The sequence below is a fragment of the Peromyscus leucopus genome, chromosome 10, assembly GCF_004664715.2.
Source record: "Peromyscus leucopus breed LL Stock chromosome 10, UCI_PerLeu_2.1, whole genome shotgun sequence".
In the NCBI taxonomy this organism is placed as follows: Eukaryota; Metazoa; Chordata; class Mammalia; order Rodentia; family Cricetidae; genus Peromyscus; species Peromyscus leucopus.
Window position 1 is genome coordinate 1 of NC_051071.1, and position 69792 is coordinate 69792.

Genomic DNA, 69792 nt, shown 5'->3' on the forward strand with positions numbered 1-69792 from the left:
TGACGTCTCACATAGTCTGTAGCTACTTGCTGAGCAGCTGAGGCTGGACGCCAGCTCCTGGCCCTCCTGCCTTCACCTCCTTGGTTTGGTAAGGTTGTACACACCTGTGCTTATTGGTGAGCATGCTGCCTGGCTGCTCGCCCACTACAGACAGGACCCTGTTGGGTAGTAGGGGAAGAGACTGTGGCTCTTGTGGAAAGCTAGCTGCTACCAGATTCCATGCATGGTCCTGGCTCTCAGATTCTGGGTAGGGAAGGAAGGCAAACCACAGAGGCTCTGGGAGTCATGATTGGGACTCGGGTTGTTGTATAGGTTTGCCGAGGCTGTTTGCAGGAATGTCTGACTTGCAGAGGTCAGAGGCATTGCTCTGTGGTCCTTGTGGGGCGTTCTCCACCCTCTCCTCGGTGTAGTCCAATGTACCCATTCATTGAGTGCCATGCACTATTTGGGGTTGCCTCTCATGAAAGTGTTTTGGTGTTTGCATTAGGCCCATGAGCCTATACCCTCCTCACAGGTAGGCATCCTGGGGTCCTGGTGCTGCTGGTGTGGAGGCCTGGTGACTGGAGGACCTTCTGACTAAGGCTGATGGTGGTGGCTATTGAGGGCAGGGAGATATAAGCATGCCTTGCACCAGACTACCCAGCTTCTCCAGGAGGATTTGCCTGATGCCACATGGGGAGTGACCCTCCTGGGGTGCAGTGCAGTGGCAGTGTTGACAGCTCCAAGGCAGACAGGAAACACACTTGGGGTGCAGTTCCAAGATGCCTTTGCTCTGGAGGTCCTGGGAGTGGAGACTCAGTCCTCTCCACTGCAGCCATACTACACAGGCTGGGCATAAAGAGGCCAGAAGCGTGGGGTTTGGAGTCGGCCCTATGGTCTGTTGGCATGAATACCTGGTAGGCTTCAGATACCCAGAGCAGGGGTAGTTTGGGCTTGCTCTTGTGCTGTGGCCTCTCCCTGATGGCCTCTCGCCTGTCTGAACAGACTGCCTGCTGATGCTGGTCTACAAGGACAGGTGTGAACGCTCCAAGGGTCTGCGGGAGCGCAGCAGCCTCACCCTGGAGGACATCTGTGGCCTGGAGCCTGCTCTGCCCTATGAAGGCCTGGCCCACACTCTGGCCATCATCTGCCTGTCCCAGGCCGTCATGCTGGGCTTCGATAGCCATGAGGCCATGTGTGCCTGGGACACCCGTATCCGCTATGCCTTGGGCGAAGGTAAGTGACATGAGTTCAGCGTTTGAGGTGAGGCCCTAAGGCCCTTCACCAGTGTGGGCTGCAGAGGTGGGTGAGACCCCAGGGAATCTTGTAGAAAAGATGAAAATGGGTGGATGTCTCAGAGTGAAAGAGGAGGGTGGGCCCTTGGGGTGCTCTAGCTAGAGGCCGGTGCCATAGCTCTTTGAGGTCCCTAAAGTGGCTCTGTTAAAGCTGGGACCCTTAGCTAACCAAGGTAGTTCCAACCTCACTCTGTGTCCCATCTGTTCTGTACCATCCCAGAGCCCATGCAGAGGGGTCAGCGGGAGCCACTGGGATCGAACTTCAGAGGCCCAGGGTGGAAGGAGGGAACCAATTCCCCCAAATTGTCTTCTGATCTCCACAGGCACACTGTGGCATGTGTGCACCTGCACCCACATCACACACACACACACACACACACACACACACACACACACACACACACGATGGTGATGATGATGGTGATAAGTGAATAAATAAAACACATTGCCTACACATGCTGAGGTTTAGGCAGCTGAGGTAGAAGCTTTGCTTTCGTCCATAAGAACAATGGAGCCTGGTGGACAGTCCCAGAGCTGTGGTGTGGACAGTGCAGTGAAGGTACAGGGCAGGCAGTGTTAGTGTAGAAGCTCCCATCTTTCCAGAGAATTCTCTGGTGGTGGTTCATAGCTTGGTTGCAGTCCCCTACCCCCTAATTCAGGTAAGACGGGGGGGGGGGTCATCCCACAAGATGGTGGGCTTCCCAGGTCTCTCTATAGATGTCAAAAGAGAACTGGTGTGGCTTGACAGAGTCCTGTCGACCCAAGAGTGGATTTGTCAATGACAGACCCAAGGCCACAGCTTGGGAGAGGGCCAGGTGGCATCATCACTAGGGTCCCTCTGGCTCTGGGGTCTGGAGATGACGTGGGCAGGAGGCTGGCACACAGGCACTGCAGGCCGGCAGGCTGTTGCTGGCTCACAGGCCTGGGCTGCCTTCTGAAGTGGGGTGATGTAGGAGAGTGGGGAGGGAGGGACTGCTTCTGGCCGTGCTCCCTAAGGGCTTTCAGGGCAAAGGGCCGAGCTGAAGTAGTGGACAGGACCATGGCAGCATCCAGCTGCCGCTGAGCCATGCTTAGTCTCAGGCAGACCTGCCTTCTGCTTTGGACACAGGATGAAACCTACTCCACCCCATGCTCTGATGTGGGACCTCCTGGACTTTGCTTTTCCATCTCTGAAACTGGACCACATTGGCTGTCTTGATGGGAGGGTCCCCAAGGAGAGGCCTTAGTGCATGGGACCTACCCTAAATACGTTGGGGAGGGATGGGCAGGGGTCACTCCCGTCAGAGGACTTGCTTGCCTCTGTTAAGGAAGACCCTGGAATCTGGGCAGGATGTACGTGGGGCTCACTGATGGCCTTAGCACTTCCTGACATTTGTCATTTACTCTTGGCTGGGTGGCTGTGAGGGAACTTCCCCAGCCTGACCCTAGACTACTATTCCTTTTTCCACTTCAGCCACCCCCTGGTAATGCCCTTTTGCCCGCTGTCTGGCCCTCAGTGCATAGGTTCCATGTGACGGTAGCTCCTGGCACCAAGCTGGAGAGTGGTCCAGCCACTCTCCACCTCTGCAATGACATCCTTGTCCTGGCCAAAGACATCCCTCCGGCCGTCATGGGGCAGTGGAAGCTGTCTGATCTCCGTCGCTACGGGGCTGTGCCGAATGGATTCATCTTCGAAGGCGGGACCAGGTGTGGGTACTGTAAGTATGCGGTGCGTGTGGGGGGGTGCTGGGGACGCTTGAGCTGACTGGCCTACGCATGTTGGCTTGGGGACCTGACAGGAGGCTCTGGGCTGTGTCCCCAAGCAACAGGGCTGCGGCCGCTCCAGCTGGGCATGGTACTCAGCACTGAGCCTGGACCCTGGCTGTTTCTGGGGCTGGGAGGGAGCTTGAGTGATCCTGGGAAACTCCAGAGAACAGCCCAGTGTCACTGTGTGAGGTCACAGTGTCGGGGTTCCTTCTGTTCAAATTGAATGACAAAAATACAGAAAGTGAAGCCATGAGTGAGGTCCCATGGATGCCACAGTTGAAGTGCCTTCACTGACCCAGAATTCCTCTAGACACACCAGCTGCCTCGACTGCTGCTGAGCTGCCCAGAGCTGCCTGAATGTCAGCAATGAGATGGCCACATGTGGGAAGAGTGGGTCTGGCCTCTGGGAGGTGTAAAGTTCCTCACAGCCATTCCGTACGGTCCTCAGCTCAGGTGTGACGGGGGGGGGGGGGGGTGTGTGTGTGAATGCAGAGGCTGACATGGGACAGGCATGATGGCCTGGTATCTGGTAGCCAGGATGAGAACTCAGTGGGTGGGTGGTATTTGGAGGACAGTGAGGCCTTTCTTAGCAGGAATGAAGTCTTCCAGTGACCTCCCCCTACGCTGCTCTCTAAGGGGACTGTGTACACGGTAGTGGAGTATAGACTTATAGTCCCTGAGGGAACAGAGACCTTCTTCCCTCTTAGAGGCCAATTGCACTATGCCTTTGAGCTGACTGCTCACGGTGCTCATCCTCCTGGCAACCTGGCCTCATGGGGCTGATGTGACTATGGTTGGTTGCTGTATTAAGGCTAGGGAGCCCCTGCTGTCTAGAGGCCCGGACCTTGAGTAGTAGAATTCCTAGGACAGGCGGTGGAGACTCCTGTAAGCTGTCCACTCACCTCCCTTTGCCAAAGGGGTAACCCTGACCTACGCTGGGGTGTGAGGAAGGTGTGAGACATGAGTTTGGGCTCAGCTCCTGTATGGCATAGTCAGGCTCAGCATGGCCTGACTGGATGTGTATCCACAGGGACCTGGGAGTGATGCCTCCCTCTCTTTGGATGGCATAGATATGTGTTGTGCTGGTCACTGTCTGCCTGGACCCCATGCCCTGCAAAGGGCTGAGGTGGACACCGTGCCCCACAGTTTCTGTTGGATACTAGGGGCAGACAGTGAGCCTCTGAGTGGGAGGCAGTCCCGTGGGGACCTTTGGGGGGGGGTGAGGTGTGATCTGAAGAGATGCTTAGCAAAGGGGTACGTACACGAGGCGATGAGGCAAGGCAACATGCTTCCGGGACAAAGAGGCAGCATGACATCACAGCGCTGTGGCAAGCACGGCCACTTCCCATGCCAGCTGCGGGGCTCAGTCTTCTCCCTTGGCAGGTCTCAAGAGCAGAGGATTCCAGGATGGCCTGTGGTTGGGGTGGTGGGATGGCCAGTTGGTCTCCTCTGTTTAACTGGGAACTATAGGTCAGTCAGTCACGCTGTGGCCTCTCCCTCCTGGGAGCCTCTCGATTTGGGAGTTCCTGGAGTCACTCCGATTGAGCATGATGGAATCCTTGCTTCTGTCTGTGGGATTCCCAGGTCCAGGGTACGTGTGGTGCTGGCCAGCATGCCCTCCAGGCCAGGCAGTCCTCTCAGGTGGCCTGGGCCAGAGGACCCATTTCCACGGAGGCCTGTTCACTTTGTCTGGGCTCCTGTGTCTCAGAGCCTGCCACGCCTTTCTCCTCTGGGCCCTCTGAGTGTACAGCTCGGTCTCTTGGTGCCAGCGGGGCTCCATGCTGCTTGTCACCATCCTGGGCACTGAATGGTAGCGTCGCTGAGAAGGCAAGCATCTGACCTGGGCTGTTGTGTTTTCTCTGTGGCTGTGGTAAACTATTCAGGGCTGACCCGAGGCTTCTGAGCAAGGTCCTGAATTAGCTTGTCAACTGCAGGAATCTGCCTGGAACCACTGTGCCTGGAGCCGGCTAGTCTGGGTCCTGCTTCATAACCCTGGCACTGGCACTGCTGGGGATTCTCTCCCTCCAGACGAAATCCTACTTGGCCCATGGGTCACTGGCTGCTGGAAAAAGCCGTGTGGTGACTATGGTTAGGTGCTGCGTCAGGGCCAGGGAGGCCTCTGCTGTCTAGAGGCCCGGACCTTGAGTAGTAGAATTCCCAGTACAGGCGGTGGAGGCAACTCTGTAATCTGTCCACCCACTCTCCCCTTGTTAGGAGTGTAGCCCTGACCTACGCTGGGGTGTGAGAAGGGTGTGAGATGTAAGAGTTTGGGTTCAGCCCCTGTGTAGCACAGTCAGGCTCAGCACGGCCTGACTGGATGTGTATCCACAGGGACCTGGGAGTGATGCCCCCACCACTTCCCTGGGAAGGTCAGTATGGAGGGACCAACGAGGAAAGCCCACCCCTCTGTCCCTGCCAGGTGCCCTGGAGCTCTGTTCTCCAATAGGGACAAGCTTGACTCTACTCCAGCTGGTCACAGAAACTGATGCAGCCATGCTGTGACTCCTTGACACAACATGGGACACACAGGGCCGGTGGGCAGAGAAGTGGCTGGAGGCCACGCACCTGCCCTGCATGTGGGCAGACCCAGGAAAGGAACTGCGGCCCAGTGTGGCTCATGGAGCCCCAGGCATCTACAGTGGACCACAGACCAGGATGAGGTTGTTAAGGCAACAGAAATTGGCTCCTCTGTAGTTTGGGGTCAACAGTCCCCAACGTGAGGCTCTTCCTCTAGAGCTTCTGGGTTATTCCTGATTTCCTCAGTAACTGTGTTCCTGGTGTCCCAGCTGGTGTCTCCTCTCTCTCTCTCTCTCTCTCTCTCTCTCTCTCTCTCTCTCTCTCTCTCTCATGAGGACTGTCACTGGCTGTATGTAGGGCCACCTGGATCAGCCAGGATAGTGTTGTGCCCACATTCCAACCCAGCTCACCGGCAAAGACCCTTTCCATATACACATGGGCAGGTCTTTTGGAAGCCACCATTTAGACATGATGATTATAAAAATTGAGTCATGGTACATATGACTTTGCCTTATCTAACTTGGAGGACAGATGGCTAGAGGGCATTATCAGAAGGCCTTGGAAGATCTTGAGTATATAAAATCAACATTCTCTTTCACCTCTGAGGACAGACCCCAGCCTGGCCCTGGCCCTTCTAGACCATGCCCTGTGGTTCTGCCCTAGCCTGCTCCCCAGAGAGCACAGAGGGGACTTTGTCCCCAAAGTTGCTTTTCATCTGCTCAGACTTGTTGGTTTGTCTGGGTGTCAGGGACCTGGTGGGGAAGAGATTTGCTGGGGTCACTTGCTCTGGGACAGGCACCCCAGGAGAGAGAGGGAAGGCTAGGAAGAGAAGGCCTGTGGGGGAAGGTGGAGGAGGCTGACATTAAGGACGAGCAGAAGTTTCTAGAGGGAACTAACCCGGAAGTCCCTGCTCCTGCCAGCTGCAGGGCTTTTCAGGACCATCCCCGTGCCCTGTCCCCAGAACAGCAGGATCCTCTACTGCTAAGAATTCAGTCGGTGACAGACAGCAGGAGGACGCCAGACTGTCCCCCAGTCTGAGTCAGATCATCTTGGTGGCTTTCTCCGGTACTGTGCCTATCCTGGCCTTCCCCAGGAAGTGCATCTCAGGACTGGTCCCTCTTCTTGGCATCATTTCTGGCCCCAGCATCCCTCCACTCATAATCATGGCCACTGGAGACAGGTTGCAGCTCCCTTTGGTGGTATCTGGCAAACATAGATTTGAAGCAAATAGCCATGTATGATTCTGACACAGGGAAGTAAAATATAACCTCATGGGTTCTCACAGAGACATGGAGTCCTGGAGAAAGACAAGAGAAAGGGAGGGACACAGAGGGACTGGAGAGCTGACCCAGGCTGGACACTTGGGAATGACACCAACAGGCCCCACAGTACAGTCTGGAAGGACCAGAGGGGCCTAGAAGATTCTGGTTTCTCTCCAGACAAGAACAGGAAGCTTTAGCCGCGCAGTAGCTGTAGCAGGCTGTTTGGTGGTTTTCAGGAGCGCCATCTGCAAGGTGACTGTGGGAGAGGCAGGACCTCTTGCTGAGGTGGGGGCAGCAGGATCAGGGCTGGGCCGAGGACCCTTGGCTCTGTGGAGCCCAGTGCCTTCCTAGTGCTTTGTTCATGGGCAGCAGGGGTAGCGATGCAGGCATCCCAGACAGGAGTCATCCGGTACAAAGCTCTCGGACTCTGTAGTAGTAGCGTGACAGTGACATTCAAGAGATGTGGCCGTGTGTAGAGACGTCTCTGTGGCCTCCAGAGAAGATCCTGCATTGCGTGGCTGGTACTGAGTCAGGCCCCTGTGGCTGCCTGTCACGGTTCTCCAGGCCCGTGGCCGTGTCTCCAGTGGCTTTGCAGGTTCTGCTGGCCTGGATTTGAGTGGACTCTCTCTCTCTTTGTAGTCGTATAGTGACATCAGCATAAGGAGTGAGTCCAGGCCCCATCAGTGTGGTATCTGCTGTCACACAAGGTCCAGGCTGGCCATCATGGGCTTCCTGAGAGCTGCCCTACAGGACGCCGAGAGGGACACATCTAAGGGAGCACACGGTCCCTAGCTCACGGGCCCCACCCCCACCCCAGCTCAGTTTCGAAGAAGAGGAGACTGAGGCATGGGCTGCCATGGGTACTCGTGGCCGTGTGGGGGCAGTGACGGAAGTGGCCCAGCCCATGCCTTGCTGCTTGTCTGTGCAGCTGTTCCTGAGGCAGGGTGGGGCTGGCTGCTTACCCCAGGCCTCCATCCGCCACGTGCCAGCCCTTCTTCCTCTTGAGGAACAAAAGGCCTTCTTGGGCAGAGTGGGTACCAAGCTGGAGCCAGGGAGCAGGACCAGCTGCTAGGTAATTCAGACGCGGCCAGCTGTCAGCCGCTACCATCGGTGTCCTCTGGGGGCTGACTTGCCGCGAGCTGTTAGAGAGGAGAGGCAGTGTCCTCTGACCTCTGAGACAGGCCATGTGACCTCCTGGGGTGCATGGAGGCTCCGTGCCTCAGCTCAGGCTGCTACATAGGAGAAACTGGCTTCCTAGACAGGAACCTCACCCTTTGGGGATGCCAGTGATGGTGTGTGGCCGACTGTAATTGTGATGGAACTCAATGCCTTGACTTCCTCATCTGGACAGGAGAGCAAGTCTCAACCCCCACCGAGGAACTCCCTCCTGAGGTGGCCCTGTGTACCGACAGTGTGCCTGAGCTTGGACTTGGCGGGTCCCCCCTTCCTGAGGTTTGGAAGGGAGCCCCCCATGCCCAACCAGGACCTTGGCTTGGTCTTCAAGAAACAGAAGAGTCAGGGCCTATCAGGTCCTGTGCTGGTGTAGACTGTGTAGGTTAGCAGGAACCCCCAAGGCCCAAAGTGGATGCAGGAGAGCAGAAGCAGGCAGAGGATTGGGAGTCATGAAGGAGTGGCCTCACCTGGGCCCGCAGAGCATTCCATGGGTCGATGAAGGTGATGTCAAGGGTACCCAGGGACAAGCTGACAGGGTCTGTAGCTGATGTCCCTCACTCTGCTCTGGAAGATGCTGGTCCTTGCCGGGCCAAGCCTGAGACACTTTGAATTATGTGTATATCTAGAGGTCATTGTCATAGTCATGTCAAGGGTCTTCTCCACTAGAGCTAAAGCGGGTACATTTCAAGAGCTCCTGGCTCCTCCTTTTCAGGTCCTTGTATTCCCCATTGCCATGTAGTAAATGCCCTGAGTGTAGTGTCTGTTCTACTGCGTATCGTTCTGGGTCAGGGTTCTGGGCAGGGATCCACAAGGTGGCTCATCCCTGTCCCACCAGACACAGATTGGGTCACTCAAACAGTGAAAGCCAGGATGATGGCGGCAGGGTCTGTGCTTGGTAGGGAGGCCACAGTTCCTCTTGGAATCTCCTTTTCTAGCAGAATAGCTGGGCTTTTCTGCATGGTGGGTGGTTCCAAGAGGGCACAAGTGGGTGGCGCCAGGCTCCCTCAGTGGCTTCCTCCCGGAACTGGAAGAGTAGAGTGTTACCTTTGTTACTTTATACCACTCGGAGGAGGCTCAGGCTGGCCCTGGGGCGGTGAAGGACGGTGACCTCGCCTCCCGGGTGGGTGGGCGCATGGACAGGGAACTCGGGCTCTACCCTTTCTTAGGACATACAAGCCAATAAGCAACACAGAGAAGTCCCCGGAGGTGTCTTTCCACTCTCACTTAAGGGTGGCCCCTCTGGCTGCAGGTCCTGAGAGGTCATGGGGCCACTGTCACACAGTGCTTGGTCTGGGGTCGAGTGCAGCAGACAGGTAAAGGGATGTGAGGCAGAGCATGGACCACAAGGTTCTGTCTCAGAAGTGAAAGCATCTCAGGATGAACATCTGGCTTCCTCAGATGGGGGTAAAGGTCAGGGTTCAGAACGACTTAATAGAAGGTGCTGTCTTAAAGGACATTGTGACAGGCTAAGGAGTATGGATGGGCATCTCTCATGTGGAGGCACGCTAGGTAGGGCAGGCATGTTTAGGAGCCCAGGGTGATTCTGAGAGCCCCAGGCAGGTAGGGAGGACAGGGGGCACAGGGTAGGAAATAGAAATGTATCCCAGAGAAGCCTCATCCCTGGACTCTGAGGGCCCAGGTTAATGGGCCCTTGAAGATGGGTGTCCTCCAGAGCTGTAGATAGGGTGGCTAGTGGGGATGCCATATGGGCACTTGGGGCCCGGATTGGTAGCTGCTGGGCTCCTGGACCTTATCTGGCTCCTGGACCTTGTCTGGCTGACTGCATCTCCTGGGGGAGCATGATACTCCGCAGACGCCGCCGTGGTGGAATGCAGGGCCGGCTCCACTCCCTTCGGTAATGTGGTTTTTTATAGTCGGGGGACCGATTGTCCTGTGTCTTCTGCCAGCTGCCTGTAAGCTCAGGATTAGAGGCCTGGCCTTCCATGGGAGCTGGGGCCAGACCGGCTGAGCCCTCCAGTGGGTGGGGTGGGAGATGGGGACAGGGAGCAAGCCCGGGATGCTTTGTGTGAACCGTCAAGCAGATGATGGCCAGCCTGATGAGCATGCTTCACTTAACTAAGGCCCAGCAGGGTTCTTGGCTTGCAGAGGCCATCTGCCAGATCCCTTTCTGAGCCAGGGAGCCTCTGGAGGTGGCTTCCTGGGTGGGCTTCAGGGGAGCTGCCCACTTCTGCTCCATGTCCCCCCCCCCCCTTTTCTTTTGGTCTGCAGCTTTCCAGTGTAGAAACAGGGCTGTGGTGCTGGGCAATGTCCCAGTGGCCTCTGCCCCTAGGCTTGAGTCCATCTCTTGCCTGGGATCATGGACATTCTGGCCTGCTGTGGGTTCTGTCTGCCTGTCTCTAAAACAAGAATGACGTTGCTAGACCACGTTGTTTAAGACAACACGAAGCTTCAGCCATCGCAGGTGATGCCATTCCCTGTGTGTACTGGGGTGGCCATGCCTGCATATCTTGGTACTGGCCGAGTCCCTGGAATCCACAGCTTCATGTTCTTCAGCAACGATGGAGCATGACCTGGAGGCAGAATTTTTAAGTGAGGGGGCTTCTCAAATCTTACCCCTTTCCCCAGCCCTAGAGAGCTAGCTATCCCGGCCTTCTGCCCCTGAGAATCCCTCATGGACCCTGCCTGCCTTTCTTTGGGCAATGGCAGAGGCCCGGAGCAGAGGGAGATTCTTGTGTGGTGACATACCGTGTCCAGCCTCATGGCCTTGGCTCAGCAGGTGGGAGCAGGCAGCCTGGCTGCTCCCCCATTCACTCAGCCAGGGAGGGATTTCATTCACCCTTGGTGGACGCTCAGCCCCAGCAGGAGGGCCGGCCTGGTGCCTGATGGCAGATGGCCTCGGGGTGCCCTCCCTGCTGACTCATTGCTCTGGGCTTCTCTGGGCACCAAGGCTCTGAGCACCTCTGTGGTCCCTCTGCCCAAGTGACCCTAGACTGATTGCACACCATTCCTTCCTTCAGCTGAGTGGGCAGGAGGGGCAGAGGCAGCCCTGGGACGCATGTGCTACCTCAGGGGCTCATCTTTAACCTTTGACCTCCAAAAAAAGAAGAGGTCACTCTTAGTGTGTGTGTGGGGGACACACGGCACTGGTTAGAGTGACAGCTGATCATTTGTGGTGTGGGCACACCACACTGTGCCACCATGGGACGAACATCCATAGGTGACTTGGCACAGTGCTGGATGAGGGTCTGAGTCAGTGACGGCCATACTGAGGTGACAGCCTGGCTCTTAGACACCCAAGGAAACCTCCCAGAAGTGCCTCTCTTGCCATTGGCACAGAGCCCCAGTAAGCCTGGAGGGAGCCTGGAGGGCAGAGGGTGGCTTGACCTGCATGTCTCCTCACAGGAGGTGCATGCAGTGAGCTGGTGAACATTCTTTTAGGAGAGCAGTCTTGGACAGAGCAGTCAGGACAGGTCGCCCTCATGAGATGTGGGATCACTGTTCTCAGGCCATGCGGTGCTGACTGGGAAGGGCACCCAGCTGGCATCTTGGCACAAGCCCCCCCCCCCGCCCCCAGTCCCTAGGCATTGCTAAAGAGACGGCACTCAACTCGGCACCCTGGGGACATGTTGTTGTGGGTGGAGAAGGCTGCTGCTTTGGGCTAGTTCAGACGGGCCGTGGTGGTATGGAACTGGTGCCCAAGGCACGGCTGTTTGTGTGTGTGAAGCATCTGTGGGCTCCCTAGGCAGCAGAGGAGGCACAAGGGATCTGGGGCTCTGGGGGTGTGGCTTCACGAAGTTGTACAAGGTCACTTGGATTTGGGTTGGAGATTGCTTGGGTTTCTTGTACCCCAACCTGGGAACCCCAGGCTTACTCTGGGTATCTCTCCAAGCCCCGCTGGGGCTGGCTGACCCCTGTGTCTCTCTGTCCTTCCTCTGCAGGGGCTGGAGTCTTCTTCTTGTCCTCAACTGAGGGAGAGCAGATCAGCTTCCTGTTTGACTGCATTGTCCGAGGCATCTCCCCGACCAAAGGCCCATTTGGACTCCGGCCAGTTCTCCCAGGTGTGTGGGGATGTGGCAGGGAGAGGCACTTGGTGGTCCAGGGACTGCTAACCTGCTTCGTCAACCTAGTGAGGTAGCCTGCCCTTTCCCGTCCACAACTAAGAACCCTAGAGCCCCCTGGCCTGGGGCTCTAGCATTCTAGACACTATGCAGCCTGGGGTCCCTAAGTGGCCCCTCCTCCTGGACATGGACCTTGGTACACCAGGGCCTGTGGCCTTCTGGTTGATCTAGGTAAGCCACAGCTGCAGGGGCTGGACAGTAAGTGGCCCAAGACCCTGGAGATGGAACAGAGAGAGCCTGGCCACAGGTGGTTGACATGTGGACAGCTGATCTTTCTCTGCAGCTAGGGGTCAGGACCATGGTGTCTGAGCCTGGCATTTGGGGTAGGAGACACTCTGAGGTTATCTGGTAGGTGTGGGGGTTTCAAGATGTATTTGGGAGTGGGTTCCGCTGAACCTGCCTCTTATCTAACCTCTAATCCCTGAAGTGGCTGAGGGCACCTTGGCCAGGTGTGCTGCTAGAGCTAAAGGATTCATGGCCCTGGCACTGAGGAACCCAGAGTGGGATGGACTTTCTAGATTCTGCCAGGCCCCGAGTTGGGGGCTTCATGTGGAAGATTCCTAATGAGGACAGGGTCCAAGTGTGACCACGCATGGGTGGTCAAAGCTCCCATCTGCTGGTTCCTTACATGGTCATCTTGCCAGGAGATGGGACATAGAGACACACTTTCAAATGCTGAGCCAAGCGCACAGGCACCGGGCCCTCCATATCTGCTCCTTATCTGCTGCCCCCTCCCACCCCAGCAGCCAGTGAGATAGCTGCTGGAGAGCCCGAGGCCTTCCTTGTGGTCAGAGCCCTCCTGCAGCGCCCCCTGCTGGTACTTTTCTACCTTGCAGCTGCAGATGTACAATGTGAAGGGGAAATGCCAATGGGTCACCTGGGTGTCAGGGTGTGTGTGTGGGGGGGACGACACCATGTTTTTCTCCAAGAGACACACATTTTCAGAGGTTCTTTGGAGCATATTCATCCCCCAACTCACTCTGGTGTATGGGCCGCTGTTTGTGTGCCTGGAAGCAGCACCTGGGCTTTAGGGGTTGTTTTAAATGGTTCTGGGTGAAGGGGGCACTGGATAGAACACTGGGCGGAGAATGGCATAGAAGGGTCATCTTGGAAGTGAATTGTGCCCCAACACAGACAGAGGGTGAGCTGTCCCCAGATAGGGCCATTGGTGACTGTTGGCAGATGGCTGGGCTGATGGGGTACCCAGACCTGCTCTACAACTGTCCTTGCCAGATCATCCGGGCGTGCTCAGACAATAGACATTGTACCCGAGGTGTCCTGCCTAGGTATATGGGGCCTTGGGTCACTCCAGCATGCCAACTGTGTGGATCATAGTCAGGATCTAGCTAGGGCAGTTGTGGAGTCCTGGAGCGTTGACCTATGTGGGGAGGAGTTATAGGGTGACAGGACTCTGGGTGGTATGGCATTAAAGTCCCACAGCTGTGGGGGGCTCCTGGGATGCACACTTGAGCAGCACCCCACCATCTAGGTTTTCTGGTGTGCTATTGTGTGGACTCTCACTGGGATCAGACCCACTGAGGTCCCAGCCCTCCACATGAAGACCAGAGCAAGGGGGCAGGAAGGAAGGGAAGAATCGAGGATTCTGGGGACTCCTGCTCAGAGGACAGCCATCATGATGCTTTAGGGACCCTTCCTAATTGGGGGGCACTACTGCTGGAGGGTAGGCATTCGTAACTGAGGAAGCCCATGGTAACAAGATGCCAATCGTAGACACCCCGCTCTGGGCTCTCTGGGACCCACTGTGCTCCAAGGTTTTTCTGAAGGAAGGAGGCTACTGTGAGCTAGAAAGGGGTGGCCAGAGGCTTCCCTTACAGGGTAGCTTTTCTACACGTCAGTGGCTGTGCACAGAACATACACAGGGCCAGAGGAGCAGGTCCCCACTGCTTACAGCCTGGCTGCCTCCCAGCCAAATGTTGACATTGTCAAGGGCTTCAGATAGGCAGTGTGGATATGGGCAAGGAGTGCCTTATGTGAGCACCCCAGCAAAGACAGCAGGGGAGGGTGCCTGGGGAGGACAGGGTGACAACTTTCCTGCTCTCTGTCACCTATTGCAGTATGGCTCAGAGATGGCGGATGATGAGGGGCCAGGAAAAGATCCCACCCAACCTGGGAGCTGCAGGCAGTAACGGGATTATGGAGGCATTTCATTTGGACCAAAGTGGGGCTCCTGAGAAGTGGGTGTGGTGAGCTAGGGCTGGGCAGACCTCTCCTAGATCAGGGGAGCTGTGGTACTGAGGAAGTGCCAGGCAAGGAGAGGCTCATGCCTGGTGAGGGTGAGGAAGAGGAGTCAGTCTATTTGCCTTAGTGGGGGTTGTCGCAGGGACAGTGACCCAGGCTGGGCAGATGTGGTGCCATCCTCAGGGACAAGGACCTGAGCTGGGGGTTGTACACTGACAGGCACCTCTGCTGGACAGACAGGGGACCGCAGGGACAAAGACTCAGGCTGGGTAGTTCAGGGGCATGTCCATGGGACAAGAACATGGGCTGGGCAGATGGGGGCTTGTCCACAGAGAAGGACCTAAGCTGGGCATCTAGGGGGTCTGAGTGACTGGTTTGGGTATCCTGTGTTTGATGCCCAGCAGCTGGGTCAAGGTGCAGGGCAAAGCTGGGCCTCCTAGGGGCTAGCTCAGGGTACCTTGGCTCTGAAGGTTCTAGGCTCACCAGGTATCCTGGTGATGTAGGGTGGAGTGTGGGGGTGATGTAGGGTGGAGTGCGGGGGTGGTGTAGGGGTGGAGTGTGGGGGTGGTGTAGGGTGGAGTGCAGTGGTTGTTGCCTCACTGACCCTTTTCTCTGCACAGACCCAAGCTCTGGGGGGCCCACAGCCTCAGAGGAGCGTGTTGCCCAGGAGGCGCTGGAGGCCCTGCAGCTGGAGAAGCGACTTAGCCTGCTTTCACACTCCGGCAGGCCAGGCAGTGGAGGTAGAGTCAGTGGTTGGCTTTGTCTGGGCTGCTGGGACCTCTCTCTAAGCACTCACCTCCCCACTCCACTCAAGGCCGGGCAGCCATCTGTCTGCATGGGCTGTAGGAGTCTCCTTGTGTGCGTACTCATGACCCTTCTGACCTCTGCGGGCAGCTGTCATCCATCTCAGTCAGGCCTTTTCCCTCTTGTTCATTCTTCATCTACCCATGCATCCATCCATCCGTCCACCCACCCACCCACCCATCCATTCATCCACCCACCACCCATCCATCCACCCACCCACCCACCCACCCATCCATTCATCCATCCATCCACCCATCCATCCATTTATCTACCCATTCATCCATCCATCCATCCATCCATCCATCCATCCATCCATCCATCATCCATCCATCATCCATCTCTCCATCCATCCATCATCCATCCATCATCCATCTCTCCATCCATCCATCCATCTATCCATCCATCATCCATCTCTATCCATCCATCTATCCATCCATTCATCCATCCAACCATCATTCCTCCTGCTCATTCATTCATTACCCATCCATTCAGCCACTCATTGCTCCCCTTCCTACTCATTCTTTCTGCTTTCTCCTATTCATTCATTTATTCTCCCTTCATCCATTCACTCGCTATCCTCTAAACATATCAAATGACAAGAGCCGCTGTGATGGGAAGTGTGACCTGGGTTTGAATTCCTTCCCACCCATTCATTAGCTGTGTGGCCTGGGCAAGGCCCAAGCGGTCTGCAATTGAGTCTTACTGTCTATTTTCTGACAAAATGCTCAGGGGCCAACCGAGCTGGCTTCCCAGGAGCAGACAGTCCTCTACAGCTACTATCAATGGGAAGAAGGATGGAAGAACCTGGACACCCAGCCGTGGCCGAGGCCGGCTTGGCAGGCGGGCTGTACCAGGCCTTCCTAGGCCAGAGAAGCACTGCCTGGTGCCTCTCACCACTCCCAGGGATGGTGGCCCTCTCCCCTCCCAGTCCCTCCCTCTAGAAGCAGGGACTCTTAAGCTTGTAAGAAGCTTTCTTATCTCCTTAGAGGGTTCGCCTCTGGTATCTGCTCGGTTAGTCCTGCGAGCTAGGCCAGGCAAGCTGAGAGGAAAAGCAAAGATGGCATTTTTTTATTTTTATTTTATTTTTCCATTCACACAGAGTGAGGCAAGGCAGAGTTCCTGAGGCAGGATGGGGGGGTAGTGGACAGGACTGGATCCCAGGCATGCTCTTGTCCTCGGAGGCTCACAGCCCCATGAGGCGATGAGGCAGTGATGGGGTCAGAGGAAGAGGCGGTCTAGTGTGTGAGCGAGCGTACCTGGGGTGGTGAAGGGGGATGGGTTGCCCCAGGTCTTGGCTGGGCTAGAAGGTAGCCAGGATGGTAGTCAGAGTAGTTGGGTGGAGAGAGGACGAGGAGGAAGCTCAGGGGCTGGGTCATAGACACAGCATGGAGGGACATAGACACACAGCATGGAGGGACTGTAAGCAGGTACCTGCCTCAGAGGGACTGTGGAGGTGAGGGGGAGTCGGGGGAGACTCAGACTGGGACCACGGAAGTGCCTGGGGGAGGGAAGGTTCTGGAAAGGCTGGCATTGAAAGCGGGCCAGGGACGGATGAGGGAAGGGCTGTCGTGCAGATCCTGGCCTTCTGCTCCAGCGTCCAGGTGTAGAGGCTAGGAAGAAGTGGGCTGTCTGTCACAGCATGCTCACTGGAGACCACCCCTCACCTCCGTGGACCCCCCCCAGCAGCCTCAGTTTCTGCTTTGTCTCAGGGGATGATCGAAGCCTGTCCAGCTCCTCTTCCGAGGCCAGCCACTCAGACATCAGTGCCAGCAGCCGCCTCACTGCCTGGCCAGAACAGTCCTCGTCCTCAGCCAGCACATCACAGGAAGGGCCAGGGCTGGTGGCTGCCCAGGGTCCAGGAGAAGCCATGCTGGGAGCCTCCAGGCCACCCCTCAAGCCGCTGCGGCCGCGACAGTTACAGGAGGTCGGCCGCCAGAGCTCCTCCGACAGCGGCATCGCCACGGGCAGTCACTCCTCGTACTCCGGCAGCTTCTCATCCTACGCTGGCAGCAACCTGGACGTGTGGCGGGCTGGAGAGGAGTTTGGTTCTCTGCTTAGCCTGCCGCCCGGAGCCAGCGCACCTGAGCCCAAACTGTGTGCCTGCCCACCTGGGGTGGCTGAGTACCAGGTGCCCACCTCATTGCGACAGCACTATGACACGCCTCGAAGCCTGCGCCAGGCCCCCAGAGACCCAAGCCCAGCCTCTCAGGGCAGCTCTGACCACAGTTCAGCCACGGACTTGGGTGGTCAGGCACCCCCGGGGTGTCCTGCCAGTTGCCTGGGAGCTCGTCGACGGGGCCAGGCAACAGAAGGCCCCGGCAGTGAAGCCACGCTGCCCAGTCCGTCCCCTGGCGAGTCCTGGGAAGCAGGCAGCCCCCATGCAGGGCCACCTCCGGCTTTCTTTTTGTCATGTTCAGTCTGTGGCGGACTCAAGGTAAAGCCCCCTCCCTGAGAGAGCAGGCTGGCCACTGCTGCCAAGGGCTGGATATGGCCCCTCCAGACAGGAGAGGGGGGCCCCTAGCCTCTTTGCAGAGGGGGTGCTCCGTGCTGTTTTGAGAAGCCACCAGACCTGTAGCAAGGGCCTCAGGGGCAGGATGACATCCATAGGGCTGTCCTCCCCTAGGTGGGTGCTATGGCTGCCAGTGACGGAGGCTGGGCAGGGTGGGGTCAGGAGAGCCACTGATCCAGCTTCTCCCGCTATCTCCTCACCTGTGGATCAGGCACGGGGGTGCTCTGCCCACAAGGGGCTGGGGGCTCCTGCCAGGTATTGCTGCTGGGGACAGAAGACCTCCATGGCTGGGGTCAGCTCTCAGTGACGAGGCTTGGCTTGGCCCACTACCCTCTTCCTGGATAACTGATCCTCTGTCATTCTCGGTCAGTTCTGCAGTAAACAGACACACTTCCTACCCCAAATCAAATCTACCGCAGCTGCTCTAGAATCCCTAGTTCTGTGAGCCAGCAGCTCTGTGTTTGCAGCCCATAGACTGGGCACGGTCTTTACGTGATCTGCTTTACACGTCACCCTGCAGCACCCACCGGTGGGGTCGGTATCCCATCCCACGGGGGAGGAAACTGACGCTCAGGAGGCTCCATGACTTGAGGGGCCTGTGACTTTGACCCCCCTCTTCGCTTCAGCCCGCTCCTGGGCTCCTGGAGGACTCTGGGAAGTGGGCTGCCTGACAGGAGTGTGCAGCACCCCCAGAGGTTGAGTTTTCCCCAGGATCCCAAAGTCAGTTTGCTGGAGGGTCTCTTGCAGAACCTCCCGGCAGTGTTCCCCTGTGCCTCCTTGCTGGGACCAGGAAGCTGGTGGCCAGGACCAGGTGGAAGAAATCGGGGCTCCACTGGCATGTAGAGGGCTCTGGCCCTACCCACGGGTCACCCTGGCTCTGTGTTCGGGTGTCTCCCACCCCAGACTGTGTGTTCCCTTGCACGGAGCAGGGGTGCTCCGCTTCCCAGTGTCGGGGGGGTTGGTGTGGCTGTGCCCACCCTGTGTGAGTCTCTCCATTGGCACCTGCAGTTCCGATCCGGCAGGCCGACTCATCTGTACCTGCGCGGTCGGCCGATCATGTTGCTCTATTGAGTTTTTTTTAAAAAAATCTGTTTGTAATTACACTCTCAGACTGGAAATAAAGTTATCTTTTCTTACTGCCTTGCCTTGTTCCATTTGGCTGTCCCCCGCTCCAGGCCTGGGACTGAAGAAACTCCAGGAGCCTGGCCCTCAGCCTGAGGTCTGGGTGTCGCGGATGTGGCAAAGAGGACAGGTGGCTTTGGATAGCCCTGGGGCTGGGTACATGGTGTGCGCATGTGGTGGGGGGTGGGGAGTGTTATGACTGTGTGTATTATGTGTGGCTTGTGGAAACCACACTGCGATCAGCAGTGGTCATTCAGACTCAGGCCCAGGGCTGTCCATGCGCAGTGTTGCATGTTTCATCCCCCCATGCAGGGCTTGCTCTTGAGTTCAGACTCACCCAACCCCTAACCCAACCCAACCCATTTCCACTGTGCGGAGAGAGCTCCAGGGAGCAGCACCTCCCTGCCTGTCTGTTCCCATCCTTGCTGCTGGAAGTTGGGAGCCTGGCTCCCCCAAGGTGCTGTGTAGGGAAGAGCAGGCTTTGGGGGCTTGGCTACATTCACTGCCCACTGACTGGGTGACCCTGAAAGTCACTGTACCTCTAGGAGCCTCAGTTTCCTCCTCCATTGATGGGTAACCGTCCTCACCTCATGGGCTGGCCCAAGGGTCTGATGAGATCCTGTGTAAGCACCCAGCAGATGTGTGTTCACTAGAGGGAGCTAGGCATTCTTCCTGCAAAAGGACTGAGGATGTAGATTCCCGGGACCAGGGAGCCGGCAGGATGGCCAGCCAGAGGGGCAGGCACTGCTCTGGCCCGAGGCCCTTGTTCTCCATACTTAGCTCTCTCTGTCTCCATGGGTGCTCCCTGGAGCAGGCAGAGGAACACCCAGGTGGGCAGGTCTGTTAAGGGTGAATCCATGCTGTAGGAGCCTGGATGTCCATCCTCTCTCCACCTGAGGCAAGTTGGCCTGGACCCTGGACCTGGGTGGGTGGGGGTTGTCCTGTGGGCAAGAAGTCCTCACTTTAGGAAGGGAGCACCATGACACACTGGGAGAAGGTGGATGTCAAGTGGAAAGTCTCCAGGGGAAGACCAGCCCAGGCTCCTCTGTGCCAGTCCATCCTCCAAGACACTAGAAGCCCCAGCAGTTGGCAAAGGCGTCAGTGATTAGGGTCTCATGTGGAACCCAGGGTCACCAGCCACGACTCCTCTCCATGAGATGGGGTGGCTGATATAATGGGGGCTTCCCCTCACGTCAGGGGCCCACAGATAGGTAGACGCTGGTCTCAGACCTTGCCTCCTCATGCATTGTCCACCCAAGGGCCTAAGCTGATCATGTGCTTTATTGTCCCGTGTGGCCCACCCATGCTAAGGTCTGGTGTGGATCCTGTAGCCATGGCCTTCCCTGAGCAGTTGCCCTTTGTGGGGGCTGTTGAGGACTTGGCTTCTTGCTTGGTGACAAAGTACACCCTCAGAGGCCTGTATGTGGTTGGCTCTGGCTCTAGGGTGTTTGATTCTTATCCTGAGTCCCCCAAGCCTGCACAGGGCTCTGTTATAAATGGCGATGCGGTCAGATCCATGTGGTCTGCTCAGGGGTATCCCTGTCTGTACCCTAGGCATGTGACTATCACTCTCAAGGCTGGCTTGAACAGTGCTGGGTATCAAGTTCCCTTCCCTGTCCCCAAGAGGTCCCACTACCAAGTTGCTCCTTCAGAGTCGCTGGGATTGGGGGACTCTGTGTTACCTGCTCAGGACAGGCCCTTTGACAAGGGGCTGGGGATGTTTGGAGCCCTGGGCAGGTTCAGCCTCCACTTTCTCCCAGCTGGAGTGGGGAGGTCTGTGCATGAGATAGCAAATGCACCCAGCTGCGGCCTTCATCCTCCCCCATCTGCCCCTACAGCGACTCTAAGCTGTTTCTTCTCATGTTCCATCAACTCCCTGATCCGGTTCTGCCTGAAACAGAGGTCTGGGACTCATTCCGGGGTTGGGTGACTGTCTCACTGATGGGCTCCCAGGAGGGCCCTGTAATGTATGGGACAATATGCCAGAGCTGGAGAGTAACACTGTGGTCCCTATAGGCCACGTAGGCATGTTATTCAGCAACCATGTACTACTCAGGTGATGGGCAGTAGGGTCTAGCTGAGCCATAAGCACTGATGAGGAGTCATCTTGGAGTCTGGCTGAGCCATAAGCTAGAAGGGAGTAGCTTGGGGACCCTTGTTTGTAAACTTTCTTAGAACACCACTGGCCTCAACTGTCTCCTGGATTGTCATATCAAACCATTGCTTGGGTGGTCGGGGCTATGGGGTCTAAGAACAGAAGGGTCTGGAGCACAAAGCTGTGTTCCTCCAGATTATAGGTTGCCCAGATCTTCAGACCTATGCCATTTTTGGAGTTACCATTCCATTTCTTGGGGTCCAGGGGGGCAGGGCAAAAGGTGAGTGGGATGTACACACTAACCCCTGTTGTCTTTGGTCTAGGTCATGGCTACTTCATCCTCTGGACTCACTGTGACATATCCAGGTAGGCACCTGGCTTTGAACCCCCCGTACTCACAGTGTAGGGATGAAGAGTTTAGAGCTAAGGGGTAGCCCTGTTGGATGGGAAGGGTATGGGTAGTGGGGTGACAGTGGCATTTGGGAAGCCTGGAACAGGTGAGTAGGGTGAGGTGGTGAGCTAAAGAGAGGTACATGGCTCTGGAGCATGACTGAGTGGCCTGGCTGGGAGTGGCCAGTGACAGCTGGACCATGGTCTGTAGCTCAGGAGTCAGATTGGAGGGGGTTGGCCCCAAGCTCTAAGTGTGTACCAGCTAGTGAACAGGCAAGGAAGCAATGGCCCCCAGAGGTTCCAGCTCCTCAGGACAGGTTTGGGGAAGGGTGGGAATGACAGAGTACTCAGCAAGCAGGGGACACTTCTTGGAAGAAGCCTGGCTGTCTGCCGATGAAGGCTGGAGGGTGCTAGCCCAACCTGGGAGGGTTGGGAGAGCCTATAGGTCCCGGGTGCCTGACCTTGGGCCAGGTGACTGCAGGCCAGGGATACCTCTTTCCTTGTCTCCTCCTGCGTGGGTGCTACAGATCCCTGCGTCTTTTTTTCCAGAGGTGAGTGGTGCCTTTGGAAGGCCAAGCCCTGTAGGCAAGATAGAGAGTCCAGTCAGACCCAAGGAGACACTGGGGCAGAAAGCTGTGGGTGGGGCCACAGGCAGGCCACAGGGGTCAGCACCCTGGCCAACAGGAAAGCCCCAAACCCATCTGTTTGCTGGGGTTTTCTGTCTGGAATGCTCAGCCTGAATTCTGGGTCCATGTGAAGCCTATGGTCCAGGGTCCTCCCTGACATCATGGAGTAGCAGGGGTGGCCCTCACTGTTTAGACATCTCCTACTACCACCCCACTAGGGACGCCAGGATTTTACTTTAACACAATGGATACTCCACCCCAGGACCAAAGAGATGGAGACGGTACCACTTGAGGACAGGGCCCTTTCCCTCTGAGGGCAAGGGTAGGGTGACGTGGGAGGTAGGGCCCTGCCTCTGATGAGGGACGTGTGAGTTCGCCCTGGACCAGACTAGGAACAGAGATGTGCCTGGTTATAGTCGGATGGTGGTCAGCCTGCAGCGGTGGGAAGGAAAAAGGCGATACTATCCTGTTGTCTGTTCTGTTCTAGTAAATACGTGAGTTCTAAAACGATGCTGCCAAAGCTAAAACTGAATTAAAGTCAGGAAGGACACGGGGCATAGTGAACCCACACCTTCCTGGGCAGCGGGTCACGTCCCTTTGGGAGGAGAGTGAGTTTAGCGGGAGAGCAGGCACTCACTGCGTTGGAGTCTCAACAGCCCCCCTCTGGCCTTTGACTTCCCATGTCAGCTGGCTTCGAACTTTTCATCTAGTTTAGGTTTCGGGTTTCTCCTGCTTCTCCTTGCTCCTCTTCAACTCACCTGTCCAGACCATCTTGGAAAAAGTAGATCCAACCCCAAACAGAGTGTCTAGACTCAGGGAACATATTCAAGCCCACTAAGGCACGGAGCCCAGCCGCAGCTCTCCTTTTTTGGCCTTCAAAGGCTCAGTGCTGAAATCTGACATCTCCAGTCTCCAGACCCCAGCCCTGGCTCACCCATCCCCTCTCCTCCTTCCCTTAGCCACGCCCCTTCTCCAGCCTGCCAACCCAACCCTGGGAAGGCCTGCCTGGATGGCCAGTGCAGGCTGGCCCTGGCTTTCCCTCCACCCTGCTGGTTAAGCCTCCTTGGGGAGGTTTTCTTTGGCTCTGATGGATTCTCTGTGCTACAAATGCATCAGATTCTCAGAAATCCTTTGCTTCAGATCAGAGATTTTCTGGGGATTGAAACACTGAGCCTACCTTTGCTTGCCAAGGGCTAAGACAGGACGTTCTGTGAGCGAGCAAAGCCAGCTCCCCGATTTGAGGCCAGCAAATGGATGTTCCACTTGGTGCTGTGCAGCAGCTGAGTCTCACCATAGCTTGGACAGTACAAGGACCTCAAGACCTCCAAGGACATGTACTGTGTAGTAGGGGGTCTACCGTGGGGTCCCCAAGTCTGGGGGATGGGGACAGAATTGCTCACTTGCGTCAGTGAATAGTCAGAAGTGGACCCCCCCACTACAACCCTGGGGTCTCATCTGGATATACTGGCTGATGGATGTGTGACTTGGGAACTTGGGGTTTCTCCGTGAAGGGCAAACGGTTGCCACATTCCACACTAGCCATGTTGGTGGCAGGAAGGGGAGGAGGAGGAGGAGGAGGAGGAGGAGAGGCGCTGACGGACACTTTCAGATGGAGCTGGGTCAGGGACATGGCTGGGTGGTTGGGATCCTGGGGCAAACAGGCACAGCCAAGCCCCTCTCTGGATACGGGGTGCAGAACAAGCTTACCTGTGGGGCCCTCGATGTCCCCATCCTGAGCCCCAGCCCTGAACTGGATTCTGTGGGCTTGGCATGTGCTATGGGGCAAGGATTTCAGCAGCCTGTCTGTGTCTAAGCTGCTGGCTCTTGGAATAGAGGATGACTGCCCTTGCCTATCACTCTGAAATGGTACTTTGTGTCCCATCCTAAATGACTGTTCCCACCCCAGAGGGACAGGATTATGAGAGTGCCTCTGGAGAAAGGTCTTAATTTGCCAACTGTGTGCAGAGTCCCTGGGCCTGCACGGAAGGGGCCAGGGCCCACCCAGACAGCTCACTTGGCAGTGAGTCTACTGTGAGCACCGCCAGCTGGGCATGGAGGGTCCCTGGCTCCTTGGCAGCTAGCACCATGGGCTTTGCACACATCGGCAGTCAACTGTGAGGATATGGGACAAGGGCAAGACATGGATTCTTAGAAGAAAATTCAAACTGCTGAGGTGTCCGCGAGGGAGAGGGTGCTTGCTTTTCTGGGGACAGAGATGGAGTTGTTGGCTATGATCTGCAGAGGGGTCCTGGTGGGAATTATCCTCAATAGTGGAGATTACTCCAGCAGCAGCCTGTAGCGGGTGGAAGACCCAGGACAGGGAAGAGGGTCAGACTGAGGCAGCAGGAATATGCTGGCCCTGGAGAAGTGGGGTGAGGGGTGGGGTGGGGTAGGGTGGAGGGTGAGGAGATTGCACTAGAGGGTGCCCGGGAGGATGTAAGATGAGGTTTGACTGGACAGAGAACAGGCCTTGTGGGATCCGTATGCATGAGTGTCTGGACTGGGGAGGGGGCAGTGTGTGAGTCCTAGGATCATAGCCCTGGGCTGAATGGAAAATGGGAGACCTGGGTAGGGTCTCCAAGGTGGGAAGAGGGGACTGGGCCATGGAGGGTGGTCTTGGGGGGGTGGCTGTACAGCTCCCAGCTACATCTCAGGGATTCAGAGGACCTCTCTCCACAGGATCTCCAGGGCCCATGGCTGCTGACAGCCCAGGGCCGGAACGACCACGCAGCGAGATGCCCACGTATGTGAATATCCCCATCAGCCCCACCTCCCGACTGCAGCTGCACTACATGGGCCTGGAGTTCCCAGGGGCCAGTGGGGGTGTGCGAGGTGAGTTCCCTCAGGGATGCCTCAGAGGGGAGTTGTGACCTTAGCTTTGGGCCTGAGCCCCAGGCACATCAGCCCTGGCAAGGGAGCACTTCCTTCTAACTTGCAAATGACCTTTCCAAAAACCAGGACCCTCCGGTCCTGCCCTGGGCTGCCGCCCATGTCCTGACATGATTACTTGGTTGGTTGGGAATGGTGAAGGATCAGAGTGCCCACTGGCCCTATCACCTGACACACCTGAGACCCGGCCAGGGGCAGCTGGGCCGGGGGCCATTCCTGCTGGGTCCACTCACAGTGGGTTGCTTTCAGGGGCCAGCTCCTCCTCCCGCTATGCCCAGATTGACATCACAGCTACCGAGACGGCGCATCGTGTGGGGGTCCGGCATGCACAGACTCGGGAGGAACGATTGCCAGAGTTGGAGCAGCGGAAGAAAGGACCCTGAGGCTGCAGCTCAGGTTGAGGCTGGCTGGGCACCTGGCCAGCTGGAACATCTGATGTGGCCGGACAGGCCATCCCTTTTTGCAGATAATGGCCCTTGTGGCTCGGGGCCCTGGCCAGTCTGTACACTCTGGTGGTCAGTGATTGAAGCTGAGTCTTAGTCTCCAATGGAACCCGTGGTTGGTCTTTGTGCATTGGAATGAGCGGTCGAAGGTTCTGGGCCCGTACCCTATCAGTTCATTCCAATGTGTGAAAGCCATGTAGCAGCCTCCTCTCTGCCATCAGGGCCTCTTGCCTCACTGGTGCCCAAGAGCGACCTTTCCTTTGGCCTGAACAAGTTCTCCTAGGCCATGGAGCCACCAAGGGACCTATCTCTAGGTGTTGGTAGCCTCAGTACCTGCCACAACAGCAGAGCCAACCAGTGGAAACCGGAAACAGTCTCCCAGGCCTGGAATGCAAGCTGCATTCCCCATCCCGGATGGGGTGACCTCAATGACAGTATCAACAGAGCACTCTGAACCAGTTCTGTACTGTAGAAGGACCTGTGACTTGTAACTGCCATACCACTGCCTGGCTCCGGGCCTGGGATCCTGCAGCCTCCCCTACCGGCCTCCTCTTGCACGGTCACTCCTGAGCCAGGCCCTGTACCTTGAGGTGAAGGCCATGGTGGGCACAGGACTATTCTTGTCATCTTGTTGGGACCTCTTCCAGCCAGTCGGGTAAACTGTTTTAAATCTCTACTGTTATATTTTTAACAATCCATATTATTTTCCAAAGCTGTGAGGTCTTTCACATGTGATTTTGGCCCTGGACTGGATGGGGCCAACATCTTGCTCTGGGCCAAGGGGTTCTGGGATGGGGGTGTATGATGATGCCATGTTGGCATTTGCAGATGTCCCTGTTGTTTGGGGCAGCACATGGTATTTCCAGGACTGAGTTTCTGGGGTGTCAGGTCTCCTGCCCTGCCTCAGCCCTGTGGGGGGAAGCTTTGGCCTCCCCCCAGGATCCAGTCACAGTCCATCACATCCTTCTCTTTGCCCTTCTGCTTTTCTGCCTCCAAGGAGTTCACCAGGAGTCCCCTAGGTCTGTGGTTGGCTGGGGTGGGGTCAGCACTCAGTTCCTTTGTGGGGCCCTGGTGTTGGCAAGTACTAGAACATTAGCCCGAGTGTCTCCGCTGCTGACAGGTAGAATGTGACTATGTGACATGAGAGAATTGTCATCCCTGGGCCTGCCTGGCAGCCAGGGCAGGTGCTTTATCTAGAGAATGAGCCTTGGGGTCTGTCCCTCTAGACGAGGGCTATAGTTCTGTGATGAAAAGGCAATGTGGTAGGAGGGACATTTCATCCAGGACTGGTGACTCTGCATGACTTGGGCCGTATGTTTTCTGCACTGGGGTGCCTAGGGGATCCCCTAGAAAAATGCTCATCTGAAAAGTGAAGTGGGTCTGGGCCAGCCATGAGTTGTGGGAAGCCATAGTAGGGAACAGATCCAGGCTTACCTTGGGGCTCCGGCAGATGTGGCCAGTGGTGGCACAGGGAGGGTCCCACCTTGGAGCCCAAGCCATGCTAGGATTGTCCAGAGAAGGGTGAGGCTACCTCTGGTGGATAGCTCTGCTATGATAGCAGGTGACCTCTAGCCCAGGTAGCCTTAGGGCTGCCAGGGTTCAGCCAGCCAGGAGAGCCCATTGAGGTCACAGCCATAGCCCATTGAGGCCACAGTAGAGAGTCACTTGACCTCCTTTCAGAGTTGGATATCCAGAGCCTGTCCCTGGGGCCATCCCTATAACACTGTCAGTGGTGTGGAGTCCCAGGCCCACTCTGTGTGTGGCTAGAGAGGTCTCAGGAACAGTGGCCTGTAGCTGACGACTAGGAAGAGGTCCTTAGTGGGCCCGTGGGTTGAGCATCTGCCTCTCCAGGCCCTTGTCTCTGCCCTGCTCACTGCCTTTTTGGCTGCCCGCTTGTACCCTTTCCTCACACTGTCCCTGGATGCCGTCTTATCCTGACTTCTCTTCAGTCAGATCAGGAACTCTGCCTGGGATCCTCTCTGTGCTGTGTACCCAAGCCCAGTTCTAGGCCAGGCCCAGCACTGGTTGGTATCTGAGTCGCGGGAGGACTTTGGGACCAGGAACCGTACACATAGATCCTGACAGAAGAGTGCATCTACTTCTACATCAGCCACCAACACCTCACACAAGGACTCCTGTGCCCTCCACGCTGGGCCAGGGAACACACGTCAGGTGGGCAGGCTTATCTCAGAACAGGGAATATGTTGAAGTACTTGGCATCTATCTGTGTGGCACACAGCTGTGGATGAGGCAGCCGAGTGTGCAAGTGGAGCGAAGATCTGGAGACAACACTCAAGAGCATGTGGTGGTACATGGCTGCAGAGCACAGTGGACTGAGGCAAGTCTACGTGTGGTGGAGCTGGAGAGAAACTGGCCAAACTCCGCCAGTCCCGGAGCCCACTTATAAAATAAACACACCGACTCTTATATTATTTAAACTGCTCGGCTATTAGCTCAGGCCTACCATTGTCTAGCTCTTACTCTTACACTAAGCCCAATTTTGTTCATCTATATGTCGCCACGTGTTCCGTGGCTTTACCTGTTGCCTCTCCATGATGCTCCCTGGACGGCAGCTGGTGTCTCCCCTCCCTGTCTTCCTGTCCTTTCCTCTCTCCTCTCTGCTAGTCCCGCCTATACTTCCTGTCTGGCTACTGGCCAATCAGTGTTTTATTTATCAACCAATCATCCACAGTAGCGTGGGGCATCCCGGGAGGGCTCACAGGAGAGGACCATGGTTGTCCTGGGAGGCAGCCAGGGTGGGGAGGGTGGGAAGGTTTCCTTCAAGCTTTTCCCTGCAGGGCATTTAGGCCCACAGAAGAGTGTGAGATTGGTGCCATTGGGCACTCAGGATCCAGCTCAAGGAGCAGGCAGCTCATGCCACCCACACGTGGCCATTGGCTAACCCAAGGGCACTAATGCCCGCAGCTCCTCATATGACTGTCTCAAGGGAGTTAAACGTTTAGGAACTGAGTGAGGTGGGTCCATCAGTGATACCAGCTCATGGGAAGCTGAGGCAGAATGATTGCCGGAACTTGAGCCAGCCTGGGTAAACTGGTGTGTTTTAGAACAGTCAGGGAGTCTTGTAGAACATGAGAACCAGAGTTCAGATCCTCAGGACTCACAAAAATGCAGGCGGGTGTGGGGGCTCTCCTATCATCCCAGCACTTAGGAGGCTTCCCTGGGGGTGGGGGTGGGGGTGGGGGGTGGGGAGAATGGCTAGCTAGATAGGGCAGAATTGGTGAATTCCAGGTTCAGTGACCCGAAGTTGAGTATGATTGAGAAAAACACCCAATATTAACTTTGGGCCTCCACTTATATACACACACATGTGGTAATGTAGCCTCCATGTTTGCCCACACATGCAAACATATACACATACATATATACACACACCACACACATATGCCAACGTTTTTATTTTATACAAATGGCATTCTAAGTAGGCATTGCCTATCTCCTCTTAATACACGGAGAAGCCACACTGCCACCCCGGCCCATCTGCTGTCAATCATAGTGAGAAGCCAGGCTGCCACTGTTATCTGGTAGCACACTGTGTATGGGGACCTTGGTGGGCCGTTGGGCATTACTGATGAGTGTGGAGGCTCAGGTGGCTTGTCCTGCTGCAAGATGCTGCCTCCTGGTGGGTGGTAGACTTTCTGCCAGGCTGAGCAGGTGCACATCTTGGGTTCCTGTCAGATTGGTGTACCTCATTAGTTAGGAGTGTCTGGAGGACTGGGTAGACACGCCATCAGGGTGTGTGTGCTCGGAGTGTCTGAGTCCCATTTGCACTTCCCTCATGATCAGATAAGCAGCAGCTTTTCAGGCACTCCAACAGCTCCAAGGCCTCAGAATGGCCCCTTTGCATAACCTGCTTGTGTGTTTAGCTTTCCCGCATTGGGCTGCTTATTAAGTCCATCATAGATGGACACTTGCTAATGTTTTTCATCAGAGATGCTTCTCAAGTCAGATACATCTATGAGAGATTTGTGTTGTTGCTGAGACAGGATCTCATGTTGCTCTGGCCAGCCTTGATTTCACTGTATAGCCAAGGATGACCTGAACTTCTCATTGTCCTGCCTTTATCTCCCAAGTACAGGATCACAGGCTTGGGTCACCACACTCAGTTTATGTGATTAGAGACCAAACCAGGGCTTCGTGCGTGCTAAGCAAGTGTGCTAAGCACCTGCTGAGCCACATGCCCAGCACCTAGATCTAGACTTGTTACTAAAGATAGCAACCCCATTCAGCCTCCACTTCCAACTGTCTTAAGACAGTTTGTATTTATGTCACTATATGAACATGCCCATCTGTGGCCACTTGTCAGTCCAGGTCCTGCCCATCCATTCACCCCATGGACTGTGAGGATGCTCTGTGCCACCTGCATGTACACGTTCTCTGTGGCTGCTGCACGCCCGCATCCTCTGTGCCACCTGCATGTCCACATCCTCTGTGCCACCTGCATGCACATGTCCTCTGTGCCACCTGCATATCCACCTCTGTGCCACCTGCATGCACATATCCTCTGTGCTTGCTGCATGCAGCTCTGGTCAGGCCCGCCCTCATGCTTAACCAGTGTTGACTGAGATCTCCAGGGTGATGCCTCAGGTCACTCCGCTTCCCTCCTTCCTGAAGTTCAGCTCTCTTTGGAATGAAATTTTCTGTGACTCACCGTTCATACATGGTCAACTCTTATCCAGTTGTATAAACTCATCTCAGAATGTCCCAACACAGGCTGTAACCTTTTTTTGTTGCTGAGTCTCTTCTCGAAGCTTCTGAACTATCCCAGTCAAGGGCTTACTGTTAGCGGCTGTTGGTATCTTGCAGTCTTCAGGCAGCTTTCCTGGGTCCCATGCTTTCTTGACATAAGCTTTCATCTTCAGGAGCACACACCCCATCAGCAACTGAAGAGACGGCATGTAACTGATGCTTTGGCACCCATCTCTGGAGATTAATCTTGTCTTGCATTCAGCTGTGTTAGCTCAGCAAAGTGTTGAGATTCACACATGTCGTGTTAGCAAGTCACTCATTTAAGTACTGTCCCAGCACACAAACACACCATATATTATGCCTCTAACACTCCTGCTCAATGAGGTTGCTTACAGCTGGGACAGCTGGGAATAAACTTGCTGGGGAATTCTGATCTTAGGATATGCGTTCATGCCAGTGCCGATTCAGGTTGTCTGGTAGAGTGGTGTTCAAATTTAGGGAGGCTTCACCATTGCACACTACATGCACGCACGTAAGCACACACACACACTCAAGTACTAGGGCCTGGGGACTCTGAGCTCAGCCATTTCAGGGGAGGGGGATACAGTGGCATCTCACTGGAAGATTCTGCATCCTCACCACCTGTACATGCTGAGTGCCCCTTCTCATGCTGCTGGGCATCTTCACTGGCAAAGAGCCTACATGATCTTTTTGCTCATTAAAAAGAACTGGCTAGACAATTCTCTATGCCGTTTAGGCGAGCCCTTTTTTGGACATAAAGTCTCACGAGCCCAGGATGACCTCAAACTTCTGACCCTTCCCCAGTGCTGCGATCACAGGTGTGTGCCTCTACACCCAGTGCGTGAGGTGCTGGGGACTGACCCCAGGGCTCGGTGCATGCCAAGCGGGTACTCTGCCAACTGAGCCAGCCCCAGCCCAGTTTTCTGTTGACTTTCTTAGTGGCATCTTTGCTGAGCAGATTTCCAATTCTGATGAAATCTAAACTTTTCTTTCATGAGTAAACCATTCAACTTGGTCTAACTTCAAGAGATCCTCCTGGGTTACCTTTTCTCTTTTCTTTTCTTTCTTTTTTTTGTTTTCAAGACAGGGTTACTCTGTGTAGCTCTGGTTGTCCTGGAGCTTACTCTGGCTGGCCTTGAAGTCACAGAGATCTACCTACCTCTATCTCCCCAAGTGCTGGTATTAAAGGTATGCACCACTACCACCTGGCCATCATCTAGATTTTGTTTTTTAATTTTGTTTTGTTTTGTTTTTTTGAAGACAGGGTTTTTCTGTATAGTTTTGGTACCTGTCCTGGATCTCACTCTGTAGACCAGGCTGGCCTTGAACTCACAGAGCTCCACCTGGCTCTGCCTCCCGAGTGCTGGGATTAAAGGTGTGCGCCATCACCGCCCGGCCATCTTCTAGTTCTTCACCACCACCACCACCACCCGGCCCATCAGCATGGTTTGTACACTGGGCCCATGGACAGTTTTGCATTGTGCATGATGCAAGGTGACTTTAGTCTTCCCCCAATGAGCCAAGTGGCTCCAGCTCCTTTCCTGTGAAGACACTCTTTCCAGTGCAGACATCTCTTGAATCTAGAGGTGCCATTCAGATGCTCGCATCCCTGTTTGCCTCACCACCCCCCTACCTGCTGGCTCCTTTCTGCTGTCACCCCTATAAGCTCTCACTCCTGGGCCTGGCTGTCTTGTGTTTTCAACTGTGAGCTACCCTGGGCTTATGGGACCTTACCTTTGGGTTGGAAAAATAGGGACACAGGTCATTTTCCCAGAAATACTTTGAAAAATATTTTATTGTGTGGGGACAGGTGTCACATGTCCTCACATGTGGTCAGAGGACAACTTGCACAAATCTGTTCTTCCCTCCTATCATATGGTCCCTGGGGACTGAACTTAGGTCACCAGCCTGGGCAGCAAATGCCTTAATCTGCCAGCCTGAACACTTGCACTTTTTTTTTGTTTGTTTTTCAAGACAGGGTTTCTCTGTGTAGCTTTGTGCCTTCCTCACAGAGATCCGCCTACCTCTGCCTCCCGAGTACTGGGATTAAAGGTGTGTGCCACCACCACCCGGCTGGGACTTGCACTTTTGCTAGATGGCAGAGCACTGCCAGCCAGAACCACCTCGTCCAGGTTTGTAGTTTGAGCTTTCCTTGCCAGGAGTCACACTCACCCAGGGAGCAGTTTGTAGGGCCTGACTCCTGAGTTAGCCAGGAGTAGCCTCCCACTTCTGTACCTAGGGGTCAGCTCGAGGAGCAGGCAGCCCCTGCACTGGTCACATCTGCTCCGACTCAGCTATGGGCTCCACATCACTCACAGAGGTGGCTCACTGGGCTGCTACAAACAGTGCAACACGCTCATTTCTATGTAGGAAAATGCAGCCTTGACCTCTGGCTCTAGGGACAGAAACAAACCTGAGTGAAGGTTCATCTCCTTCTCTTGCATCTGATATGAGGCATTATTCTTGTAGTAGACTGAGCCTGGTGTTCGAGGGGCCCAGCGTCATCCCAGGTCCCTGAGCTGCGTGTGGCACAGGAGGCCCTTGGTGGGTACCCGAGTGTCTCTGACCCAGAAAGACAGAGCTGAAACCCTCGTCACAGGCACTTCCCTGGGCCTCAGACACTGCTGAGAGCTCTGGGCAGGTGTTTACTAGTTCTGAAAGGGACCCATCCTAGCTGGCGTGGACGGTGGCACACACTGGGTGGGTGAGGGAGCCACTGTGGCCTGTTGCTCCTTGCCGCTGCTGTCCTTAACCAACAGGAGGCTTCTTGCATGCTGCCCTTGAAGTTTTGCCCATGTATGAGTGTCTACATGTGTTCACTTGTGTACAGGTATACGTGTAAGTGTGTGCACACATCAGAACTGTGTCTTCTTCCATCATGCTCTACTTTTGCTAACTGGCTGATAGAGCTAGCCAGCTCGCCCTGGCTGTCCTCCTTCCCTGCCTCTCAAGTGCTGGGATTACAGGCAGGCCGCCACACCCACAAGGCATTTACATGGTTCTGGAGATCTGAACTCTATAGACCTCAAGCTTCCAGAGCAAGCATTTTATTTACTAAGCTATCTCTCCAGCTTTGATGTTCTTATAAACAAGGTTAACTGTGTACTCCTGTTAGGCAGATTTCAACTTTTGAGCTGAGATCCAGACAAAATCGAACCCAATGGCCTGATCTTCCAGGATTGGCTGCAAGGGTCAGAGGTCCTTTTGGCTACTCTCCTGTGTGAGGGATCAGATACTGAGTCTGGACATGGAAGCCCATCAGGGTATTTGGGGAGGCACAAAATGCCCCCTGCTCCCCCCCCCCACTGGCTTTCACCTCTGCCATCTTCTTCCTGAAATCTCACCTCTACTGAGCTCTTGATTTCAAACTACCTGGGGTCAGGACACCAAGGAGGGCGAGAAGGTGAGTGAAGTGGGATGGTGATTGTCTGGGGACCATGACAGAGAGGATAGGGGCCTTGAGGGAAATGCTTCAAGAGGTTCAACTAGCCCATCCCTCCTCCCTTCATCCGTAACTTACTTTGCCACGGTGCCGGCTCTGACTCAAGTTGGACCCATCCATCGAGATACCAGGCAAGGACTGGGTGGCTCAAAATCCTGCCATGTATTTAAGGACTCCGTACAGAACATTTCCAGTGACAGATTTATGTCATTTCAATGTAAACTGTGCTGCTGCAGCATGGAGAACAGTCATGTCTCACTGGTGGCTGTGCCCAAGGCCCTCAGCCAGGGTGGTGATGGCCACACGCACTTGCTCGAGAGAAAAGAAGTCCTTGCCAACCACAGCAGGATCATATTGGTGTGTCCAAGGATCCTCCTTGCCACGTCACTGTGGTCAGCCACACCAGTTACAGGGGCTGTGCATGCAGACGGCATGCTGCCGGCTCCCAGTGTCTTCAGGAGCCCCTCTGCTGGTGGCTCCCGGTCCTCAGAGCTCATTGTGCCGAGCTCTCGAGACCCTGCTGGACAGGTCCTGCAGATGCTTCTTCACCTGTGGAAGGGACACCTGTCAGTGGGGGACAGCATGGCAAGCCTGTCACTTCATGAGATCACAGGAGACAGCCGAAAACCAGTACTGAACACTGGCCCATCTTCCATTACAGAGCCAACTAGAACATGTCATAAGGAAGACTCAAAACCACAAGGGATACTAAAAACAAGCAGCTGGAAGCAGATCGTCCCAAAAGACATAGACACTGGGACATCTGTCTGCCCTATTATTTCTAGGAGACCCTGTGATGGGCCATGAGGACAGTGACTCTCCCTCACAGTGGTGGATGCCTGCAAGGGGACACGGAGAACTCCATTTCTGACCCCCTAACACCACAAGAACACTTAGAACCTTAGTGGCTTGCCAGCAAGGCCCAGGCTTGATCTCTGATTTTATGAGTTCTCTCAAAATGGTAGGTGGGAGTGCTACCCACTGGAGTCAGTTGCTGGCAGGTCTCTAAGCATACCCTGTGGCCCCAGCACCCCCAGTCTATTGTCCAGATTCACGGGGCCCCTCGCACACTGCTCCAAGTCCCTTGGCAGCCAGGGGCAGCTGAGAATGTGCTTGGATTTCAGCCTTGTCCATAAGCACTCTTCTCTTGCCACTTAACTTCTCAGATTTGCTCATTTCTGCATTGCTAACACACCCCGTGGCAGCTCAACTTGAGAAGGTACGGGAGGGGGTCTCCCATGCCGGCTGTAGTCCCAGGTCCCTCCGGAGGCAGGAAGCTGCTTCCTCGGGCTTCCAGGAACCCGTGGGGACTGCTCATGCAGCTGCTGTGCCTCTGCTTGTCTGCAGCTAACCCAGAGGTTGTTCCCCAAAGGACTCCCGGGGACCCCCACGCCTCTGCAGGACACCCCAGTCTCCCCGCAGCACGGCCAGCCTAGGATTCAAGCCCACACCTCTCAGCAGGCCAGGAAACAGCTCCCTGTCCCCGACTGCTACCATGCTTGCTGCCCTACACATCCACAGGCATCACGTCTGTTGGCAGGGCCGGCATCTGCCACACTGAGCACCTGGCCACTCCGAGCTCCCATGGATGGCATTTATGTTTCCTCGAGTCAGGAGGTCACGTGTTGAGACCCAAAGCACAGGGCTGAAGAGGACTGGGTGCAAGGGCGGGGCGGGTAGGAGGAACGGCGTGTCCCACCTTGTAGCCCAGCTCCTTGGTCTTCTCCTCCAGCAGCACGTACTTCTCCTTGTTGCGGCTGATGTGCTCGGGGTCACCGATGCTCTCCACGTGCTTCAGTTTCTGGTGGGAAATCTCCAGCTGCTTCTGGTAGTGGTTATGCTTTTCAATTTTGGCCTCAAAGTGCTTCAGCTCCTCCTGGAGGGTGTCAACAACTTAGCTTCCTCCAACACAGAGGCCCGAGGTCTCTTGTCCAGCAATGGTCCTGACCACTGCCGGCAACCACCAGGCTGCACACACGAAAACTGGTACATGCTTAACTGCTAAGAATCTCTAAATGGGGGTTGTCCACCAGAACCGGGTGGCAGCAGGGACCTTTGTACTTTCATCCCTGGGTACCTTCTTTCCCATGCTGACTCTGCTCCCGCCCACCACCTCTAGATATGGAACCTCTGGAAACAGCAGCCCTGCCTACTAGGCATCCAGCTCCTTCCTGGCGCCATGGACAGGCTGATGCCCAGGGATTATCTTCACCACAGGTGCCCTGTACCCTCTCTGCTCCCTCCTCCCCTAACAGGCCCACCACCCCAGGTCCTGGTGGTTATCCCGTCTTCTGCCTTCATGAGATCATGACTGACGGAGCCTGCATCTTAGGATACAAGGTCTCTTCCCAAGGCCACAAAAGCTCAAGCTTCATGAGGACAGGCTCACCTCCGCTTCATTGCCTTGCCTCCCAAGGTCGCCTTTGCTTCTCACAGGCTGCCTGCTCCCTTTTACCCCGTGGGTCCAGTGCTTTCTGGGAGGTCAGTGGCAGCCTCTAGAAGACCCACCCCTGGAGCTCCTTGGGCACAGACACACTGGAGGAGCCTTGGACTTGGGGGCCTCAAACCATGTCCCAAGCATGTTCCACCCTACCCTAAATAGCAACTAACTATCAACAATCCTGCTTAGAAGATACTTCACCCCTCAGCCTCCGCAGCTCTGCCCACACCTCACACCTTGGCCGTCATCCCTCTCAGCTTCTCACAGCACAATGCCAGGCAGCCCCTCTTCCCCACTCCAACCAGATGCCACACACAGGAAGTACTGAGACTGGGGGCATGGGAGGTGTGTGCCCACCTGCTGCCACTTGGCTTCCAACCAGGATGACAGGGCTGCAGAGGCCAGGGGCAGGCAGGTAAAGGGTCAGGACAAAAACATGAAGGGACTGCAGTATGAGGAAAAAGAACAGAGAGCCTGATCCCACTGGAGACCGGCAAGAGACGGAGGCCACAAGAGAAGGTGACACATCTTTGCCTCCCAGTTTCCTTACCCGGAATGACTCCAGTTCCTTCTCGGTGAAGTTGGCAGACTGGGCCAGGTCCCACAGATCTATCACTCGGGGCTCTTCAAACTCTGCAGGAGAGCAAGGGTCATCTGTCTGGGTAGGTAGAGGACACACCCTGGGGCTGGGGGCCCATGTGGCCTGTCAGCCTGAGGGAATACTGTGTGTGTTGCATCTTGGGAGCACTAAGTAAGTACCTGGTCTATGTTCACAGCACCAGCTTAGATGTAGCCTGATTGTAACGTCACTGCCTGCAGTGAGGGGTCATATCCCCTGGACTCAGAATCGCCTGCTACACCTGGCCAGGACCATCAGCACAGCCCTGACCACTGCTGAGGTGAAAGGAGTGAGAGCTGGGGTGTGATAGGTCCATGAAGACCAGATGGGCATATCAACTCACCTCTGGGGGTAAACAGCAAGGCTCCCTGGTCTGGCTACTCCTGAGCCACAGCAGAAGATCCTAGTCTTCCACAGGGCTCCTCCTGTCTAGGACCCAAGGGAACCCTGTTTTTCCTGGGAGTGTAGGGGCTAGGAACGGGCAGGCCAGTGAGAGAAGCGAAGGGACTGTCTGGATGCAGCTCCCTAGGAGATGGCCCATGGAGGGCAGTGCTGCAGAATATTTGTTTAACCATGTAAAGATGTGCTGCACTTGTTTAATTATGCAAAGATGTGTTGCTGTCTCACCTTGCCTGCCTAAGGCACCTGATTGGTCGAATAAAAAAGCTGAGTAGCCAATAGTGAGGAAGGAGGTATAGGCGGGACTTCCGGGCAGGAAGAGTAAGTAGGAGGAGGAATTTAGGCTGAGGGTGGGGTACAGAAGAAGGAAGAAAGAAACAGATGCCAGGGGCCAGCCAGACATGAAGAAAGCAGGAAAGTAGGAAGGACATACAGAATGAAAGGTAAAAAGCCCTGAGGCAAAACAGATGAATAGAAAGAATCAGGTTAAATTAAATTAAGTTAAAAGAGCTAGTGGGACAAGTCTCAGCTAAGGCTGAGGATTCATAACTAATAATAAATTTCCGTGTCTTTATTTGGGAGCTGGTTGGCGGCCCAAAGACAAAATTCCAACTATAGAGCAGGATTGTGGTTGGAGAAAGAGGTGACACGCAGCACATTGACCATGGCCAGACTCCCTTGTATAGTCCCATTAACCCAACAACAGTACCTCACAGCTGGCCTACAAGGTAGATTGGTCACCTCCACAGCAAGCAGTCTTGGGAAAGGGTGCTAAGACTTCACAGTAGACCTCAAGCCCAGCCCCACAAGGCCTTGCAGGTGCTGCCCCAGAAGGAGGAGGTTCTGCCTGGGCCCATGCTATCTAAGGCTGAGCAAGCAGGACTCTATCCATTGCTGGCTACTGCCCTGTGTTTAGGGATGAAACTAGGTACCTACTGCCTAGAACCCCAGGATGGACAGCAAGCCTGGCCCCAACACTTTTGTAAGCCCCAGAGGATGGGACTGTCACTGCCGCAGAAATCGTCATCCTGTTTGATAGAAGGGCTAAAGGCCAGTGTGAGATCACTGGCAAAGCTGGCCTCCACTGGCAAGGGTTCGGGGAGAGAGTCCTGTGTGAGATTATCAAGACTGAAAAGGCAGCCTGGGTGAGCCACCACCCGGAGGGCCACCCTGCTACCACTTCAAGCCAATTCTGGTGATTAACCTTTATGAGAGTTTTGCCTGCATGTATGTCCATGTATCTATCACAGGCATGGTGCCCACGGAGGCCAGAAGAGGGCACTGGACCACCTGGGACTGGAGTTAGATGGTTGTGAACTGCCATGTCGGTGCCAGGGATAGAACCCGGGTCCTCTGGAGGAGACCAGTGCTCCTAACCACTGAGCCATCTCTCTTTAGTTCCCAGCCCAGACATTTATATTACAGTAAGTGAGGCCCAGGACAGGCCACTCTTCAACACAGACAAGGACTGAGTTTGACAAGTCTCCTGGGCACTCCTGAGTCCATGTACCTGTCCCCTAAGCATGTGTCTGTCAGTCTGCCCGCCTCAAACAGAAGCAGACAATTCCCCCATCAGGCATAAACTGCACATAGGATGCTGGGCGGTGGTGGCGCATGCTTTTGTTCCCAGCTCTCGGGAGGCAGAGCCAGGTGGATCTCTGTGAGTTCAAGGCCAGCCTGATCTACAGAGTGAGATCCAGGACAGGCACCAAAGCCACACAGAGAAAACACTATCTTAAAAAAACAAACAAAAACAAAACAAAACAAAAAAACAACAACAAAATCAAAACCAAACAACAACAACAACAACAATAATAATAATAATAATAATAATAATAATAATAAATAAACTGCACACCGACAGGGGCAAGCAAGGCTTACCGGTGGTGGGGGCTGTAGCCCTGGTGGCTGACCTTCCTCAGGCGGTCTAGGCCCTGGTTGATACTCCGCAGCCTGTCCTTCAGCTCACTGTGCTTGCTGCTCAGCGCGTCGCTCTTGATGTGGCTCATGTCGGAAGGACTGAGAAGGTTCTCATAACCTTCTGTGGAACAAGACGCAGCATGTCCGACAAGGCCTTCCCCTGCAGGCCTGGGGTCCCAGCGGCCACGACGGCCCTGAGTCCATCCACTGGCCATGCCTCTGCGACCCCGAGTGCTGGCTGGTGCATGTGCTTTCTTTCTCACACAAACGTCTAAGGGTGGAGGTCTCGGCATCTGTACCCAAAGGCCTGCCCCAGGGACCAACTTTCTCGGGTCCCCTACTTGGCAAGGTCACACCAGTCAGAAGTGATGGTGGCTGGCTTGTGTTGGAGCGAGGTGGCTTGCTACGTCAGGGTACCTCAGTCACCCCAGAAGCCACCTTTCATCTGTGCAGCCGGACTGGTATAACATGACTGGTACAAAACCTGTTGGCGTCCATGGACATGGGTAGAAACACGAGAACAGTGTCCCGTCCCCTCCCCACAACCCTTGGGAACCGTGGAACACCGTGCCTGGCACAGGTGGACGTGGGGGGCATAGGTGGACACGGGGCGCACCTTCAGCTCTGCTCAGTGTGTCCAGCATCACATTGTATTCGTGGATCTTCTCTTTGTGGTGCAGAAACTCCCGCCACAGCTTGTCTAGTTCTTCACTGGAGAATTTCCCTGATGTCTTTGCCTGAGAAGAAACAGCCTGGAGTGACCATGCCTGTCTCATCATCAGCACACCCCCAGGAGTTCAGGCACCTTGTCGGCAGGATCCTTGCTCCAGAGCAAAGAGCTTGGGGCTGTTCTCATCCTCTGCAAGCCTTGTGACCCTCTACAAAGTGTGTGTACCAGGAGAAGAAAACCCCAGTTGGAAGCTCCTGATGGACAGTGTCCCTTTTCCTTGATGTCCACAGATACGACAGGGCTGGCCAGAGAAGAGAGAGGAAGGACCCTGACTGAGGAAGTTACCTACATCTGCTTAGCTCTTCTGGCTGTGTGGATGGTGGTGACAGCAGGGCCATCTCCATGGTCCAGCAGGGACTAGATGAGTGTAACCCAGACGGGCTCCTCTGGGAGCGGGACCAAGTGAGCCTGTGGCACTGAACCGCTGCCATATCCCAATGCCCACCCTGCACCTGTGCTCTGCTTAGGTCTGCACCCCAAAGCAAAGATGGGCCAGACCCAGCACTGCCCGCCTTCCCAATCACGGCACCCAGAGCCCACGCTGACATTGCACCCAGCTGAGGGCCCCCTTCCTAAGCACAGAAGCAAGACCGCAGGCCGGTCCCAGAGACAAAGCAAAGACAGAGCGGCCTGACCTGACACACCTGTGTGATTTAGCCACACACCCTGAAGAGTCTAATGCCTGCCGTCCTGACAGCCAGGAGCAGTGTAGAACTCCTCTGTTGACCAACCAGGACAGCAGACTTCACAGGAAGGGAAGTCTGAGCACAGATCATGTCTCGTGGAGAAGCCAGCAGCCTGAGTTGGTTCCCACACAGCAGGCTTCACCACAGAGCAGGCAGCAAGACCACAGAGAGAGCCCCACGGCCCCACATCTTAACTCTATAGGTCGGCCCAAGTTCAGAAGGGGAGGGGGGAAGGTGAGTGGTACCTTGTGCCACAACTTCTCCAGCCTGGGGTCCCCCAGCTCGTCCTGGGTGTCTTCAAGTGCGTTGCTGTGCACCATCTGGGTGTCCTTCCTCCCATCCAGTCCGTACCTGGCCAAGATGACTAGAGAGCGGGGATTTGATTTTTAGTGGACACTGTTTGCCTTGACAGGCAGAAGCTGCCACGGGGGCCTGTAAGGTGAGTCTGCTTCTCATTTTCTAGAAGATTCCTTTTACCCTTCTCCTAAGTGATCTGGGAAAACACGCACCCGGTTAGGGCATGGCCAGGGAGTCACAGACATCCTGAACTCCATCCACCACAGACACCCCCCGCTTGAGCCCTCCTGAATCAGGAGCTCATGGGAGGGTGTGACCTGATAGGTGTGGAGGAGGACCGCATTATGATGCTCCCATTTCTGGCATATGCCAAACCCCTGCAAAACCCAGCACAGAACAGTCTCCTGGGTGCCAGGGTGATAGCTGGGAGAGGCTGGCCAACAGGCGCCTGGCCTCGGAGATGCCCAGGCTCTGTGCCAACCTACACCACAGCCCCTCCATTCTGGAGGACTCGGCACCTTTTGTTACCAACACATAACAAGGGCAGGCCGGCCAGCTAACTTCAGAAATGCCTGGCCTCTAACTTCCATGCCCCTGCCAGCCAGGCTGCCCTGGAACTTGTATTCCATGAGCAGCCACTCAAAATGTCTGTTTGGTTAGAGGGTTTGCTTGTCTCTTAAAGGCAGAGACTCCTAGGCCTAACGTCTGCTTAGCCACTGGGGATAGGTCCCTCCCGTGACCCTGTCTTCTCTAGAAAGGGTTTGTTGTGTCACCCTGTCAGATCCAAGCCGGTGACCCACTGACCCCCAGCATTTCCTTGGGGCCTTCCCCACACCACACTCACTGGACAGTTCTACATGGCACTGTGGTCTCCACGCTCCAGTGCGTCAGTGGCCACATGGCTGACACTGCAGCCCCCACCTCGTCCCTTCTTCTGGGGTCTGCTTTCAGTCACGGCCAGCCCTTCAAGTGTCCCCGTTGCTCAGTCTGTACCTGTCTTTGGGGGATTTCTACCCTTTTCCCAGGCCTAAGAACCAAGGTGCCTCATTTTGTCTGGAAGCTTGAACCCCGGGCACCTGGTATAATATGCATTCCTACCGTCCAGTTTGTGAGCACAGGGCCTTACCCCACAGTCACAAGCGGTCTGTAGCTTTCTAGATGACCATGGAAAGCCACTTCTTCTACTCATAGGTCAGGAGGCATCCGTGAGCAGACAGTGTGGGTACATACACTGACTTGATTTGGACTCTAACTCAGACATGCAAAGCTATTAAGTGGACAGCCGCTGGTGCCTGTAATCCCTGCTAGTGGGAGGCTCAGGCAGGAGGATTGCTGGAGTCTTGGAGTCTGGGGGCTCAGATACCTCAGCCTCAGAAAGCCAGTGCCTGGCATTGCCTCTGCAACTTTGCTGCCCAGCCCAAGCCTGCTCATTGCTTGCCACCATGGGAAAGAGCTGTCACTGTTACCCTCAAGCTGGGTAACCCTGGTGCCTGAGCTGGGTAGGGGTAGGAGGGGAGCTTGGGCAGAGGGGGCTTTATCAGACTCGGGGCCCATAAGCAAATTGCTCAAGACTGTTCAGAAGTAAAGCTGAGCAAGGTTCTGGATCCTGGAGTGCTGAGCTCTGTATGAAATGGAATCCCAGAAAGTTGAGGTGTCACATAGTTCCCAACAGTGTCCAGGTCCAGCCAGGGGAGTGAGGTAGCCCTGGAGCTGATAGTGGGCACGACCCCTGAATAGACAGGATCGCTGCCTCATAGGACTGAGTCCATGCGGGGTTTTGCACACAGGAGCTGAGGGTCTAGATGAGGCTGCTTCCATGAGACTAGGCCTTAAGGATCTGGCCTGGCCCAGGGTAGAGCTGGCTATAGCTAGGGGACCTAACCCCTTCCTTGTGATTACCAGCAGTGTCTGTTTCCTACCCCCAGGTTACCGGTCTGTACTCTGTACTTTGGTCCCCAAGGTGTGGGACCAGCATTGACAATGACTTGAGCAATGAATGGACCACAGCCAGAGGGTAGCCAGCATCAGTAAACAAACACCCATCTACCAAGTGCTTATAAGAGTCAGCTTCCGGTGTCGGCTCCAAACCCTGATAGGTCGGCTGCCTAGCACCAGTGAGAAGAAATCATCGCCCAAGCAGCCTTGTCCTTGAGTTGTGGGCCAGATTCTGCCAAGCTGGAAGAAACTACTCCCTGCCCAGGACCCTGGCTAGCCAGAGGCTGGTCACTAGCCCATGTCTTTGGAACGTCTGCATCCCTCTATCTCTGAGCCCAACCCCATCTCTGCAGAGATGGCTGCCTACTTCCCTCTGGCAGCTCCTGGCCTCCTCTCCTGGGGGACCAACTCCACATTGGACATCAGGCCTGAGGTATGGACTCTGAGGGCTAGTTCTGAAGAAGCCACCTGTGTGAACCCTGGGTACAGTTCAGTTGCTGAGGCCAGTCAACAAGAACTCCACCCATCCTGCAGTCCAGTGGCGTCTCATGGTGGCTACTCCACTTAGTTTGGGACTTCCATGAGAGGCAGCACATGACCAGGTCATGTAGGAAGCAGTGTGTTAGCTCAAGGAGTAGGGGTACAGTGGATGGGGTGGCAGAGCTAGGTAGAACCCCACTGCCCAGGGCATACACAAGGGTTGGTGGCCAGTCTACGTGCTGTATCCTGAATGCCACAGGATGGCACACAATGAACCCAACTCTTCCTATTAGTGCCTGAGTGTGGGCTGAGGGTGTTGGGAGGATGGCAGAGGAAAATCCAAGTGGAGCAGTCACACCTATCATCTAGACCTAAGGATGCATAAGTATGCACACCGAATAGGGCATGTGAGAGCTCTGCCCACCTTCAATGTCCACAACAAGGAGATGCTCACAACCCTGCCTTACCAGCATAGTCCATTCTGAGATCATACCTGCTTCCTCATCTGGCTGACAACATCCTATATCCTGTTCCTGGCCAAAAAGCTCTAGAGCCTTTGGTTGCCTGGGTATCAATTCGTCAAGTCCCCAGCCCTGACGCCCTTCCAACATTCAGAAAGCAGCACAGAGACTTTTGACCACGACCCAGGACATCTGTCCTCAGATGAGCCACCTCGCAGGCTACACTTGATGTCTCAATATCCCCCCTCTCTCAACTTGGCCCCTAGCTGGTGGCTGCACCCGCCGTGAGAACGGGAAGGTACCATTGAGGTTGTGGATCACTTTTGCTTCTTTCTCCCCATCCTCGTCCAAGCCTTCCGCCTTCAGCTTCTTCCAGTTGAGTTCGTCCCTTTCCTGTATCTTCAGGTCAGAGTGGAGCTCCGCCAGCTTCACAGGAGACAGATGAAGCTGCCCGAGAAGAAAGGAGCGACATGTGATGAGCTCCGTGGGGGCAGGGGGTGACTAGGAGTCCAGAGTGGACAGGGCTGGAAGGTGCTGACAAGACACACAAGGACTTCAGAGACTGTGCTCTGTGTCAGGAACCCAGCTGAGGTGAGGTCTGCTGTCAGCAGCCTCCTGCAACAGGGCAGGACACCTTTATGTTCTTTTTTGTTTGTTTGTTTTGGTTTATTTTGTTTTCAAGACAAGGTTTCTCTGTATAACAGTCCTGGCTGTCCTGGAACTCGCTTTATAGACCAGGCTGACCTCAAACTCACTGAGATCCTCCTGCCCCTGCCTCCCAAGTGCTGGGATTAAAGGTATGCCCACCACCACCCGGCTACACCTTCCCATTCTGACACCTGGAGCTATGTACGAGGTAAAGGGCTGGACTTGGTGAAGAAATGATTTTTCTACAATAAGTGTGAGAAGAAAAAAAAACACCACATAGTAGAAGACTGAGTTTACAGAAAACTTCCCAATAAAAACTTGATTTTTTTTTTTTTTTTTGAGGTGCTAGGACTGGGATCCAGGGCCTTGTACTTGTACATTCCAGGCATACTACCACAGAGAGAGCTTGTCTCAAAAAAAAAAAAAAAAAAAAAAAAAAAAATCAGAAGGAAGGACCGCCCTCCCAGGGGACCTGAGAAGTCAACTCCTGTTATCTGAACACATGGCCGCTCTAAGAGTCGATGAGAAACTGAGTCTCTGGGAGCGTGTAACGACTTGCAGAGGTTCCCCTCTTCCCAACTCCAAGGACAGTCCTTTGCTCTCCACATTGCCCAGGAGTCTCCATCTTGTAACGCACTAGGCATGGCACAGCACTGAGTCAGGATGGTTGGTTGAGCTGGGAGTCCCCCACTGACCGGCTCACAGCTCATCCTAAGCTTGTCTATGAAACAGGAACTGGGTAATACCAGAGTCAGGGCATGAGGGCTAGACTGGCATGAAGCAATGACTCCCCAAAAGTCACACTGCTCAATCTCACAAGATGGAGGTGGGTCCCAGGCCTCTGCAGAGTTCTCCCATGACCCACTCCATTCCCCGGGCTCTCAAGACTGACCTCAGTTCTAAAGGTGGGCTGGAACTGGGGTGCGGCAAACAGCTCTGCCACACCTTTTCTTTGGCTTCATACATGATAAAACTATATTCCATTCACTACAATGTAGTTTTGCATTTGGAAAACAAAGAAACAGAGACTGTTTAAAGACTAAATAAAACCTCCCTGAATGGTGAAGATCATTGAGAACCCCTAGGAGACTATAATCCAGGAAAGGCCTAGGTGAGCACCCTATCTACCTAAAGGGTGGAGGTAGGGGTGGGAGATGGCCGCACTAATAACTATTGAATCCTGAAGGAACAGAAGGCCAATTCCAAATGTTTACATGAAAGATAAGAACCTGGTGCTCTTCCCCTCAGCCGAGGTGACTTAGCAGCTAGGACACAGTTGGAAACCTTCATGTCTGAAAGGAAAAGCAACACTACTCAACTTTGGAAGTAAGGAGTAGACAGACACAAGGCAGCCTAAAAGGAAAGCCACCTGGAAGACATCTATCCCCTTCCCTTTAGCAGAACTTTAAGGCTCCAGGGCTGGAAGGACATGCAGCCCAAGGCTTAGCCAGGATGAGGAGAGCAGCCATCCCAGCAGTGACAAGGAGCTGTGGACAATCAGGAGACATAACTGATGCTGCAACAGATGAGTGGGTACAGCAGGGAAGAACCCAGGGACCACACAGGCACAGGATGAGGACAGGTGACAACCGGCCACAGCAGGTCTGAGAAAGTCACCTGGACATGCAGGTGGAGGACTTGGGGCCAGCTTCTGAGCAAAAGGGGATGCCAGGCTCTGTGGGCACCAGACTGCATTTCCCCAACAGACTTTGTCTCTATCGGACTAGTGTTGTCTTCAGGGTCCCCATCCTTCTCCTGGGTAATCTCAGGTGAACAGTGTTCCTCACAGTGAACATCACAGTGGGCATGTGAGACAGCTGTCGGGGGAGGGCAATCCTTTTCACTCTAGATGGTTCCCAGGCTGACACTCTGCTGGTGTCCACTCCTCACTGTGCTCCTGGCCTGTTTCTCCAGGGAGCTGAACTGCTCCTTCAGGCCACAGGGCTGTCCCAAACCTTCAAGGCTGGACACTGCACACTGTCCCCTCTTTTGCAGCAGCAAGACACTGGCTGGGCCCTGTGGTAGTTCAGGAGGGGCCTGTGGGGCTGTCCACCACTCCTCTTGCCCCAGAAGCCAACCTCCCAACTATCTCTCCATCCTAATCCTCCAGGGTCAAAGTTTCTCCACTGTTTTCTTTGAAAACTCATTCTTCATTTGCAAATTATTTACTATCCTCCCAAACTCAGGAATGTTCAAGCTGGAGGGCTAAAGGGCTACTTACTCTCTTCAAGCTAGAGTGGAAGAGACTGTGGCCCCGAGGGCCTATTTATACCACAACAAAAGCCCTGCTTTAGGATCTCAATCAGGGAGGGGACACAAGTTCCAAGCCAGCCCTCAGGCTCTTCCTATCTCCATTCCAAAAGGAGGAGAATCAGATAAAGATATCTGCTAAATGTGAGTTAGGCATTCTCCAGGTCTTGTGTAGTGACACCCCTCACCCCCCTGGGAAAGGCATCCAAATTAACTAGCTCTGCTAGCAACTGAGACATCTGCTGTTCCTCTACTGTCACCATCTCAGGTCATCTGCTTTTCTTCTTTGCATAGGGGGAAAATATAAATAAAAGAAAAGGCTTGCAAACCAGATCTCATGTAGAAAGCACCCGGCTACCCGCATCTGAATAACTGGCTCTTTGGAAAATTGGCTTTCTGGACAGAGTGATCTGGTGTGCTTAGGTAGGAAGGGTAGGCATCACTCATTCTTTGGGGTCCCCAGCTACACTAAAGGCAACCGCAGCCCCGTACGATCAGCATCAAGTTCCTCTTGGGCCTTTGGGTCTCTCCTTATTGCAAGGTCTGGGTGGCCCACCTGACACTTAGGGGAAGCAGTACAAAGGGTAGGCTGCCCTCGGCCTGGAGGCCACGCCAACCTCTTGACCAGGGCACTGTTCTCCTTTGCTCACAAGCAACTCCTCACCCCCAGCCCCGTGCATCTCCCCGATCCCGCTCACCCGCTGGGCCTTCTCCCATAGCTGGTTCAGCTTCTCCATGCGGAACTCCTCCCCAGGCTCGCGCTTGGCGGCCATCTCAGGCTCGTTCTTCTCCCGCGAGTACTTGCCGCCATGACCGGCGATGGGCTGGGGCACGAGCAGCAGCGGCAGAAACAACAGCACCCACAGTTGGAGCCGAGGCAGCGTAGAAACCCTCTCTCTTCGCGGCGCCATCTTTCTCTGCAGAGCCTGAGGCTCGCCGACTGACAGGCTTGGTCGTGTAGGACCGCCCACCTGTAGCCCCGCCCACCTCCAGACCCCGCCTCTCCCCTTCTCCCGACCCCGCCCTCCTCCAAGCCCCGCCCACATGCCTGCCCTTCTCTCGGTTTCTGACCCAGTCTACTGGCTCAGCTCCGCCCACCGCGTGCAGAGAGCAAAGGTCCCAGCGCATTTCATGCTCTGGGCCTGGGGCTGCGGCCTGCAGAGCCCACCAGCAGGTCTCCTGGGTTCCTCCAAGAAGGGGAAACTGGGAAAGTCGGGCCCTGCGGCCGAACTGGGGCTGCTCCGTCTCATCTGCGTCCTCACGCACAGCCCCACTCATGTAATCACGCAAGAAGCGCGGCGGGAGAGGGTTTTGCTACTAAACCCGGGAACAGCTATCTCAGCTTGATCTTTGGGACGCTTCCCCTCCGCGCGGGTTCCAATTGACAGGCTTTGTGCACCTTCCTAGTCTCTTCCCACCTGCAGCTCTGAAGAAACTCTCCCGTGGACAGAATGAGGCGTGGCCAGCCTGTTGGGGGCGTGGCCTGGCCTGGAGAGAGCCTGGCCCTGAAAGGAACCCAGGGTCTGGTACAGGCACCAGCACAGTTTGGGGGACTAAGAGGGACAGGCAGAAGAGTCATCTGGTGAGGATGACCCGAAAGGCTCTCCAATGGAGAGGGACATAGAGGACAAAGGGAAGGGTCTTTGGGGGAGCCAGTGCTTATTTTTTTAGTTTTAAGCTGTATCTTGTGTTTCTCCAGAAAGGGTTCAGGATGCCTGGAAACCTGGTGATTTGCCAAAATTGGCACCTGTTTTCTGAGCTCTTTTGTTTTGTTTTTCTAACAGAGTCTCACAATGTAGCACTGGCTATCCTGGAACTCACTATGTAGACCAGGCTGGCCTCAAACTCAATAGAGATCTGTCTGCCTCTGCCTCCCAAGTGCTGGGATTAAAGGTGTGCACCACTATGCCTGGCCTCAAATACCTCCCCTTCAGATAGAAGAAGGGTGTTTTGCTTTTGTTTGGGGGCTTTTTAGTCTTGTTGGTTTTTGAGATGAAACAGGATCTCACTCGGGAGCCCTGGAACTCAACTATGTAGACCAGGCTGGCTTTGAACTCACAGGGATGCACCCTTCTCTACCTCCCAGTTGTCCCAGATCTTGAGAGCAGTTGCTTGAGTTAATTTTTTCCAGTTGATTCAGACAAGACCGTGAAATCAGTCCCCAGTCCTCTGTCTTGTCAAGAAACTCAGGCTCCCTGCCGCTTGGCTGTTAATGTTTAATGTTTACTAACTACTCTTACTTATTTGCTCAGATTAGCATAACTGTAATAAGCCTGGCAATGCATGAGGGTCCCAGAGGACAGAGGTTCAGTCTTAGGCAGATGCACCCCAGGTGTGGTTTGAAGCCAGGCTCTTCACCTTCATGCTGCAGTTTCCAAGACTGCCTCCCACAGGCGGAGGGAAGCAGCGGTTGTTACCCCTGCTTAGGATTCACTGCTGGGATCCTCCTGGTTGTGTTGGAGGCTGGGAATGGTGTGTAGTTCTGAAAGGAGAGGAGAAGAGAGGATGGAAAGCTGCAGGCCTTTTTCTTAGTCTGAAGAGAATCCACAGAGAGACGGGTACCACGGAAGTAGCTTCCTGTCAGCCGTTAAACTTCACACTCCTTACTGTTCTAAGGCTATGGGGTGCTCCTAGTTGGAGAGACAGAAACAGACAACTGCAGAGAAGAAGCTGGAAGAAAACAGAAAGGAAGAATGTAGGGCTGTAGCGAGGTCAAAGCAGGGGCCTTCCATGCCTGGGCTTTGGTCCTGAGCAGTGCAAACAAACAAACAAACAAACCAGCAAAGTGGAAATAGGAGATAAACACACACACAGCGAAAGAAAATGGGAAGAAATATTATCCTTGAAGAGACAACAGAAACTCTTGGCTGTGGAAAGAATTCACACACATAGTCATGGATGTTATGGCACATAAATTATATGGAACATACAAAGCATGTTAGAGGGGGCTGGAGAGATGGCTCAGTGGTTAAGCTCAGGGACACTCTTCCAGAGGACCTGGGCTCAATTCCCAGCACCCACATGGCAGCTCACAACTGTCTGTAGCTCCAGTTCCAGGGGACCTGACACCTGTGGCAAAACACCAATGCACATGAAATAAAAGTAAATAAATAAATAAATAAATAAATAAAAGCACGTTAGAGAGCAGAAAGAGCTATCAGCTCACAAACTGAGAGCAGAAATTAAAACCTAAATAATAATTGAAGAAAACTCTGAGAAAGTGCGTTGAAGTTACAAGGAGGTGGTCAACAGGAAGGAAAAACATGATTTCCAATCCAAGAGACCTATTATTTGATGAACAGGAGTTTCAGAAAGCACAGAGGGTCAGTAAGACATATGGGACTCATGTCCTGAGTACCCTCTCTCCATCCTTCCACCCAGAGCATCCTTGAAAGCAGACCATCCTCACCTGGCCTCCTCCATGGGCAAACCCAGGACTCTCACTACTTCCCACCCCTTGCCACTCCAGACCCTGGGACTAATCTTTCTATGATTTTACTCCCTCTGTGTGTCAAGTAAAGGTCCCCAAAGTTATCCCTTATCTCACACAGTTCTGTATGTCTCCTCAGACCCCTTATTATCCCACCCAGGTGGGCATCATAGGCCCCTTTATAATGACATGTGATGTATGGCACTGTATAATTCCCACATTCCTCATGACCTGCCATGAGCAGTACCTCCTATATCCCAACCTTTGGGCCCTCCCTTGACCCAGTTATAACTGGCAATGGGTACTATCTTATCTTTCAGAGACAAACCACGGGTAGAGTTGCACATTTGTACCCCCAGCTCTTGGGTGGCTGAAGTGGTAGGATTGTGAGTTTGAGGGCAGTCTGGACTACAGAGTGAGTTTCAGGCTAGTTTGGGCTATAGAGTCAAATAATGACTGAAAGAAACTAAAATCAAAACAAAACCAACAACAACAATGAAAAAAAAAAACACCCCCCAAAAAAGAAAAAAAAAAAAAACCAGAAAAAAAACCACCCAAACAACTTAAAACCTAAAATACAAAAGACAGCATCACTCTCTCTAGCACTCCTACTTTTATGATCCTTGATTTCAAGTCTCACCTGGATGATGCCTCTAAAACCCTGATCCGATCTCCTCTGATGATCTTGAGCTGCAAGCTACCCACTCCTCTCCCCCAACTTTATGGTTGTTCCTTAGGCAGCTTCCTTTGGGGCTTCTGTCTGTGTCTTCCTCTTCCTAGTTTGTGTGGTCTCTGAGGGCAGGGATTATGCTTCTATAGCTCTTTCCTGTTGCTCAGAAAAGGGATATGAGGGATAGGTGAGTAGATGGAAGAGGAGGTAGATGAATGCATGGGTGGAGAGCTGGTTGAGAGATGAGTAGATGGATGAATGCTTTGGTGCATGGATGGGTAGATAGATGAAAGCATGGATGGAGAGCTGGTTGAGAGATGAGTAGATGGATGAATGCTTGGGTGCATAGATGGGTAGATAGATGAATGCACAGGTGGAGAGCTGGTTGAGAGATGAGTAGATGGATGCATGCTTCAGTGCATGGATGGATAAATAGATGAATGCATGGATGAAGTCATGCATGGATGGATGGATGGTTGGATGGAGTCATGCATGAATGGATGGATGGACAGATGGTGGGTAGGTAGATGGATGGATGGATGGATGGATGGATGGATGGATGGATGGATGGGTGGATGGATAGATGGGTGGATGGATGAATGGGTAGATGGAGAGTAGGTAGGTGGATGGGTTGATGAATGGATAGGTAGGTGGATAGATAAAGGACTAGATGGTAGATGAGTAGATAAGTAGATACACGGATGGATCCATGAGTGAGTGGGTAGGTAGACAGTAGGTGGGTGAGTGGGTAGGTAGATAGGTAGATGAATAGATAGTGGGATAAATGATAAATTCCTCTCTTGTTCTAAGTTCTGTCACAGACTATGCTGCCTTTTCTCAAAAACAGCTTGTCATGCTGGGCATGGTGGTGCATGCCTTTAGCAGAGGTGATTTCTGTGAACTTGAGGCCAGCCTGATCTACATAGTGAGCTCTTGGCCAACCAGGGCTACATAGTGAGATCTTGTATCCGAAACAAAATAAAAAACAAGCAAACAGCCCTTCCCCCTGAAGGGTTCACAACATGGTTCCATTTACCGGGCGGATACTTCTGCCCAGCCACTTCCGCATCAAGAGCGTCCCGTAGCTAGAATACCGGTGGGCCCGGATGTCTCCACCTATCAAGTTCCGGGCCAAGGGGTCTCGCGTGATCAGAGTCCCGTGACGTTGCATGGTGATGTAAGCGCGCAGCACCACCATGTGCCCTACGTACACACGTAGAGTAGTGACGTGACCTGGCCACGCCCCCAGCCGGTTTTAAAAGTCCGGCGCCATATTCCCCCACTCCCCTTCTCCACGCACGTGTCTCTCCCACAGGCCTGCGCACTTTCTATCCTTTGTTTCTAATAAACTCTATAAGCGGATTCTGTTGTGTTTCGTGACGTTCCTTGCAGGGTAAGAACACAACGCAGCCAGAAAACTAACACCCCCCCCCCAAAAAAAAATCTGGAGAGGTGGCTTAGTGGTTAAGAGCACTGGCTGTTGTTGCAGGGGACCAGGGTTCAATTCCCAGCACCCACATGGTGGCTCAAAACCATCTGTAACTCAGGTTCCAGGAGATTCATGACCTCTTCTGACTTCTTTGGGTACCAGGCAAGCACCGAGTGTGCAGACATACATGCAAGCAAAACATTTATACACATACAAATAAATCTGAACAAGACAATACAACAAAACCCCAAAGTCCCCAGTGACAGTAAGAGACAGAGATAGACAGTGAGTGACCCCTTTAACCTCAGATTTGGAAACTGCCAGAGATCACCCAGGTGAACTCTGCTGCTGCTGAGAGGAGCCACAGCTGAGGTGGGGAGAGAAGCCCCCTCTAGGCCTCTCAGAACACACATCCCGCCTCCTCTAGGATGCTGAGGACATGATCAAGGCAGTCCTGAAGGGACTGGAGTGGGACGGCATCCTCTACTTTTGGTGTGTAGTTAGCCTCTGAGTCTCTGTCTCATCTGCCCCTGCACAGCACCTTCCCCAGCCCAGAGCCCCCCCCCCCCAATTCTAGCACACCCAGGAGGCCCCTCACCTGGGCACAGGGATCCGGATCAGTGCTCAGCATCTCGCCCCTACCTACACAGGGGTGATTATCTTGTCTGTTAGGAACACCTACTTAGTAATTCTGACAGGAAACTCCCACCAGGCTGAAACTTGACACAGAACAGCAATTACTGAAAACATATTTTTAAAAAAGTTGACGTTTCTGTGAGAGTTTGCCCTCCCCCGCTCCCAGCCTCCCCCGAGGAGATAGCTATTTAGGTCTTTTCTGTGAGCCTGACTTCCAAAGCTGCAGTTACATTGGCTCTGGCTGCTCCCCACTGCCAGGGCCCCGGGTGGGTGGGGGGCCCAGTTGCCTACCACTGCTCCCTTGGGCAATTTGTCCTCCACCAGGGCTGTCTTCTTGTCCCAAGCAGCAGAGCTTCAGCAAAAGAGCCTCATTATGACACCAGTAACTAAGCCAGACAGTGCAGGCCCCTTTTCAGACGACAAGAGCGACTTTATGAGGCCCTAGGAAGGCCATACTAGAGTGGAATAACCATGGGGCCTGCTGCTCGCACAGGTTGGGGCTCAAAAAGGCACTCAAAGAGGCAGCAGTGTGGGGCTGCTCTGCTCATGAGCATCTGATAAGGGCTTGCCCACACCCCATTTTACAGATTCACAGATGAAATTAAGGATGGGGAGGTGAGGCCCTTTCTCTAGGGTCAGGCAGGATTTGAACCCATACCAGCAGATCTTCTCCAGGCTAGAGGCTGAATACCCTGTGGGTTCTCTCATCCCTTCCTGCCTCCTGCTCCTAGCGGGACCCTCACACTTTTTTTTTTTTTTAATTTTTATGTTTTGGTTTTGGTTTTGCTTTTTGATAGGAACTCCAGCCCAAACTGGCCTAAACCTCTCTGTGTAGCTGAGGATGACCTTGAACTTGTGGAGTGCTGGGATTACAGGCATGCACCACCTTTGGTTTTATGTGGTACTGGGCCTGGAACCCAGGGCTTTATATGTGTTGGTCAAGCACTCTACCAACTGAGCTACGTCCTAAATCAAGATCCCCATTTCTTTTAGTTTTAATTTTTTATTTACTATTATTATTATTTGTGTGTGTGTGTGCATGCATGATGTATGTGTGGGCCTCTGTGTGCCAGGCTGCACTTGTAGAGACCAGAGGATAACTTTGTGCAGCTCTCCATGGACTCCAGGGAGTGAACATAGGTCATCAGACTTGCGTGGCAAGCACTTCCCCATTTGTGCCAAGATCTCCATTCCTGAGGCCCTTCTACGGTCCACTGCTTTGTATTAGACAAGCATTCCTGGCCATTCCTGTGTGCCAGGCAGTAACAAAGGAGGTCAGTCCTGTGCTAGGCATGCTCATTTGCCAGGGCCAGTGTACAAAGTCACAAAAAGCAGCCGCTAAGTGGCTGATGTCAGGCACGGACAATGGTATCACTCCATGACCTGTAGCCTGCTTCCCTAGGGGGAGCCCGCACCAGACATTGGAAGTGCTGGAAGTGCTGTTCCACCAGTGCACTGACCACCCTGTGGCATCTCACACTTCACCTCTCATACGGGTGGGCCTGCCTCCCAGCTCTGCTGAGGTCATGTACAAGGCGTGGATGTGAAAGCAGCTCCCTGACAGTGATGGGCATGCAGGTGTGACTTGGTTACAAACTGAAACATCATTGATATTTATTGCTTCTTTCTTCCTTTCTTTCTTTCTTTCTTTCTTTCTTTCTTTCTTTCTTTCTTTCTTTCTTTCTTTCTTTCTTTCTTTCTTCCTTCCTTCCTTCCTTCCTTCCTTTCTTTTTTTTTTTTTTTTTTTTTTTTTTTTTCCCGAGACAGGGTTTCTCTGTAGCTTTGCGCCTTTCCTGGAACTCACTTGGTATCCCAGGCTGGCCTGGAACTCACAGAGATCCGACTGGCTCTGCCTCCTGAGTGCTGGCTCTGCCTCCCGAGTGCTGGGATTAAAGGCGTGTGCCACCACCACCCGGCCTGATGTTGCTTCTTTCTAATGCAAACAGGACTGTACTGAAAGGCTCCTGGGCAAGTGAGAAGATACAATATAACATGAAGAGAATATACTTCCAGGGTGGTTCACAAGGCATTAAGGACCTTTTAAGTGCTGAGATGAAGTGGGGCATAGGTCCCTGGCCAGACTCCATCTAGCCTGCATGGTCTGTGCTGGAACTCGAATACACAGCAGAACTTAAGCAGGAATGTGATGGGACATCTGGCTGGGGTATTGAGCAGGTGGACGCTTAGGGGTCAGCCCTGAGAGTGGAAAACAGCTCCTAAGAGGTCTGAGACTGTTAGAGTCTGCTTCCCGCCACAGGGGTGCACAAGACATCCTGGGAATCTCCTCCGGGAGGTTACAGAGAGCCTGGGCTTGGCATTCACAGGGCTGCTTCCATACCTGGTCAGCAGCACAGCAAAGGCGGTGGATGGTCCACCCAGGGCCTCTTACTGGGTTGCAGAGGTGGCTCGTGTGGAAAGACAGTTCTCACTCAAGATTCGGCACAAGAACAGCACTGTCAGGAGTTCTCACGGCAACAGGAAAGAAGTGCTTCCCCTGCCATGGCTCAGCCCTCCGTCTATCCTGAGTCATTCACTCACTCAACAAGTGCCAGGGGTGGATGCATCCTCCAGGCCCCAAACAGGCCCCTGCCAGATCAAGGTCGGATGGAGGGCACTGGAGAGGCAGCCCAGCTCCTGGCCCCAAATACTATTACAGAATAGGTGTGTAGAGTAAAATCTGACACATGGAGAAGCATGTAACCCACGTGCATATAGTTGGGTCATGAGTCCTAGGGCATCTGCCCATCAGAACATTACGGGTCCCCTGGGCCCCTCCCAACCCTATTCCCTCCCTTCCCCTTAGCGGCAATCACTTCCCAGTGTTTCTTTGTAGTTTTACAATGTTTGCTAAGCTTTTGAGCAACATACTAACAACATTGCACATACTCTTTCAGATGAAAGTATCCCTCTGCCCGTGTCCTGTCGGTGAAACTTCTGTGTTACACCGCTTCAGTTCACACATTTCCAGGCTAGGTGAGATTGCTTCCTCTGTGTGAACCTACTACGCTCATTTATCCACTCCACTCACAGTGGGCTTGTGTCTGACCTTTGGGACCTTCAGCAGGTGTCCGCAGTGCTGCGAAGGACAGGCAAGCACGAGTTTGCATTCCTCTGGAGTGTTTGTTGACTTAGGAATGGAATTTCTGGGTCATTAATTTGCATTTCCCTTAGCCTGGAGAGATAGTCTAGAACTGTCTTCCAACAGTGGCAGGGTGTAGGGAGCATGGATGATCTGTGACCCACCTTGATGTCAGCTGACTGTCCCTGCCTGGTAATCTGGAGTCATATCTGCTGCAGGTTTAATCTGCAGCCGTGGATTTTCAAATTGACCACGACAATAGCATGACCCTGTTCTGTGTCATCTGCTTAGGTTAGCTGGGTTGCCAGGTTCCCAGGCAATGTTTCAGCTGGCCATTGTCCCTGCCTCTTGTCACCAAAGCGGTAGGCATGGCAATTTCACTTGTTGCAAGTATCTACTCCCATCCCAGAAGGAAGCTCACTCTAAACATGACTTTCTTGGTTGCAGACACCCCTCTCCCTCTCCCTCTCCCTCTGTCTCTCTCTCTGTGGTGCAGCAGATTGAGCTCTGAGCCCCACACATGTGAAGAGCTTTACCCCCAACCAAGACATGTTAATATACTTGATATTATCAGCATTTCCCTCTAGTTTTTGGTGTTTCTTGCATTCCCTCCCTCCCTCCCCGCTTTCTTCTTCTTCTTCTTCTTCTTCTTCTTCTTCTTCTTCTTCTTCTTCTTCTTCTTCTTCTTCTTCTTCTTCTTCTTCTGCTTCTTCTTCTGCTTCTTCTTCTTCTTCTTTTTGAAACAGGGTCTCTCTGCATAACCTTGGCTGTCCTGGAACTCACTATGCAGACCAGGCTGGCCTTGAATTCTCACAGATCCACCTGCCTCTGCTTCCTGGGTGCTGGGATTAAAGGCCTGGGTCACCACACCTGGCTCTTGCACCTTTAAGAAATCTCTGCAGGTTCAAGGTCACAAAAACATTTCTGTACTGTCGTCGTCTACAACCTTGGCTCTTAATCTCTCCTTTTAATCTCTCGTGGATTCCTTAGGGTCTTTTGCCACATGAGCTTTGAATAAAGGGTTTTTGTTGCTTTCTTTCCCGGCTCTCCCTGACTCACCCCCTGAGCTGCGAGCCACATCCAGGCTGACATTGGGTAGCAGCGGACTTACAGGCATCTTTGTCTGCTCGCTAATCTCATCCCGAGAGCTTTCAGCGTTTTCTCATTAACTGTGATTATTGCCCGTGGCTTTTGCCAGATAGACTTTATCAGAGGGACAGTGAGTCTTTTTCTTTCTGGGTGGCTAACACTTCTTCCTAAGAGCAAAAACTGAATTTTGTCGGATACTCGATTCTCTCTTGTATCTACTGAGATGGCCACATGAGCTGACTCAAGAGAGTCCTATGGCTTTGGTAGAACACAGCCAACCTGGGAAGGGACAGGGACAAAGACAGAGGGACAGACCTCCACAGGCACCTCTCCAAAGGGCAGAGTCCAGAGATCTACCCCCAAACTCCCTTAGGAGCTGAGCAAGAAGAGGAGTAAGCTGGACCCCTCTTCTCATCATTAGAACCTTCTGGCTCTTTCCTCATTCTAGCTGTGTTTCTTTCTTTCTTTTCATGTTTCCAATATTTTTCATGTGTATCGGTGTTTTGACTACATGTATGTCTGTGCATCGCTGTGCTTGCAGAAGCCAGCCAGGATGTTGGATCCACTGGAACTGGAGTTACAGAGTTAGCTGGGAATCGAACCCAGGTCCTCTGGAAAAGCAACCAGTGCTCTTAACTGATGAGCCATCTCTCCAGCCCTCTACCTGTGTTCCCTTAAGCTTCTGAACCTCTCTACATGATGTCTATCAATCCCAGGGCAGAGTGGCAGCTCAAGGGGCTCATGACCTTTCCTGTGGTCTGAGCCTGGGCCCTGTACTGCTTTCTGGTCTAATGCAAATGAAGCTGGGTGTGGGCATCAGGTGTGTCTCAGGAGACCCTGATCTAGAATCTGCCCCCCTCCCTGCCTCTCATCCCTTCTGGCGTTTGGGACTGCCAGCCAGTGCTCTGTCATCAAGGATTTCCTGAGTGGCTGCTCTGGAAATGAGCTGGGAACTGTTGTTGTCCTTGGAGAGATTCAGCGTGGAGAGTCAGCTGGACCCAAGCCATAGATAGCATCTTCCACTCACTGAGTGCAAGTCCACTCCCTGGGCCCTGGTGGGTAGGGGTCCAGCCTCCTTACCCACACCAGGACCTGTGACCCAGAGCCTCAGACCCCAAGCTCCTCAGGCTTTGCAGCATACCATCCCTAGAGGAGAAGAGTTGGCTCTAAGGTTATCCAGCTGGCCTGGCAGAGCCAGTCTGGGGGCAGGGATGATGCCTAGTTCTTCTCAGGTCTGTGACTTTAGAGTTGTTGGGGTCCTGAAGGTATAATGGTGTTGGGTTCTATGCAAGAGAGACTCTAGTTCCTCAGTTCTCATGGGCCCCTCAGCATTCTTTGAGTATCATATATAGAGAGATAGGGGTCAAGGAATTTAAATTGGGTTCGGAAGGGATGTCATTGGTTGCAATTGGGGCTGTGCACAGGCTGCTACTGGTCTTTGCCAAGGCCATGTTACTGGTGATCTGGGTCTGAGCCTCTGTTTCTAGGATTTTGTGCTCTTATTCAAAGAGTTGAAACAAAAGGTCACACGGACTACAAAGTAGCAAGGAAACTATATTCTCAGCAAAGCAATGCATATCAGAAAGAAATCACACACATAACATTCACCTGTACTCACGCACACACGTGCGTGCACATACACATACACACACATAGACGCATGCATGCATACACACACACAAGAGACCCCAGATGAAAATCCAGAAGGAAAAGCTTAGTAACATGGCTACGCTCCTTCATTCTTGGGCTGGAGAGCTAACTCAGTGATGGAGGGAGCTTGTAACTCTTGCAGAGGACAGAAGTCTAATCCCAAGCCCCAGCACTGGGCTGCTCACAGCCCCTTCTAACTAACTCCAGCTCCCGGGAATCCGACACCCTCTCTGGTCTCTTCAGGCATTGCACACAGGGCACACACACACACACACATACACACACACACACACACACACGCAAAATAAATTATAACTTTAAAAAAGAGAAGTATGTCTGTCAAGAGGGGCAAGGCCACATGGGAGAGAGTACTCAAGGCCACTGATGATTGTTTTAGGGCTTCCTTTTATGGGGTTCAGGAGGTGGGCAGTTCTCTGTTTTGATTTTGCTCACTGTGCATTTCCTTCCCCTCAAGTCTTCTCACTTTAGGCATACACAAGATGGCAAATAGGGGACTTTTCCTAAAAGTTTACTTCAAGGACACAGTTTGTCTTGCTGCATGTGTGCTCAAAACTAGTTCAGGCCAGACTGGCCCTGCTACATTCCTATTGGACATACTGGGAGTATGTTTAATAGAAACTGCTCAAGTTTGATAGTTACCAGGAAGGAGAGAAACCTTTTCCCCTGTTTAGAGAGGGGTGTGCCTGTAGCTTGATGCTAGGTGCGCTGTTAGAAGAGGATGTGTGTGCTTAGTACTTATAGGTAAAGTCCTAGGTGGCCAAGCGTGTGTGTCTCCTACCTTGGCTGTGCCTGCCCTACTGTTCTTCGGGCAGCCATTTCCCTCTGTCCCAGGCTTACCCATCTAGGCATTGCGTGTGTGTTGATGTGTATCGGGGGAGGTTCAGTTCTTCCCCTGAGCCCCCCTTTCCTCTCCATTAGTCACTTCTGTCTGCAGCGCTCGGTCTGTGCTGCAAACTGGCCATCTGGTCTCCTCCATTTGTCCATGTTGTTATCCTCTAATTTTTGGCTGTCATCAAGGAGCCCCGGCAGCCAAGTGTGTCCCACCTCCTGCGTTTTGCTGTCTTGTTACTGATTCCTTTATCATTGGACTAGGCAACATTTTTATTCAATTTCCATTATGCTCTTTTATTTTATCTTTACTTTTTATGTCCATCATTTTTTTTTCTGGTACTGGAGATCAAACTCAGGGCCTCATGTATTCTGGGCAAGTGCTCTATCACCAGGCTACATCAGCAGCCCACACCCCTACTTTTGATCATTTTTTGGTCTGTAATTAATTACATTTAATGATTTCTGTCAACCCTTTCCAAATTCTTAGGGTAGTAGGAAGGCTCTTCTTCAGGAACATGCATGTGCACCAGGGCTTGATTTTTGCATGTCCTCAAACATAGAACCCTCACAGCAGCCTTTGTGCCTGAGGACAGCTAAGCAGGAGAGATGGGTAAAAACCTCACCTTCTTCCCATGAGGACTGTGCTGATTTTCTGGGACTACCTGAATCAAGTCTTACAAAAGGGAGCTTAAAACAACAGAACTCTATCCCCTCATCCTTCTGGAAGCCACGGCTTCACCACCAAATACCAGCAGGGCTGTGTTCTTTAGCTGGAGGTGCTGAGTGCGATATGCATTCTTCCTGGGTCCTATTGCGTATCAACTGCTAACCTATTTTGTTGTCACATGCCTCTCTCCTCATGTGTGTGGCTCTCCTTCTCATAAGGACAACAGGTATATGGAACTAGGACTCACTATATGGAACATCGATTATATCTGCAGTGATCCCACTTCTAAATAAGGTCACATTCATAGGGCCAGAGGTTAGGACTCAAGCATATTTTGGGGGAGGAACATAAATCTACTCAAGACAAGTGTCATTCAGATAAAGAAACATAATTTCTTTTCTTTCTAGTATTGACTGGTACTGAGCAGGATGCTAACTTGGCTTTCTTTCCTTATATGATGCTCAGTTTTGGGGTATAGTGCCCAAAGGATTGTGTCTTTAGCATTTAAAATCCAGCAGTTGTACCATGGCATGTCCTGGATTGATCATTCTATACCAATGCCTCAACTCTTTGGTGTGTACATCCTTGTGTACCCCAGGAAAATAGTGTGGGACTGCAGTTTAGACAGTGGGTCCTATCTGCTGCAAGGTAATAAACTGTTTTTCTTCACCGGCCAGTGGGCTACACAGGAAACTTGCCCACATGGTGGGCCATGAGCCTTACCGTTCTTGGATTTTTATGCACAAAAGCCTTATCCTGGTTGATGCACTCCAATTAGCAAGAACAGTTAGCAATAAGCAAAGTTACAGAAGGCAAAAGACAAGGTTAGTATATATAGGAACTTTCCCAAACTATGAGCTATGATGGATTGGGTTTTTGTTCTCATTTTGGCAGGTTTTGGGGTCTACATGCTGGGCTCTTAGGTCAGAATGGTACCTTGGTGCCTCTAACATGGTGTCAGTTATGCTAGGGACCTGTTATATACCTGCAAACTGGAAGGGCTGAGTCTTCAGGCCTCATCTCCTGAGTTTCAGCTGAGGTGTGCTCTTGTGGGATATTTGTAAACTGTATAAAGATATATTGCTGTGATTGATGTAATAAAAAGCTGAACAGCCAATAGCTAGGCGGGAATTTAGGGGGGACTTTTGGACAGAGAGGACTCTGGGAAGAAGAAAGGCAGAGTCACTAGCCAGATGTGGAGGAAGTAGGATGGGCAGTATGGAGATGAGGTAACTAGCCTCATGAAAGAATGTAGATTTAAAAATATGGGTTAATTTAAGTTATAAGAACTAGTTAGGAACAAGCCTAAGATAAGGCCGAGCTTTCATTGTTAGGATCCTGCCCTCACTCCTGCACATGGGCAGCTCGGGGTCTTGCATCTTACGTCATCAGAGGGCGCTGACAACTACGTGGCGTGGTCATGCAATCTGCACCTTAAAAACTAGACGCTGACCCCCACCCTCTCTTTTTGCTCTCTGTCTGTTCCCTGCTCTGCTCCCGCCATCTTTCTCTCTCCAGGCCTGGCTCTCCTCTCTCCTATTCCCTCCTTCTAATAAAGCTCTCTGTAACTCTGATAGTTGTGGCCGTAGCTCGAGACTTTTCCGCCAGTAACCAGCGCCATTTACCTTTCATTCATAATTAATAATAAATCTCTGTGTGTCCTTATTTGCAGGCTGGTGGTCCTGACAAGAAAGAACTACTACAGTGTGCGGCTGTACAGTGTCAGCTGGCCCCTACACGCCAGGACAAGGCAGGTCAATGAGACACTGACTGCATGAAGTTGCAGAAGTGGCTACACTGTCTATGGTGGGAAGTCAGGGTGGCTCTCATTTCTAAAGGGGGTGGGAATGGGGACTGACAGATAAGTGCCCTGCAATGATGGGCATGTTCTGTCTGGATGGAGCTCCCCAGGAGCTGGAGTTACAAGAGGTTGTAAGCCACCAGATGTGGGTGCTGGGAACTGAACTTGGGTTTATTGGAAGTGCTCTTAACCACTGAGCATCTCTTTAGACCCTGAGATCTGAAGTCTTCATAGTTCTCAACATTGCACAAAAGTTTAAGTTTAAAGTTTCCTGTCAGAATTAAGGTAAAAAAAAATCTGTGTGTGCTGATTAGTATTTTTGTCAACTTGACACACAGAGTGAGTCATCCAGAAAGAGGGAATATTAACTGAGGGATTTCCTCCATCAGATCGACCTTATAGGCCAGTTTGTGGGGGCATCTTATTGATAAATGATTGATGTGGGAGGGTCTGGACCACTGTGGGCAGTGTCTCCCCTGGGCAGGTGCTCCTGGCAGTATAAGGAAGGTAGTTGAACATGGGTCTCAGAGCAGCTTTCCTCCATGGTTCCTGCCTCTGCTCCTGTTTGAGTTTCTGCCCTGACTACCTTCAGTGGTCAACTGTGAATAATGTGTCAGACAAATAAGCCCTTTCTTTCCCTGGTTGCTTTTGGTCATGTGTTTATTATGGCAGTAGAAAACCAAACCTGGGCACTGTGAATACCTATAATTATATATATGCCCCACAAGTTGCATACTTCCAGTACATAATAAAATAAATGTCCCTGTTCCAAGAGAGCCAAAGCAATACCAAAGCCCAACAGGGTGAACATCACCCTGGCCATCGCCATCCATGCCCAGGATCTCTGCAGTGTTGTGATGCTGATTCTAAGAGGCATGGGCAGCCCTGTTCTTAGGGCCTTGAGATTTGCACCCACACAGCCTCTCTCCTGGGCCAGCTCCACTAGTTGTCCTGGCTCTCAACAGACATTCCATGTTCCTAGCATTTCTAATGACCTGGAGTTCCCCCTGAAGCTTAGGAGTTTACTCTTGTTTTTTTTTTGTTTTTGTTTTATTCAAGACAGGGTTTCTCTGTGTAACAGCCCTGGCTGTCCTGGAACTCACTTTCTAGACCAGGCTGGCCTCGAACTCACAGAGATCTGCCTGCCTCTGCCTCTCGAGTGCTGGGATTAAAGGCGTGAGTCATCACCTCCCTGAAGAAATTTACTCTTGTGACTTCATGCAATGCCCTGGGGAATGCCTGCAGGGACCCTGACCTTGCTACACATTGCCAAGCTTCTCCAACCTTTGAAATCTAGGTAGATGCTTTCATGGTTCAGAAAGTTACATTTTGGGTGCCTGAAAAACAAAAACAACCACAACAAAAAAGAAAAACAAACAAAACGAAACAATAGCTTCATGATAAGCTGTCATGAACTTTTCTCTGCCCAATAGTCCATTATTTTTTAATTCTGTCTCAAGATCTCAAGCCACAGGGAAATATAAATTCCTTTCTTAACATTTTATTTTATTTTGTTTTGTATGTATAAATACTTTGCCTGTATATATGTATGTGCACTACATATGTGCCTGTGCCTGTGGAGGCCAGAAAGAGCACATCAGATCCCTTGGAACTGGAGTTACAGACAGTCGTGAGATGCCATGTGAGTTTTCTGTAAGTGCTCCTAACTACTGGACCATCTGTCTAGCTCCCATCTACATTTTTTTCAGGTTTTAAAACTTTATTTGCATATTAAAAAATTGTGCATTCCAATAATTAAAATCATTTGAACAAAAAAAAATAGCACTCTGATTAAACTGCATTTTATATCCTGTAGGACACCTTGGACCACCTTGAATTTTATTCTGTATTTCACCACCTTCCACCCAGCTTTTTCCTTCACCAACATACAAGTAAGTCTTTTCCCTCCCTGCCAGCCAGACTGACAGATGGGTGGGAGAGGCAGGGGAGGCCTTCCTGGTCAGTAGTTCCGATTCTTTGATGTGAAAGGGGCAGCACGGTCATTTAAACTTGATCCAACCTCTTTGCATCTTACAAAGTTAAACAGCTAAAGAAGTAGAATAAGAAGGCAATGCTTGTGGAATGTACAGCGCGTATTGGTGGCGCTTGCCTCATTACAATTTGCCAGCTTGCTTCTCCTGTTCGATTGTTTCTTTTGAAGGCAGAGGATTTTTCTCTTGCGTTCCTGTCTTCTTCAATTTCGACTTATTGAATTTCTCCATCTCAGCCTTTTCGGGTTTGTCAGACATGGTTGCCAGAAGGAGCCGAGCGAAGTGCGGGAACAAAGGAGAGCCGGATCTGCTCAGAGGCCGCTGCAGATTCCCATCTACATTTTTAACAGCATTCTTCTCTTCTGGCTCCCACTAGAATCACCCATGAAGCTGTGTTCCCAGCATCATTGGGCTTCCCTAGCCTGCATCTCCGAAGATTTCCACATTCTTCTAGACATCTGCTCCAAAGGCTTACAAATCATGCCTTGAGATTTAGTCACAGAAATGATCTCAATTCTTGGGTACCCGTTTTTAGTGTTAGCTTTCCTCATCAGTGTGACACAAATTTCTGACAAACCACTTGAAAGAGGGCAAGATTTATTTTGCCTCATGTTCCAGAGATTTTATTCTGTAGCAGAACATCATGTAGTGTATAAAGAAGAAAGCTGTTTACCTCATGGTGGATAGGAAGGAGATACCACAGACAGACAGACAGACAGATGCACACAGAGACAAATACACAGAGGCCAGAGACATAAACAGAAAGACCAGAGCAACACACACACACACACACACACACACACACACACGACACACCCCCACTGACCTACTTCCTTTGGTTAGGTCCCACCCTGTGAAGTCTCCAGAATTATTCAGAATAGTGGCCCTAGTTGGGCACCAAGCATTCGACACATGAGCCAAGGGACGACATTATGTAGTCAAGTTATCGCCATCTCTTGGGGGGACTTCTTGTTATGGAGAATCTTCTCACTGGGACCCACAGGTAGGACTCATGCAGTCCTAAGAGCAAGTCTTCCCTCCCAAGACTTGTTAAGGTCTTATCAAACTGGGAATTCTAATCAAGTCCCCCGAGGCATATTTCAGTGAAGTCTCCTTAGAGAGAGCATCATCAGGGAAGTCTGTGGGGAGGAAGGTCTTACCATGGAGGGAGGGCTCTTCAGGGAGTTTTCCTTGGGAAGGTATTCTCTGAAGGAGAGCCTCAGGGAACTCTCCCCAGTTAGAGATTCTTCATGGTTGTTTCCAGAAGGTCCTCCTTGAGGAGGTGTACCAGGTTTTTTTTTTGGGGGGGGCACCAACTAGCTCCCAAATCACGACAAGGAGATTTCTTATTAGTTATGAATGCTCAGCCTAGCTTAGGCTCGTTTCCAGCTAGCTCTTTTAACTTAAATTAACCCATTTCTCTTTATTTATGTTTTGTCTTGGGGCATTTTACCTTTCTTCCTTTCTGTACATCTTACTTTCCTGCTTCCTCTAGTGTCTGGCTGGTGGCTTGCCTGGCTTCTGGGCCAAGGCATGTCCTCTCTTTCTCCCTTGTTCTCTTCTTTCTCTCATTCTCCCTTCTTCTCTATTCTGAGCCTAGATTTCTCCTCCTACTTATTCTCTCTGCCTACCAGCCCCAGCTATCCCTCTCCTGACTAGTTATTGGCCATTCAGATTTTTAATAGACCAATCAGGTGCCTTAGGCTAGCAAGGTGAAACAAATGCAACACATCTTTATGTAATCAAATGCAACATAAACAAATGTAACACATCTTTACATCATTAACAAAGGCAGCAGAAATAAATGTAACACCTTTTTACAGTTAAAGTCATAGTCCCCTTCATAAACAAATATAACACATTTTCACACAGTTGAAGTAATATTCCCCTTCATAAACAAATGTAACACATCTTCACATCATTGACAAAGGCAGCAGAAACAAATGTAACACACCTTTACACAGTTAAAGCAATATTCCCCTTCATAAACAAATGTAACAACTCTTTGCCTAGTTAAAGTAATAGTCCACAACAAGGAGATTTGTCCCACGCTTATCTTTTTGGGCTGGGTCTCATCACGCAGTTTTTTCCCCAAGACTCCTCATGGTGGGTCTCCTCAGAGAAGGTCTCTTTAGAGAGTTCTCTCCAGGGTCATTTCTCCAAGGAGGGTCTCTTTGGGGAGCCCTCCTAAGGGAACGTGTCCTCAGAGAGTGTATTGATTTCTTTTCTCATTGCTTTGTCAGAAATATCTGACAAAAACAACATAAAAGGTTTATTTTGCTTCACAGTTCCTGAAGGGAAATAGTGAGGAAGACATGACGAGAGGAGTGTGAGGTGGCCGACTAAATTGTGTCTTCAGTCAGGAAGCAACATAGATAGGAAGTGCAGTCAGGCTATGGAGCCTAAATGAACACTCCTAGTGCCTCAGTGAGTGACCCCCTAGTCACTCACAATGAGGCTCCATCTCCTAAAGGTTTCACAACACCCCAAAACAGCACCATTAGCTGGGGACCCAGTGTTCAAAAGTTGAGCTTATGGGAGACATTTCACATTCAAACTACCTGGAGGGTCTTCTTACGAGGCCTGTCTGTGAAGGATCACCCCGGTGGAACTCCTCAGGGAGAGTCCCCTCAGATCAGTCCTTGGCAGGTCTCTTGTGTCTCATCCCTCTGTCTTTCTGTTCTGCCTTCTGAGTGATTTCTTCAGGTCTGTTCTCCAGTTCTTGAATTCTCTCTGCAGCTAGCTTTTATCTTCTGCTTCACCCATTTGAGTTTCTAATTTCAGTGTCTGGTCTCCTTTTAAATATGCTCAGGAGGTTTGAACAGTCTGTCTGTCTATTTATTTATTTATTTATTTATTTATTTATTTATTTATTTATTTATTTATTAGATCTTTAAACAAATCAAATAGACTAATTTTCTTATTCTGTGCATGCCCCATCTGTGGGTCTGGATCTATAGTCTTATGTTGAGATTTCTCCTTGTGGCTTCTCACAGTGAGCCTGCCCCCTTGGACTTATTATATCTGTGGGAATTTTAAAGACCAGAGTCTCAAATATTTTTCTCTGGAAATGTTTGCCAGGAATCTGTGTTGTCAAGGCTGCTCTAAGTTGAGCTTTGTAGCTTGGCGTTTGGGGTCACTCAGCAAGTCTGAATCGTGCCCACTCTTCTGACCCAGGCTTGTGGCCAGAACTCTCTAGAGTGTCCTTTTCCTTTTCCTTCTAGAGCTTCCAGAGCCAAACCCCACTCCCATGCCTCTGTGAGAGAGTTGCTGGTTTTCTGTGGGCTTTTCTGGGATCCCCCTTTGCTCCCATTCTCTGTGTGGGAACTATTAAAACAACCTAGAAAACCCAGAAACCCCACAGCGAGAGCTAATGGTTCAGCAATGACAGCCATCAGGCTAGGAAATTGTGGCAGAATCATGAAGGGTATGGGGGCATCTACAGCAGGGATACACACACCCAGCCAGAGGAGTCCATTTGTCCATTTAGTGTCCCTCACACAGGCCAGACAGATGTCAAGTGTTCCTGTGTGATAAGCTGACATGGGGCACAGTGGCTCTTACAAGTGCTGGCTCCCCAAATATCTAACTTGAGTCCCACATGGGCCAGAACCCTCCAGAACTGGCCCTATTGAAGCTATCAATGTCACGGGAGGGGAAGAGGTATTCTACTGTGAGGGGGACCTCAGGGGCCCTGGCCACTAAGTAGTATGTGTTCTTTATTGGATCTTGCATCAAAATATCCAAATATACTCTAGTGTATTCCACACATATGCACATGCCATATACACCAGCACACAGTCATGACTGTATACACATAGGCACATACACTTGTGTGTAACACACACACACACACACACACACACATTATGCATACACACATGTAGCTGGGAGGAATATTTGAAAAGTTTGAATGCCTATTTTGTTTTGTTTTTAATTTATGTGCATTGGTGTTTTGCTTTCATGTATGTCTGTATGAGGATGTCAGATCCCTTGGAACTGGAGCCACAGACAGTTCTGAGTTGCCATAGGGGGTGCTGGGAATTGAACCCTGGTCTTAACCCCTGAGCCGTCTCTCCAGCCCCTTGATTGCCTGTTTCATATGGTGTTCTTGAATCTGTGTTGCACCATGTTAGCAGCTTCATATGTGTCTACATGTATGAACAGTCGCTCGTCAGGAGCCACAAGGTCCAGGACCCTCCACAGAGACCCAAATCCACAGACCCAGGCCCTCTGTAGAGATAGTGTCCCGTGTGCCCAAGCCTGCATCCATTTCCCTGGAGTCTAAGCCATCTCGGTTGGGGGCCTAACGTGACACCGGCACTGAGTAAACAGAGATGCTGTGACTTTTAGCAGTGCTACAAGTGGGGACCTCCTCGTGTGTTTGACTTGGGCGTACATTTCATTTTTATAAAGTTTCAAATCTCAGCTGACTGAATCCAGATCCAGAACCTGTATCAGGGAGGGCCAGCTCTATGATTTGTCTAATAAAGCAAGGGCGGAAGGTTGCTCACAGCACCGTTCTCTGCTCATGTCTCAATTGTAATGTATGAATCGATGCTTCGACATTTGAAGCTCTGTAGGCTTTCAGGCCTGGTGCTGACCCTGGGGCTGCTCCTCTAGCTCTAAGCTGCTGTGGATTTATGCGGTCCCCTGGGGCCTCTCCTTGCTTTCTGGGATTTGCTCTCTCTGTCCTGGCCAGGCCCTGACCCTGAGGAAATAGTTGGCAGCCTGAGCCTGGGAGGCCTAGGGACAGAGAACTGCTTTGAGGATTCTGGGGTGCTGGGATGTGCATGGGAGCAGTGCATGCTCCTGGGGGTGGGGGGCTGTGCAAGGAAGAGGCTCCCTCCTGCCAAGTGTCTCTATGTGCTCACCCCACCTGATCGAGGTCTAGGACACAGCAGTCAGGGTTGGTAGCCTGAGGGATGGGTGTGTGTGGGGACCGCACCTAGGAAGCCAGGCAGCAGCCCAGGTTTGCCTGTCCCAAGACCGTGTGCCCACGTGTGCTGCTCTTGGCTACAGCTGCCTCCCACCTCTTCTGAGCGTGCAGCATGCCAGCATGGCTGTGCGGGGTGCCCCTCCCTCTCCACCTACTGTTCCGCTGCCTTCCTCTTCAGTGCTTTCGCCGAAGAGCCGGGAAATGAAAAATCACTGCACCATCTGTCCTTGGTGGGGAAGACATGGCGGACGTCAAGTGGCAGCATGTTTATGTCATAGCGTGGGACTCTTCTGCTGAGTAACCTGGCAACTGAGCTTTCAGTGAGGGGATGTGGCAGCAGAGTGTGGGGTGGCCACTTTGTCCTGAAGGGGAGGGGTAGAGGGGAGGCCAGGAGAGCAGGGAAGATGGGAAGGGCAATAAAATAGAAGATGAGAAGGGAAGGTGTGGAGGGGAGGCCAGGAGGGGAGGGGAGATGAGGAGGGTAGACTGGAGGTGGGATGAGGTGTGGCTTGGCGGAAAAGTATGGGGAGGAGACAAGGAGGAGAGGGGAGATGTCTAGCCACTACCCTGCGGGTCTATCCCTGCTAGTGGTATGCTTTGCCATTCAGCTCAGCTCCTGTGTGGGCTGCTTGGGAGATGCGGAGTCTACGCTAGTCAGCTTTGACTCGGTTGGATGCTCGGGAGGCTTGGTAGCCAGGAACGTCCCTCTCGGTGGTTTAGATCCAGTGGGCAGCTTGTCTGGCTGACTGGTGCTCAGAGTCAGCTGGTGGCTCAGCTGGACGTGGTTGTTCTCCACGACTCCTTATCTCTGTGCCCTGTGTCAGCTGTCGAGAAGAGGACAACCTGACTGGAGTCTCTCCCTGCAGGGACCAGCCTTAGCACCTTCACGCAGAGGGAGGTGTCCCAGGCTCTGCAGGAGCAAGGGAGAGCCAACCCTGGGCACAGGCGCTTCCCACGCCTTTGTGGTACTACAGCTGCCATCACCAGCTAAAGTGGTCCCAGGCCGAGCTTCCATCCAGGGTGGAAGAAGAGACACAGCTTTTTCCTTCTGTTTGGTGGCAGGGATGGGGCCCAGAGCCTCACACATTCTTCACACACTCTATTGTGGAGCCACACCCAGGCCCAAGACTTCACTTTTTATTTTCTGAAACAGGTCCTTCAACACGCTCCTCAGGCCTGGAGCATGTGCTCTTCCTGCCTCACGCTCCCCAGCGCTACCAATGTGCATCACCACACCCAGGAGCCACTGTCACTGAATGGGGGGTTTCCTGGCCACCTTTGCTATTCTATTCATCTGTAAAGTACCTGCTGCATGCCACTTTGGTCCTAGGCTCTGGGGCTGTGTAGTGCAATTGTTGGATGTTGACTTTCCCAGAGGCCACGTGACAAAGCTATG

At 52.8% G+C, this 69792-nt stretch overlaps 3 protein-coding genes across 3 annotated transcripts; 1 reads left to right on the top strand and 2 right to left on the bottom strand.

The window, feature by feature from the left end:
• Positions 1–10: 10 nt before the first annotated feature.
• Dok7 (docking protein 7) lies at positions 11–27459 on the top strand. Its single transcript, XM_028882285.2, has 8 exons — positions 11–1215; positions 2771–2971; positions 11872–11991; positions 14871–14990; positions 16764–17488; positions 21104–21146; positions 24476–24628; positions 24935–27459. The coding sequence occupies exons 1-8, from the start codon at positions 996–998 to the stop codon at positions 25066–25068; spliced, it is 1716 nt and encodes a 571-aa protein (XP_028738118.1). The 5' UTR covers positions 11–995; the 3' UTR covers positions 25069–27459.
• A 5971-nt stretch (positions 27460–33430) lies between these two features.
• Positions 33431–47142, bottom strand: Lrpap1 (LDL receptor related protein associated protein 1). Its single transcript, XM_028882286.2, has 8 exons — positions 46862–47142; positions 43568–43712; positions 40338–40456; positions 39293–39413; positions 38651–38797; positions 36289–36392; positions 34998–35174; positions 33431–33847 (listed from the first exon to the last, which is right to left on the bottom strand). The coding sequence occupies exons 1-8, from the start codon at positions 47072–47074 to the stop codon at positions 33785–33787; spliced, it is 1089 nt and encodes a 362-aa protein (XP_028738119.1). The 5' UTR covers positions 47075–47142; the 3' UTR covers positions 33431–33784.
• A 16221-nt stretch (positions 47143–63363) lies between these two features.
• On the bottom strand, positions 63364–63735 carry LOC114702040 (thymosin beta-4-like). The gene has a single exon (XM_037209321.1). It carries the CDS (start codon positions 63713–63715, stop codon positions 63581–63583), a length of 135 nt encoding a protein of 44 aa, XP_037065216.1. The 5' UTR covers positions 63716–63735; the 3' UTR covers positions 63364–63580.
• Positions 63736–69792: the final 6057 nt, after the last annotated feature.

Coding starts and splice junctions, on each gene's coding strand:
- Dok7 (XM_028882285.2), top strand. CDS start 996: ATGCTGGTCTACAAGGACAGGTGTGAACGCTCCAAGGGTCTGCGGGAG. Junction 21,147..24,475: donor ACTCACTGTGACATATCCAG/GTAGGCACCTGG, acceptor CTCTCTCCACAG/GATCTCCAGGGCCCATGGCT. Junction 24,629..24,934: donor GGCCAGTGGGGGTGTGCGAG/GTGAGTTCCCTC, acceptor GGTTGCTTTCAG/GGGCCAGCTCCTCCTCCCGC.
- Lrpap1 (XM_028882286.2), bottom strand. CDS start 47,074: ATGGCGCCGCGAAGAGAGAGGGTTTCTACGCTGCCTCGGCTCCAACTG. Junction 38,798..39,292: donor CACACTGAGCAGAGCTGAAG/GTGCGCCCCGTG, acceptor CTTGTTCCACAG/AAGGTTATGAGAACCTTCTC. Junction 35,175..36,288: donor AGGAACTGGAGTCATTCCGG/GTAAGGAAACTG, acceptor GACACCCTCCAG/GAGGAGCTGAAGCACTTTGA.
- LOC114702040 (XM_037209321.1), bottom strand. CDS start 63,715: ATGTCTGACAAACCCGAAAAGGCTGAGATGGAGAAATTCAATAAGTCG.